The sequence below is a fragment of the Vitis riparia genome, chromosome 19, assembly GCF_004353265.1.
Source record: "Vitis riparia cultivar Riparia Gloire de Montpellier isolate 1030 chromosome 19, EGFV_Vit.rip_1.0, whole genome shotgun sequence".
NCBI lineage: Eukaryota > Viridiplantae > Streptophyta > Magnoliopsida > Vitales > Vitaceae > Vitis > Vitis riparia.
Window position 1 is genome coordinate 2,495,018 of NC_048449.1, and position 71,522 is coordinate 2,566,539.

Here is a 71,522-nt window from a genome sequence, read left to right on the forward strand (position 1 = left end):
GAGCCCAGGCCCAAGCCTATGATGAAGAGTGTGTTTGTAATTGGGCTTGCCCATGAAGACTTTGAGCTTGGATTTGAGTTGCAGCCCAAGCCCAGTTTATGTGGATAAAGGGCCCTATGCCAATCCTTCAAAAATCCCATGCCTCAATTTAATTTTTCAAATATTTGCTTAAATCTTATTTTTATAAATAGAACCATTATGATCCCATACTTGCCTAGTCATTTAAAGTCTAAATCCCTCAAAAATCCCATGCCTCGATTTAATTTTTCAATAGTTTGCTTAAATCTTATTTTTATAAATAGAATCATTATCTCATACATATATAGTTATTTAAAGTCTAACTCTTTTAAAAATCTCATGTCTTAATTTAATTTCTCTATAAGTCGTTTAAATCTCATTTACATCAATTAGAATTATTATCACATATTTATCTAGTTATTTAAAGCCCAATTCTTCAAAAATCCTATGTCTTAATCTAATCTTTCAATAATCCGTTCAAATCTCATTTTCATCAATTAGAATTATTATCATATCTTTATCTAATTATTTAAAGTTTAATCCTTCAAAAATTCCATGTTTTAATTTAATCTTTCAAATCCTAAAAACTCTACAATTCAACTCAATCTTATTTTCATCACTTAGAGTTACAATCCCGTATTTATTTAGTTATTTAAAGTCTAATCCTTCGAACATTCCACATTTTAATTTAATTTTTCAATCCGAAAAATTCTACAATTCATTTAAATTTCATTTTTATCAATTAGAATCATCTTCCCATATTTATTTAAAGTCCAATATTTCAAAAACCTCAATTTAACTTTCAACCTTAAAAATTCTATTATTCGCCTAAATGTTATTTTCGTTAACTAGAATCCTTATTCCCTGTGCTTTTATTCATTTAGGGTTCAACTCTTCAAAAATTCAATGTCCTAACTTGATTTTCAAACCCCTAAGAACTCCACTATTCTTTTTATTCGATTTAAATGATTATTTTCTTTAGTTAGTATTATCATCCTATATTAGTTTATTTATCCAAAATCCAATCCTTTAAAAAGATCCAATGTCATGATTTAATTTTCAATCCTAAAATTCTACTATTTGTCTAAATGTTATTTTCTTTAATTAGAATTAGAATCCCATTTTTATTTACTTATTTAAAGTCTAATCCTTCGAAAATCCCTTGCCTTAACTTAATTTTTCAATAATTCGTTTAAGTCTTATTTTCATCAATTAGAATTACAATCCCGTTTTTGTCTAGTTATTTAAAGTCTAACCCTTCAAAAATCCGATGTCCTAACTTAATTTTCAACCCTAAAAATTCCACTATTCTCTTTATTCATTTAAATGTTATTTTCCTTAAGCAGAATTGTCATCCTATATTTATTTATTTATTCAAAGTCCAATTCTTCAAAAACCTGACTTCCTAATTTAATTTTTAATCTCACGAATCTCACTATCCTCTTTCACCCGTCCGAATATCGTTTTTGATTAACTAGTAACGCTATTCTATATTTATTTATTTATTTCTTTTAAAAATCTCAATCTTTCAAAATTTAATTTTTAATCTCACAAATCTCACTATTCACTTTCATCCGTTCCAATATCGTTTTGATTAATTAGTAGCATTATCCTATACTTACCTATTTATTTCTCTTAAAAATCTCAATCATTAAAGTCTAATTCTTCAAAATTCCGATTTCTAAATTTAGCTATCTGAAATTCCAATTGTCTTATCTCCGAACTTAATTTTCAGTTCCCCATGCTCCAATCCTCGTATTTATCTCGCTACTTATTATTATCATTATCACTATTACTTTATTCATTATTTCTATAAATTCTGCCTTCGAATGACTTTCAAGATTGCCACCTTTTTTTTTATAAATCGACATTCATAATCTCTACTTCTCAAATAGCTTACAATTTTGATTTATTTCAAAATTTAATTCCTAAAGCCCTAATTTTCGTAACTTAGTTTTCCTTAAAAATCCCGAACTTTCAAATAATTCATCAAAATCCCAATTTCTTTCAAATTTAATTTCTAAAATTCTTATTCTTACGTCTAATTCCAAAGAATCCAATTTTCAAATAATCTTCAAAACTCCAATTTTCAAATAACCTCTAAGACTCCAATTTTCAAATGAATTTCGAAAATCCAGTTTTCCTTCGAACAATCTCAATTTCCGTTTGGTGATGCATGTGATGTGTTTCGTGCTCTATATTGTGCACTAACCTCATTTTTATGATAGCGTATTACTCGTTCGTGGCCCAGGTACGCATCTACTCCTATTATGGTCATTCTCTATTGCATGTTTTGATTTCCATATGCACTTAATCGGTTTGAGTATTCTTTGATTTTCTCGTCAATTGCCACGTCAGCTTTATTTTATTAGTAGAGACCCGACTTTAGGGACTTAGAGGGATACTATAGTCTTTTACCGTACCTTCCCGATAAGTAACCTGACCCCAGAGTCCGATCCGGTTTTTCGCAGATCATCTTTTCCAAAATAAGGAGTCGCACTTAGGGTTTTCTTTCTTATTTTGTTTACCCTTTTAAAAATAAAACAAAAATAAGTGACGACTCCAAGTCATTTTCTTAATCAATAAAAATCATTTTTCAAATTAAAATCGAGCTCGTCATCGAGTGGGAAATGCATAAGCCGAAATGCAGGGTCCACAATAAGATTTCCATATCTTTGGCATTATGAAAAAAAATCATATCATTTAACTCAATTATAAATATTTATTAACATTTAAGCTAAATTTTACTGTGTTTTGCGATCATTATCAGTTTTATCTATCTCTAAAGCATAATTATTATTTTTTTTTTAACATTTTTTTTTTAAGGTTGTTATAGGAAAATTTAGAAACATTTTGGGATATTTTTAAGATTTATTAAGGATATATTATATAAAAAACACAAAATACCAAAAATAAAACATTTTAAATATGTTCACTAATAGATTATCCAAACTTAAAAAATATCCTCAATAGTTTGAAATTTGTATTTATGTTTTTCTCCCTCTTGTATTAATACAAAATATATTTTCTAATAATCTATAAATTAATGTGAATTTAATTTTATGCATATTTATTTATGTACAATTTAACTAATTAAAGAATAATAAAGCATAAGAAAATTAAAATTGAAAAAAAATATGATTTATTTTAAAACTCAAAATTTAAAATAGGCCCATTTCAAGTGTCCCTCAAAATCAAGTTAAGCCCATGGGCTAGTCCAAGCCTAAGCCCTAGATGAGACCCATTAGACATCCCCAAATTTACTTATAAGTCAATTTCTAGGCATATTTCAATGGGGTGTTTGGTAGAACTTAATACTTATTATTTAATGATTTAAGTTAAATTTAACTTAAATTTTACTTAAGTTGTTAGCTTAAAACTTTTTAGTTATTACTTAATTTTTGCTTTAAGTATTAAAGTTGTTTGATAAAATTAGCTTAAAACTATTTTTAAATAATCAAATTGATATATTTATCTTTATAAATTAGAACTAGGGTAGAGGAGGTTGAGTAATATTGGAGGTTGTGGAGTAATAAAGGAAATTGTGAAAATAACTAAAGCAAACGAGGGTAAAAAGGAAAAATGAAGATTTTGATTTAAAAATAAGTTAATTGTTTTTATTTATTACTTAAAGTTATTTTTTACTTTAAGTCATACCGTTAAGTTATTTTATCAAACATACTTAATTTACCTAATGACTTAAACTAAGTTATTAAATCACTTTAAATTATAAAGTTGGTTTACGAAACACCCACCAAATCCTTGTCTTTCCAAGTTTGGCCCATGCTATGCTAAAAATTTAAAAATAAAACAATAATTAAAAACTCATTCGATTACACTGCCTTTAATCAAATTATAAGCGAGGTATTTGTCCAATTCTTAATATTCAATCAATTTAAAAATAATATTATTTTTGAGTTTTTTTTTGTAATTTTAAAATAAATAAATTATTTAATTTTTAGATGGGTCAATTGCAAGTTAAATAAGTCATTAAACGGGTTAACAAGACACGGTTATTAAACAAATTATTTTAGATCAAATTTGAGTTATGCTAATCGACCTAAATATGAACCGTTTATAAAAATGAGTTAAAATGCATTTGACGGTGATTTTATAAGGTATTTTTAGTTTTTCTAATACTTAAAAATAAAAAAAATAAAAACCTTAACTGTTAAAACAGAATCATAGCCTGTCAAAAGAGGAATTCTAATCCAGCCTGTCAAAAGGAACAGCTAGATTTGCCAGCCCATGAGTTCTTATGGTTGATTTTGGGTTTGCCTTTAACTGGATCAAGGCCCAAACTGCAGCCCATTGGTGGACCATTTAGGAAAGGGAAGAACTGATATATTCATTTACACCAAAAATCTTAGCTCATCTTTTCTTTTTTTCTTTGAAAATATAAAATTAATAATGCACAAAACATGTTTGATATATGGTTTTCAAAATAAGTTATTTTTTCAAAATATCAAAATATATTTAGTCATATTATACATAAAATACAAACCACAATATACTTTTTTTAGAAAAAAAATAAAATAAAATATGATAAATAGTATATATATATATATATATATATATATATATATATATATATATATATAATAAAAAGATACGGGGAGATGTAATAATGTCCTCCTGTTTAAATGACGACCTTATAAATAAGCCAAATGAGGGTAAAACGGATGTGATGTCCCTTGTCGTGTGTACTGATTGATTTTTAAATGAGATAATCAAAGGGATTTTGAAAATTCAATCCCGCAAGATGACAATAAAAATTTAAAAAAGAAAAATCAAAAAAGTATTTCAAAGAGACGGGGTATAGCATACTAATCATGCAATAGTCATACACCTTGGAAGTTACCCTAATCTTGTTGCATGAAAGGGCCTACATTGGTTTGGACATTGAATATTTCCTAATCCATTTTTATGTAAAAATTGACCCTCCACCAACTTGTAGTCCAATAATATTACCATATAAGTAGATGCCCAAATAGTTTTTTTTTTTAAATTATTTAAGTCAAATATTTATCTTAATCTTCAACTTCAATGGTCTTTAGCTTATACAATATAGGATAAATTATAGAAATCACTCTAATGCTCATATACCAATTCATTCCTTAAACTTTCTTTTTGAAGCCACATGACCCTTAAATCATGCCTAAATATCAAATAAATTACTACATTGAATTTTTTTTTATAAGGATTCTTTCAATAACCACTTTTTAAAAATCATAATTTCATTTGATAACTATTGATATAAATTTCATGAAAATTATTTCCACATTAGATTATGTTTGGTTTTCAAAAATACTAAGGAAAAAAATATTAAAAAAATAATTTACTCATGTTTAGTTTCATTATACAAAATTAGAGAGAAAATAAAATATAATTAAAATTAATTAAATTTTTATATATTTTTAAATTATTTAATCTCTATATGAAAAAAAAAAAAAGCGAAAATAATGTAAAATAGTGCATAAAAAATAATATATATATATATAAGGTATAGAGAAAGCAAACACACAATTTATCAATACTCATTACTTGCATCCACTATCTTTAAGCTCCAACTGAGTGAAGGTTCCATTAAATCAAAACTTCAATAGAACTTCCAAGTTCTTACAATTAAATTTTTAGCTCCACTATACTTTATTCTTTGAGTATAACCTTGACTTGAAGCTCTACAGTGAGCCTTACTTCACTTAATGATAGTTTAATGAACACTCCTACCTAACTTTATGAGTACAAATACAAGAAAAGTTAGGATGAATAAATTAGTGCACTACAAATGATTTGAAAGTGATGGCTTAATGCACAAAAGAAGAAAAATAGTTTTCATGGTGAAAAATAGGTGGTTAAAGAGTTAAATGCAACTATTTTCTATCTTATCAATGAAGTGAAGTTTTTAATTTGTAGATTTCTAGCATCGGACACCAAAAAACACTAACTGTCTTTTTTGGTCAAGTTCTGGTTCAACCAGTTGATTAACCATTGGACATTAAATGTATGACAGGTAACCATTGATGCATAGGTGGACCTTGATTGAGAAGAGATGTTTCTTAATTGGGAAATGGTTCTCATTAATCAGGAAAGTAACATTTTTAGAAGAGAAAATGTTAATGCACCCAATTTGCTTGATTGGGAAAAGGTAACAAGCTTAATCTGAAAAGATAATTGGTTTGACCAGTTCCCAGTTGGTTTAGTTGGTTGGGCTTATTCTTCATCGTTGGTCATTTTTTTCACCCAAAAACCTATATATTTCAATTATTTTTTTCTTTTAACACTTGACAAGGTCTTTAGGTATTTTAATAGGTCAAATTTAAATTATTTGCCTAAGGTTCAAATAAAAATACTCAGATTTTAATAAAATCTTAACTTTAATGCAAAAACCGAATATGAATCAATACATGATTTAACATGAAAATCCTAAGTACATCAATGTATCACAAAAAATTCTTAAGTTTCAACAGTCTTCATGCGTACTTAAACTTGCACTTTTATTTATTTATTTTTATCATTTTATGATTATCTTGATTTTTCATTTGAATTTCTCAATTAAAACCAGAAAACTCATATTAATTTTAAATCATTAGTAACTAACTTTGATTTATTATTATCAAAACATAATCCGAAGAAATCTTGAATTAACAAAATGTTTTTAAAGAGAAATAAGACTATTAACAAAATTTTAAAAAAACATTGGCAATGTTTTATGAAGAAACACTTTTAAAGGCCACTTCAAGGAAACACACAGTAGAATCCATTATCAATGTTCATGACAACAACTTGAAAATCCGAAGGTTGAACATCAAATCTATCAATCATATTTTTATGCTAACTATTAAGGTTGCACATGGGGCAATCAATTGTCCCTATGGTTCCTAGTTGATGGGGAGCTGGGCTTGTCTTGACATGGTTATTGACTAGTAAGAGGCTTCACTTTTAAGGATCAAGACCATGTGCACAAAATTGATTGGTTTATGACAATTTTAATAATTACACGCTAATAATGGAATATTAATGTATTAATCTACATGATTAACATTAACTTTATTATTATTTAATATAAATTGTTTTAACAAATTAGAATCCAGAAAATTCCCCAATTCTTATTGGATTTAAAAAGTTTAAAACCTTGTAAAACTAAGAGGAGCCCACATGATATTTCAATGGTCATACTCATGATACTTTCCTACATTTTCTATTCTAGTCATATCCTTTTTATGTCATCACCCATTTTTATACTCTAATGACATTTTTTTTCGTGTGTGTGTTTTTCAATTATATTTTTTTTACTCTAAATATGTATTTAAGGTTTAATTGCATGCTTGAACTCAAAGGTATTACTATAAAAGATTTAACATGTATTATTCTTATTTTTATTTAATTTATTGTAAAGTATTTCAATAGAAAAAATCTAAGGTATCGAATCAGTGCGCATCGAAGTGTAAATTTGGAATATTGAAAGTGTATGAGAAAATGATATAAATAAATGAGATTAAAGTAAAAAATGATAAGATCAAGATACAAAGTAATGAGACTATATATAAAATAATATTCAATAAGATTTTAATTTGGATGGATTGATTGGGTAGATGAGTGCCTCGAGTCCAACCTGAATTAAGAAACAATAAGTTTAAGTTCAACCCAACCCAACTTTTAATCCGATATACTAAAACCAAGTCTAACCCAACCTCAATTAAATATCATTTTTAGTTTGGGTTGAATTTAAATTATTCAAATTAGACTTAAATTGATCAGGTTGAATCCGAGATGATTAGATTTTATAATTCAAAATTCATCTATAATATTTTTTGAATTTTTTTCAATATATTTATATGAAATTTAAATTGTAAGTAAAACAAAATTTTAAAACAGTAACAAAATAATATAATATGATTTTTTTCCTTAATAATATAAAAATAAAATGAATATTATTATATAGGGTAATATACATTATAAAAATATTAAATTCAATTTAAATTAAGATTAGATTGTTCAAACCTTAACTCAAATCTAACCAAAACTGAGTTTAAGTTGAAAAAAAATCTAATTTAAACTTAATTTGAATATTAAAAATAATTAATTAAACTTGTCTAAACGTCGAATTGGATCAAACCAACACATTCATATTCCATAATACAACCATAATAGATGTGAAAGGATCTAACTAGTGATGCTTGTTAAATGGAACCCAAGATACCAAGGAAGGGGATGACCACTCAAATTCGGATACAAAACAATGGTACCCACTGAGTTAATTGAAATGCTTTTCAATCTTATCCTCAATGGGTACCAACCCATTTCAATATTACCAATAATTTTTTTTGGGTAGATTTAGAAAGCCAAAAAAATGCTTTTAAAAAACATAAAAAAGCTTTCGAAAGCACTTTTAATGCTTTGTGTTGTCTGTTTCTAGTGTAAATGTTGGTCAAACACATCCCTTTGAAGGAACCTTGACCCACTTATTATTTTCCCCATCATTTCACTTTGAAGTTAGGGTTCCCTTTTTTTGATACCTGTACCTTGCCATCTTCATTTTGAATAATCCACTGCAGACGCTGTCACAACCTGTTATAAAATCAGCCAATGGTTTTTCAGCACACAGGCAAAATAATTAACGAGAGGGCATTTTAGGAAACTTTTGCTTATGTGGCAAAGAGTTATTGGGTGAGTTGGTTGAGGAGCATGTGGTGCGTGGGTAGCTGATTGAAACGTCTCTGTTTTTCTACCCCTCACGCGCCAGTCGTGCGCGGTTTTTTATGTGTTTGCGTGGACGCATAGTACATTGCGCATATCTTTCTGCCAACGAGGCGTTTGGGTTTTGAACAGTACATGCCCACTCTCTTTTAGCGCGCGTGGGATTCTGTTTGGTTGGCAAAATTAATATTTTAAATTTCTATTCAATTTGCCATAAGTTATAAATTTACCCTTTGTTTTCTTTGATTTTCCTCCTTATTTCTTTCTTTCCTCAAATTATGCCTAACCCTATTCTTGAAATTTTTTATCTTCCTTTTTTTTTTTTGGTAATTATATATATATTTTACGTAAAAACCAAATAGTATCAACTCAACAAACGATATCGCATTAAAAATTAATAATAAAATCTAAGTTATTGAATGTTGAATAAATATACGAGACGACAATAAAATCAAGATATAAATAATTGAAATAAAATATAAATAAATAAGATCAAAATATATGAAATATAAAATACATAGACGACATATTATTATTGTCTCGTTTTTTTAGTAGATATCCATTATATTGTAGTTGATCTCATGTCATATTAATTTTTATTTTTATTTTGAAAAAATTATAATATAATATTTTATTTTTTTCTCAAAAAAAAAAAAAAACAAAGTGGTACGGAATAAAAAACAGGTGCATTTATAATTTATACCATACATGGGTCCAATATGGTTGAAGGGGGAGAATGTTGGTTCACTCACCATAAGGCGCGTGGGGCCAGAGTGTCACTCATCCATCATCTTTCATTCATGCCAAATAGCCCTCATGAGGGCCTCTCTCGGAGGCCAGTCACGTGTCACCTTGGATTCTTCTTCAGTTTCCCCATGTGACCTCGCTTTCAAACCCCCCTTCATTGTTGGTTTAATTTCGGGACTACCACTCCGGGTGTGTCCATATCAAAAAGCGGAAAACGGCTCTTCCACACGAAGGGTTATTGATGTTCCCAAGGACATCTCCCTCTTTTTGTCCTTGTCCCTATCTCCTTCTCCCTGTCTATGATCTGGCCACGTTGGTGAGGCCCCAATCCTCTGCCACACTCCCCATCCTAACAATGTGCTCCCTATTTATACATAAACCACTTTTTCTAGAGTTAGGTTTTTTTTTTTTTAAATTTAAAATAGTTATCATTAATTCATTTATTTTTAAATCAAAGTTTTAAAAGGGGAACTAAATTTATAATTAAAATAAAATAAATTTTGTATATATTTGAAATTCTTTTCAATATTGATTTACTATCATAATATAGCGGTACTGATATTGAAATCTAAATAATAATTTTTAAATAATAATATTATTAAACTTACATAATTTTTTTATAAATAGGTTTTAAATTATATATATTTCTAAAAGTTTTATTTTTAATTTAAATTTAATTGTATTTATTTGAAAAAAACAATTTTTTTTTCAGTCCATGAAGAGGGTAGACATGGACACCAGCTTAGTTAACATGGGGTGGGGTTTAAGCTTATCTGGTTTGACAATTACAGTTAGCCAATCAGAGGTCGCCACGTTTTAAAAAAAAAGTGGGCCGAAGAGAAAGGGCATTGTCGTCAAACACACAGTTTAATCATGCGTGAAAAGGCTAATGAAGCCAAGGTGAAGGATGCTCGTTACATTCAGCTCCAAAACAAACCCTACATCGTCGTCTTCCATTAAACCCTCTCTGATGATTTCTCTCTCTCTGTCTCCACCTCTCGTTTAAACCCCACTTTCCCATCGTCTGATGCATTTGTACAGTAAGTACAGAAAAAAACAAGAAGCTTTATCTACTTCTCTGCACTGGTTTAGAGCGATTTCTGTGATTTTCACCCAATAAAAGAAGCGATCTTTAATGGTGGGTGGATGGATGTGTGAAATATGAGGGAGAGTGATGGATTCAGAGCGGGCCCACCACAACAACAGTAGTGGCAGTAGTACCGGCGAGCTCTTCATCTGCTTCACTTCACGTTTTTCTTCGTCTTCTTCTACTTCGTCGTCAATGAAGATCTCCTCAAAGTCCATCCTTAGTCCGGGCCGTACGGACAAGCTCAGGGAGCCTCAAATCTCGCTGTCTTCGTCGCTGAGCAGGAGGCTGAGGAGCAACGGGAGCATGAAGGGGGGCCAGTCTTCGCCTATGTTTCCCGCAGCGGGGAAGAAGAGGGGGTGTGCGTTTGAGAATCCGGAGCCGTCTTCGCCGAAGGTGACCTGCATTGGGCAGGTGAGAGTGAAGACGAAGAAGCAGGGGAAGAAGATGAGATCGAGGTCGAAGCGAAGAGGGGAGGTGAGTTTTAGGAAGTTAGAGCACACGGCTGAAGGGGGGGTTGTTCATCAAGGTCATGGCCATCATCTTCAGACGCAGCAGGAGTGTTTGCCGCATAGGAACCAGAGGTGGGTTCATCTGCCATTAACGATCTGTGAAGCTTTGAGGGCTTTTGGGGCGGAGTTCAACTGCTTCCTTCCGTGTCGCTCCTCGTGCACATCTGGGGAGAGAGAGAAGGAAGAGAAGGGAACTGGGGAGAGTGGCTGCGGCGGCGGCGGAGGCGCGAGTACGAGTTCTTGTGGGGCTGTGTTCGCGAGGTGGTTGGTGGCTTTGCAGGAAGGCGAAAAGGGGAGAGAGATTGAGCTGGTGGTGGGAGAGGACGAGAGAGCAATGGAGGGGTTTCAAAGGAGGCATGTGCTGGACGACATTGAGATCAAGTTAGAGGAGGGTGAAGTGAAAGACGAGGCTGTGGGCGGAGAAGAAGCGAGGGTAAGCATCTGTATTCCGCCGAAGAATGCCTTGTTGTTGATGAGATGCAGATCTGATCCTATGAGAATGGCGGCGCTGGCCAATAGGTTTTGGGAGTCACCCCTTCCGAAGGAAGAAGAAGACGACAACGAAGATGAAGATGAAGATGAAGATCAAGAAGATGAATACGAGAGAAACGAGCACCAACAAGTAGATTTGTATGCTGATGCAGTAGAGGAACAGGAAGGAGAGGAGGAAGAGGAAGGTGGGGATGCACAAACGAAAGTTGAACTAGAAACAGCGCCACAACAACTTGATGAAGTGCTTGAAAAGTGTGTATCAGTTGAGAAGATTGAAGAAGAAAACAGTACTGTTTCAGAAGAGAAAGCTACTTTGGTAAACGAGGAGGAAGAAGAGAAACAAGATGACCAAGGGGACACACCGGAAAGAAACCCAGAAATATTTGAGCTTCAGGAAGAGAATCAAGAAAAGAAAGAGGAAGAAGAAGCCGAAGAAGAAGCACAAGGGCAGGAAGAAGAAGCGGAAGAAATGGTGTCAATTGGGTCTTCTCCTTACCCTCTTGTGGATTCTGAAACTCTTGAAAACGAAGAGATTGAACCAACCCAGTTGCTTGAGGGCCACGAAGAACAGGAAGAAGAAGACCACCCAGCATCATCTCTAGACAGAAGACCCAGCATTTCGTCACCTCCACCTCCGGTGCCCGTACATTCAGAACCAGAAAGCAGAGAAGATACAGCAGCAGAAGCTTTAGCAGAAGAAGACGAAGAAGAAGGAGCAACGGTCGAAGAAAAGGAATCAGAGAAGTCAATGGTCTCAGAAGTCGAAGAAGAAGGGACAGCGACCCATGCGCGACCCGACCCGGAACAAGACCAAAAGGCACGGGAGCCCCTCAAAGATGAAGGCGGTCAAAAGTCAAACGAGAGAGAAACACAACCAAATCTAAAAGGAGAAACCACCGCCACAACGGGTGCCGGCGCCGGCGCCGCCGTCTTGCCGGACTGTTTGCTGCTGATGATGTGCGAGCCGAAGCTCTCAATGGAGGTCTCCAAAGAAACGTGGGTCAACAGTGCGGACTTCATCAGATGGCACCCAGAAAAGCTGGTCAAACCAAACAACGGCCCAGATCAACCCAAGACCCGCCTCAGCACCGACTCTAATCCTACTCAGCAGCAGCTCCACCAGCCCCCTCGCTCCTCCTGCTCCTTCCCAGCCGCTGCCGCCGCCGGCGCCTCCATGGCCACCATGATAGAGCAGAAGTTCGTCAACGCCGCGGCTTACGAGCCCTTCGTGCTCACCCGCTGCAAGTCGGAGCCCATGAGGTCGTCGGCTAAGCTCGCCTCCGATGCCTGTTTCTGGAAGAACCCTAAGCTGGAGCCGCATCGCCCCAGAGTCGGCGCGGCTGGAGTGGGGTTTTAAGCCGCATAGGGTTGTGTGTAGTTTTGCAGAAAAGGATTTTACTGCTCTGTCACGTATGTAAATTTTTATTTAATTAATGATTTATATTCTTTGTTATTTTGGTATGATGTACGGATACTGTCCTGCCACGTGGTGAAGCTTATGGTTTTGATCTTCGTAGAATTCTCGTGTGTATTTGTATACGATAATAGACTACAGCTCAAGGAGGTAACCGCAATAGAACATGATCGAGGCCCAACCTAAGAGTCAATCTGAACCGTTACATAGTGTGACAATTGAAACGGCAGTGATTGGCTGGTAGGTCGCATGTTTTTGGCGCCAAAGTTTTTGACGGTCAAGATTTTAGATTTCATTCTTTTATTCTTTGACCCGGGATACAAATCTGATGTTGTCCAAACATAACCCTAAAATTTCCATAAGTGAGATGAAATGGAGATGTAAAGGAAGCCTCAAAAGAGACTTTGGTACTAAAGGCAACAAAAATCTCCCCAAAAGTAAAAAGAAAAAGAAAGGGCTTTTAAAAGCCAAAAAAGTCCTATCAAAAATCAAAATGGGTCACTTTTATTGTCTAGGGTTTGGGACAAGGGCAAGGACAAGGAGAGGGTACCCACACATGTGGGAGTATCCACTTGAAGTAGAGTGGGGCTTAGGGCTTTTTGGCCCACTTTCTCTCATTGCCCTTTTTATTATTTATCCTTGCATTTCTTTCAAGTGAAGCTACATTCATTCCTCTTCACTCATTTCACACAATCTTGCATTTAAATCTTCTATTCATCTCAAGTATTTTTTATTTCATTTTTATTTTATTTTTGAAGGATTCTTATATTTTATTTTTGTAATTAAAAATTTATTTAACTCTATATATTAACGAAGATAGGTGGAATGACACAATACCCGACATCGTTTTCAGACCCTCCCTGAACTCGTTTCTATATACACATAAATTATTTTATATTTTATAAATTTTTTATTTATGATTGAATTTGTCTTTAGCTTCTAGGTGAAGCAAAAATAAAAAATCATCTCCAATGCAACCTAAAATTTGAAAGAGGATCTTATTGTGTAAAATCATAACATAGGAACCAAAAATCCCAAATCCAACTTGGCTTAAATTTACCAATCATTTCATCATTTATGTTAAGGGGGCTGTTTGGTTTTTATTTTTTCTTTACTGCAAACTTTTCCTTTTGTAGTGTAGTGAAACAAAGAGAAGATTCTTAAAATCTGTGTCACCAAACATGTTCCCAAGAAGTAACTCCAAATGAAAAAGAATGGGGAAGGGGCCAAGAACCCCATAAAGGAGTAGACCCCAAAAGTTGAGTTGTGAAGCTGGATTGTTTAGTTCATGGGTGTTCTTTCCTTTTTTGTTTTACTTATGTAAAATAATGAAAAAAAAAAATTTATAATAATAAAAATTAAAGAAATTGTTTCTTGGGAAGGCCACAGTGTGTACACACTTTCATGTGATTTTGACAGCATATCTATGGATATGATAACCAGATGGCATCATTGGCAAAGGTGGGGGCATTGGCCCAAGCTTTCGTGCATGTAGGGTTTTTGGGAAAATTTGGATTTTTTTTTTTTTGAAAATGAGGGTAAGTACAATATTTTAAGAAATCTTGATTAAATAAATATTTATTTTTATATTACATTGGAATATATATATATATATATATATATATATATATATATATATATATATATATATTTAAATATGGTTAAATCTTGTTAAAAAAATATGGGATTATATTTGAAACTTCTATCTTCAACACGTTAAGAGGATTTTTTTTTCTCTATTTTCTGTTCATTATATATATATATTTTCAAAAATTTCAACGAAATAATATTTACATGTGAATGATAGAATTACCTTTTACTATGAAAATATTACATATTGACAAAAAAGTTTAATGTTAAAATAAGTAAATTAGAAAGAGACGAAGGAAAATTTGATTTGATTTAGAGAGTGACATGTAGACATATTATAAAACTACCATAGCCTCTCAATGTGTAAGCACCAACGGTCGATAATTGCTCCAAGATGCACCCTAATAGCTTTTAGCAATGTCTTTTTTATGAGCACGTTGATAGGAAAACGAACTTGACCATTGATATTTCACTGTGTAAGAAAAGAAGAAAATAACATAAATATAAAAAACTTAGGTGATGTTTGTTTTTTAATTTAATTTTAAATAGAACTTTAATACTTAATAGTATTAAGTATTAGATAGATTGTTTTTATAATATTTTATTTTTATTAAACATTAAAAGGTAAAGAAAAATCAGAATGTTATTTTTTTTTTATTTAGAAAAAGCCAAATATTTTGACTTTTTCTATTCAACAAAAAGTTTATAATAAATCATGAAAAAGTAGAAAAACAAACAACCTAAAGTCTAAAAGCAATTTTTTTTTAGCAAAAAGCTAAAAAAACAAACACCCTCTTAGGTTTTAAAGAATTGACTATAATTTTTCTCAATTACTCCAAAAGGTAAGAAAAACTCCTCTTTTCGATTATACATGATAAGAGACCATCATAAATGTAACAAGTAATTCTCATTGAAGCTCATAAATCCCAACCTAACCAAAGTTTTGAACTTTATTTTATCAAAATCCCACCACATTTTTAAGCTTAAAATTGATGATAAGAGATTATTTTTGCACTTTCATTTATTCATACTACACTAGCACTTTTTCATTTTCTTACTTGTCTTGGTCATGTTGAAAGTATCTTTTATACTTCCCTTAAAGGTATCAGTCTAATGACATAACATTTGAGATGTCTTATGGTTATCTAAACCATGAATAAGGCTTAAAGTAACATAAATTTGGCTCATCTTTATCATGACTTTGGCTTTGAAGATTTTGGTGATTTTCAAATGAGAAATAATCATAATTCTAAAAGCTTTAGAGAATATTCATTATTTTCTTTGATCAACTTGTCTTCACTCTTTTACCAAATCATCTCACCATCAACCTAACTTAAAATTAAAATAATTTTTTAATTAACTATTTTTATTATTGTGTTGGTTCTATGTATGGTTCATCTTAAACAAGTGATTTCCATTTGATTAATCCTCCCTTTTGCAGCATTATAGTTTTAGAATCTTTTCCCATGTTGCTAGTAAAAACAAAGAAATAATTTGATTCTTGCCTACAACCCACCTGCATCAAAGCTTCCATTCAAAACATTCTTATCTCCAAACTAAAAGTTCCCCCCAATATAATAATGAGATACAACTAAGCTCAATAGCACACTTGCCCTAAAAAACTTCCATGCAATCCCATTCAAAGAAATATTAGAAGAAAAAGACCTAAAACCAAGTTGTCAATGTGATCAAAAGTGGAGTGCTCATGCATGGAACATGGAATTCAAGCCCAGCCAGCCATTTGAAATTCTCATTTGTGGGTCTTCTCAGACATCACCTACTCCTTTAAAAAACACAATTTGAAACATTCCTTTTGATCCACCCACCCCATTGTTGTGGGGTTATATATAATATATACCTAATGAAAAGCTAAAATCAACCATAGTTTCTGTAAATCTACATACTTTGTTGTGTGAGAGGGAGAGAGAGAATGGGTTGGGAGGAGGAATACTTGGATTTGATCTTGGTTCCAAGTGGGTTATTGATCATGTTTGGCTACTATCTCTACCTTCTCTACAGATGCCTAAAGCATACTGATACAACAGTAATTGGCTATGAGAATCACATCAAGAGAACATGGATTGAGAGGATGTTGCAGGTTTGAATATACAACCAATCTCAGCTGAATTCAAGGTTTAAATTTTAAGGGCTCAAAGTACTTCTGCGCTAGAAAGTGAAAGCGATCAAGAGAAGTGCTTTGAATATGCTATTTAAACTGTGTTCTACCTTTTGTCCTTGATAACTCTAATGGGTAATTGCAGGTTGAACCAAAGGACAGAGGGCAAGCGATGTCCGTGATCGGCAGCAACATGTCCGCGGCAACTTCCATGTCTTCAATATCCCTAACTCTGAGTTCTCTCATTGGAGCATGGGTCGGAAGCTCGTCCCAGAACATCTTCAAGAGTGGTTTTATCTATGGCGACACAAGCTCCTCTACGATTTCCATCAAATACATCAGCCTTCTCGCTTGCTTCCTACTGGCGTTTGCTTGTTTTGTTCAGTCTGCAAGGTACTTTGTTCAGGTGAATTTCTTCATAAGCATGCCAAACTGTGAGATACCTGTGAAATATGTGCAAAAGGCAATGTTAAGAGGTGGGGTTTTCTGGTCAGTTGGCTTAAGGGCTCTATACCTTGCTGTCACCTTGCTGCTGTGGATTTTTGGTCCCATACCAATGTTCGTCTCCTCTGTAATTCTGGTGGTGATTATGCATAATCTTGACACGAATTCAAATCCGCTCCATCAGTTTCAGCCCGCCAACAAACATAACCTGTTGAAGAAGATTGGTGAGGAAATATCTGCAGTTGCAAGAGCGAACACCATGAAAGACCGAGTGAGAATGGATCAAGTAGAGCTTCAGATTCACAACACTGCTGATCACCTGCATGATTAGAGAGGACAGAATCAAACACGTTAGAAATTCACCATGTTCATAAGAAGCAAGTACAATGCAGGGTTTTCCATGTTTTGTCCAATTTCACCAAGTTCCCAACTTCAAATTAGCAGGACATCGATGTGGCTCCCAGTCCACAAAAGTCCTGTTTGCAAGCAAAAAACCCATGAGCAGGTCCAGCATGCTAATCCCAATTGCTGCAAAAATTTTCTTTAGTTTGACAATCTGTAATCGTAGTCTTGTTTAACAGAACTGGGGAGACCAAAATTGTTTCTCCTTGTAAAAAAATTGGCCTCACCGGGGTCCATTGGTTGTACATTTCTTACCAATACAACTTACAAGAATTTCAGAATTCAGATACGTAATCTCACCAATGAGATGAGGTTGACAAAATCTTGCCTATCACACAAAGAACACCATGAATAAATAACACTAGATGTAACATGTACGAATGGGAGAATCAAATGACAAAAAGAAGAGAACAAAAAAGGGTGGCTAGGGAGGGGGGTGCTCTGGAAGAACCAGTCAAGAGTCAAGATGATGAATTTTTTGGCTATCAATATAACAATGTTGAATAATGTTGAATAATCCTTCCACAAGGTTATTGTGGAAAGCCTAGTGATTTAAGATAAATCCCGTCTTGAGAGAGATGAGATGAGAGGGGGAAAGAAGTGGTTTGCGATTGAGTCGAAGACGTTTGAGGTTTCAGTAGAGGAAGCCAGAGGGAAGATATGAGGCACCATAGTGGAAAGGAGTAGAGGTTTATCTTCCTGGATCAAATTTGGGGTGACAAGTTTGAGAAAATTTCTAGAAGGGCTTGAAGAATGTTGCAGGGAGGAAAGGAAAGGAAGGTTAGCAAAAGTGTGGGAGGAAGAGGGTAGAAAGTTTAAAGTGGAAAGACGCGAAAATGGGGCGGGGAGATAATTGATGTGGAGTCCAAGAGGTTTTGTTTAGTGGTTCCCGAACGTAAGGGTATACCAGGAGGATGGGCTTTGTTTGCTGAGAAACTACGAGATTTAGGGGTAGCAACGCAAGAGGAAGTAAAGGTGAAAAAAGCCTCGAGAGGTGAGTCAAAATCGAAAGGGGTGTTAATAGAAAATAAGGAAGTAAGTTGCAATGAAAAGAAGGCGATGAGTGGGAAGAAGTCTTATGCAGAGGTGACCAAGGAGCCGACTGGAAAGCAAGGAGATGCTTTATGGCTTCAAGTTGGAGGGAGAGGATTAAGGAATAGGGAGAAGGGACTGGGCAGGTGCCTTGTAGGTAGTTGGGGGACCGAGTCAGTGGGGGAGCTGGAGTTGCAGACGTTTAGAAGATGGGGGGAGCATGTTTGGAACTTAAGAAAAGGACTGAGAGTGCTGAGTATGGGAGGACCTCTCATGATGCTGGAGTTCAAAGATGAAGAAGATGCAGAGAGAACACTAAAGAGAGGGACGCGAAGATATAAGGACAAAGTGTTGCATTTAGTGAGATGGAGCGTGGAGGCGGGTTGCTTAAAGACAGGTAGCCAAACAAAAGAGGTATGGGTAAGAGTGGTGGGACTCCCGTTTCACTGCTAGAGTGAAGAAATTTTTAAGAGAATAGGAGACTATTGTGGAGGCTTTGTTGAGGTGGATGGAGAAACAAAGAATTGCTCTCAGCTCCAGTGGGCTAGAATTTTGGTGAAAAACAGGGGGATTTTTTTTTTTTTTTTTTTCGAGAACTATACATTTAGCGGTTGATGATTACTGCTATGCATTACAGCTGTGGTGGGAGAAGCTGCCATGGTTATCTAAGGTGGTGCCGATGAAGAAGATGAATGTGGGAGAGAAAGAGAAGACAAGGAAAGATAGAGAAGTGGGTTCACGCGTGGAGAGTAGCAGTAACAAAGGAAAGGAAATGTGGCGTGTTGTAGAGGTTATGGGCACAGATTCGGTCAGAAAAGCTGGAGGGGAAGAAAAACTTGATGGTGATGGGACGGTTGGTATAGCTGAAACTTTTTCAGCTTTGGGGAAGAAGAAAAGTGGAAAAGGGAAATGAGTGGTGGGCTTAAGTGAAGGGGTTATTAGGACTGATTAGTGTAAGTCCACGTTTGAAGTCACTCAAGCCCATATGGACTGGGCTTTAAAAGGGAGGGAGAAGGTAAGTGGGCCACAGGACTGCTGGGAAAAGGGGCAGTCCAGCGAAGGGTCGGGGCGGGCCTACAGTGATGGCAACTTAAGCCCGCCTTGTATTGGGCCGGATGGGATGGACTGCAGGCCCAATATGGGGCTTTCAGAGGAACAACCAAGTGACGCATTGTGGGCTTGCCATTCTTTTAGGCCCACAAAGGAAAGTAGTTTAAAAGAAGTTAGGGCTTCTTTCGGTCAACAGCTATCAGTAAATTGGTTCGAAGAGTAGCTCCTGCCTGGTGAGATGGTTGATGCAGCGGAGAATAGAGAGATTGGAAGGGCTTCCATCACGGACGAGTGGTTTATGAAGGAAAATGCCAGGTATTCCATTCTTAAGCCTTATGTGGTGTGCTTGTAGGGGGGACAGGTTTCTTTTTCATCTAATTTATCGGGGGGAGGGAGTTGTGATGGCGATGGAGGAGAGGTGTGATATTGGTTCAGTGGTGAAGGAAAGTGAAGGGAGATTAAGTTTTACTCTGTTGAGAGTGTATCTAGCGGAAGAAAGGGATGGTTAGATGGGAGCGGGTATTTCTTTTTTGAGGGAAGAGGGGAGGGATGATAGGGTTGAGAAAGAAGATGATGACGAGGAGTCTTGGAGGTATAGTTGCATAACAAGATTTTGTTAGTGCTTGGGAATGCCTATGGAGTGCTTTGAAAGAGAGATCTTGAGACTTCTCAACAGAATTAGGGAAAGAAGGGATGTATCTAAGAGGGTCATCGAAAAAAAGAGGAAAGACCAGAGAATGTCGAAATTTGATCGGGAGTTAAAGAAACTAGAGTGGTCGGTGAATTATGGTGGAATAGAAGGGGATCGGGGCCACCAAGAAGCTGTTAGATGAAACTAAGAATCCTGTCGTGGAATGTAAGGGGGGCAAATGATAGGAAAAAGAGAAAAATAATAAAGGAGGTGATTAAATCACAGAAGGCTGATTTAGTGTGTTAGAGGAAACAAAAATCCAAGAGATGTCAAATGGTTTGGTTAAAAACCTTGGGGTTGGAAGATGCTTGGAGTTGGGGGGGGGGGGGGGGGGGGGGGGGGCTTGGTGTTTTGGGATAACAGGGTATTGCAATTAGAGGAGATGGAGGTGGGCAAATTTACTGTCTCGTGCCTTTTTAAGAACTGTGAGGACGATTTTTGTTGGTGTTTCTTAGGTGTTTATAGGCCCACAGCGAAAGATGAAAGATAAGAACTTTGGAGTGAGTTGGGGACAATTAGAGGGATATGGAATGAACCTTGGTGCGTAGCAGGAGATTTCAACATGATCATATTCCCCTATGAGAGGAACAGAGGGGGCCGTTTGTCCCAGAAGATGAAGAGATTTTCAGAGGTGGTCAATGAGCTAGATTTAAGGGACTTGCTACTTTAAGGGGGGATATTCACGTGGTGCGGAGGTCTCAATAATTGATCAAAGTCAAGAATTAATCGATTCCTTATTTCTGAGGATTGGGAATCTCATTTCTAGGGGGCGGTCCAAACTGTTCTGGCTAGGCCAGTGTCTGATCATGCCTCGGTCCTTTTGGATGGGGGAGGAATGAGGAGATGACCCACGCCTTTCAGATTTGAGAATATGTGGTTGAAAAGTGAGGGCTTTAAAGAGGTGCTAAAACAGTGGTGGGAGGGGATTCAAGTGAGCGGGTCAGCTAGTTTCATCTTGACTGAAAAGTTGAAGGCTTTAAAACATTTGTTAAAAAGCTGGAATAAAGAGGTGTTTGGTCAGATTAAATGCGAGAAGCAGAAAGCGTGGTTTTTATTAGATTATTGGGACAAGGAAGAGATGAGTCGTTCTCTGTCAATGGAAAAAGAAGAGGTTAGGAAGGAGGCAATGGAGTTATATAAGAAATGGGTTTTATTGGAAGAAGTCTCATGAAGGCAAAAGTTTAGGGAAATATGGCTGAAAGAAGAGGACATAAACACAAAGTTTTTTGATAAAATGACAAATGCTCACAGAAGGAGGAATCAACTGAATAATATAAAGGTGAATGAGAGAAGTTTAACTGAGGAAAGTGAAATCAAAGAAGAGATTGACAGAAATTTTCAAGCCCTGTTGACAGATCCAGGTGAATAGAAGCCGAGTATAGATGGGTTAATTTTTGATAGGCTGGAAATGGGGGATGTGGAGAAGCTGGAGAAGCCATTTTTAGAGGAGGAGGTTTTTGAGGCGTTGGTAGCCTATTGTGGAGAAAAAGCACCAGAGTCGGATGACTTCTCAATGGCCTTTTGGCAGTTTGCGTGGGACTTTGTGAAGGAGAAAGTTATGAATTTGTTTAGACAGTTTCATGAGATGGGGAGATTTGTAAGGAGCTTGAATGCAACTTTCCTAGTGTTGATTCCTAAGAAAGGGGAGGCTGAGGAGTTGAAGGACTTTAGGCCAATAAGTTTGGTGGGAGGGCTTTACAAATGGTTGGCTAAGGTGTTGGCTAACAGGTTAAAATGAGTGTTAGCCAAAGTGATATCTTTGTCTCAAAATGCTTTCGTGGAGGGGCGGCAGATTATGGATGCAGTTTTGATTGCAAATGAGGCAATGATTCAATTCTAAAAAGAAATAACGGGGCAATTTTATGCAAATTAGATATCGAGAAAGCCTATGATCATGTGGATTGGTCATTTCTACTAGCGGTGTTGGGGAAAATGGGATTTGGAGAAAGGTGGTATAGTTGGATAAAGTGGTGTTTATCCACTGTTAGTTTTTCGGTCTTGGTGAATGGCAGTCCAACGGGTTTTTTCCAATGCTCAAGGGGCTTATCTTTTCGTAATAGTGATGAAGGCTTTTAACTGTTTGATGAAAAGAGCAGTTGTTGAAGGTTTTTTGATGCCTTGCTTTGTGAGGGGAAGAAGGGGTGAAGGGGTCCAGATTATACATTTATTGTTTGCTGATGACACGTTGGTGTTTTGTGAAGCTAGAGAGGATCAGTTGACACACTTATGCTGGCTGTTAATGTGGTTTGAGGCGTTGTCAGGGTTAAAAGTGAATATGGAAAAAATGGAACTAATCCCAATTGGTAAAGTTGAAAATGTGGGAGAGTTGGCGGATGAATTTGGTTATAAAGTGGGAAATTTACCCTCCACCTATTTAGGAATGTCTTTGGGTGCCCTTTTCAAATCTATCGATGTATGGGATGGAATAGAGGAAAAATTCAGAAAGAGATTGGCTATGTGGAAGCGTCAATTCATCTCAAAAGGAGGAAGGATTACTTTAATCCGGAGCACCCTGTCCAACCTTCCAATCTATTTCATGTCCATTTTCCATTTACCTAGGGCGGTGAGGATGAGGTTGGAAAAGATTCAAAGGGATTTTCTATGGGGAGGTGGATCCCTTGAGCAAAAACCTCACTTAGTAAGGTGGCCGATTCTGTGTGATGACAAAAGTAAAGGAGGTTTGGGGGTTAAGAGCCTTGGTTTGTTCAATAAGGCTCTCTTGGGCAAATGGTCTTGGTGCTTTGCTAACGAAAAAAGGCCATTTGGAATCAGGTGATCAGAAAGAAGTACGGGGAGGAAATTGGAGGATGGAGATCTAGTGAGATAAGGGAGGCTTATGGAGTTGGTTTGTGGAAAGCTATAAATAAGGTGGGTCAGCTTGTAACCCTTTTTTTTGGCTTTGAGGTGGGGGATGGAAAAAATGTGAGGTTTTGGAAAGATAAGTGGTGTGGTACCAACCCTTTAAGTGAGGCTTTCCCTTCTCTTTTTGCATTAGCAACGTCAAAAGAAGTTTGAGTAAATGAAGTTTGGGCAGTCGAGGGGGATAGGAGGAGAAGTTGGACTCCTTCTTTCAATAGGCCGTTTAATGATTGGGAGTTGGAAGAAGTGGGAAGGTTACTTCGTTATTTAGAAGGGAAGATGGTGAGAGTGGATTAGGAGGACAGAGTGAGTTGGGTGAAATCAAAGGACGGGGTTTTTTCGGTAAAGTCCTTGTATAAGGCTATGCAGCCGGCTTCTTCAGCTTTGTTCTCTTCAAAGATTATTTGGAGGTCTTGTGCTCAACCCAAGATAGCTTCTTTGCGTGGGAGGCTTCGTGGGGTAGAGTTTTGACTTTGGATCGGTTGCAAAAGAGGGGTTGGGTTTTGACAAATAGGTGTTTTCTTTGTCAAAAGTGTGGGGAGTCGATTGACCACCTTCTCCTTCATTGTGAAAGATCAAGGGAGGTGTGGACTTTGCTCATCTCTTTCTTTGGAGTTTCTTGGGTTTTTCCGCGTTCGATGAAGGAAACTCTTATAGGTTGGAGAGGTTCTTTTGTGGGCAAGAAGAGGAAGGTGGCGTGGCTTTTGGGGCCGTTATGCTTGTTTTGGGTTATCTGGAAGACTATGAATACAATGGCTTTTGAGAACGGTGTGCTTTCCATCCAAAAGCTGAAAATTTCTTTGTGTATTTACTTTGGTCGGAAACCAAATTGTGGATAAAAGATGGGCCTTCGACCTTAATAGATTTTATTGAATGGGTGTGTATACGATAAGGGAGGGGTTTTTTTTTTCTTTCCTAGTGGTTTGGGTTCTTTTGTAAGGGGGTGAATTGTTCTTCTCTGTATCTATTTGAGTCGCTTCTTTAGCGCCTCTTTTGCAATACACATATTTTCTTACTGATCAAAAACAAAACAAAAAATGTTGAATAATCCTTCCAGCCAAACTTTACCCACAGCTAACAACCAAATTTTTGCCAATGGCTCCTGCCATCGTTGAGGTTCTATCATCCTGCTTGAATGAAGAAAAGAACAAACAAAATAATGTTTCATCTGGATAGATAAAAGGCTAGGTGGGCAGCATTCTAGGTAAAAGTGTGGGCAAAAGTTCTGAACTTTCCAGAAAAATGGCGGCCTTTTTAGTAGTTTAAACTTTTACTATATCATCCCTTCTTGATAAGCTTCAGAAAAAATAATAGACAAAGAACTGGTAGTAAAAAAATCTACATCTGCTGCTATAAACCATTCCGTATTATACAATAACAGGCTAGTAATAAAGGATGAATTGCACAGTGATCAAGGAAAAACACCATGGCCATGAGTTGCATGTGTAGAATCAATGAGAGATGTGGCTGAAACCTATTCCTCCAGTTTGATTTTGGTTCTCTTACGTTATTGCTCATCCTGTGCTCTTTGGTCCCCCTCACTGCTATTCAATTGGGTGCCATCAGGGGGACTGTCAGTCAATGTATTGGGTGTGCTTAACTGCTCTTCACCTTTAATTTGAGTTTCTTCACTTGTAGAACCTTCCATGAAGGAGTTGAGGGCTAGCTGACCAGAATAAAGGAATAAACCGACAGAGTTGATGCCAAAAACAAATGTTGCAAGGTAGCACAACCCGTTGATAATAGTCCTGCAGATGGTAGATCAGATTGAACCATGAATCTTTTATGCAAATTGACATCAATGTGTGAAGGAAAGAAGTAACCAAGGGGCTACCTTATGGTTATTGTTATTTGGCGCACCTGAAAAGCAAGAAAAAAAAAAGGGAAAAATGAGTACTAGACAAATAAAACACATCAACCACCTTCGATATGTGAAAATACATCAACCATCTTCAAGCAACCTTCAGACAAGCAAGGACACCAAGTTTTATGTTAAAACACCATGTTTTATGATAAAAATGGTGCATCACAGTTTTCGGAAGTGAAAATTTAAATTTTCCTAAATTTTAAAAGCTTATGTTTCTCTCATATATTTGGATATGAAAAGGGGGCAACAGAAAATAAAATTTGGAACTAACATTCCAAAACCGAATGCCCCTGGATCTCTACAAATAAACCTCTGGTGGTGAAGTCGGAGATGAACTTATTATCTATAGCAGTAAACCCCCCATGGAAAGCAAGAGTGAAGCAACTAAAAACTTCAATTCCCACAAGAATCTTTTTTTTTCTTTTTTGATCAGTAAGTAATATGTATATTCAAAAGAGGCGCTAAAGAAGCGACTCAAATAGCTACAGCATAGAACAACTCACCCCCTTACAAAAGAACCCAAGCCACTATGAAAGCACAAAAAACCCTCTCCCTTAACGCATACACACCCATTCTATAAAATCTATTAAGGTTGAAGGACCGTCTTTTATCCACAATTTGGTTTCCGACCATAGTAAACACACAAAAGAAATTTTCAGCTTTTGGATGGACAGCACCCCATCCTCAAAAGCAATAGAATTCCTAGCCTTCCAAATAACCCAAAACAAGCATAACGGTCCCAAATAACCCACAAGAATCTTAAAATGGTTGCAATGAACACCGTAAACATCATTGGAGGTGAACCTCATCCAAACTCTTCTCTGCTCCTTAGGATACACACACATATGTTCATGAAGAATGAGAGCTAAGCACAGTGCCAAGTGATAAACGGTGTTCAGTATCCCAAGACTGTTCACTAGAATTTGAACATTACTTAAAGCACTCTGCAATTCATAAATCATGAGAGCACGGGAGTAAGCATGTGCATGACTAATGTTAGGCAAATAAGAGCAGATTGTTTGGCTTATTTTGGACACAAATTCCAGGGTCAGAAGAAATGGTTTGATCAATTTCCTAGAGATCTTGGTATTTCAATTGTGTAGGTATGTGAAACTGAAATCTGAGGGGCCTGTCTCTTAACCTTTCATCATACCGAAGAATTGAATAAGATCCCAAGCAGTAGCCCCAAATAATACTGCATGGTCCATCAATCATCAAATTGGTACCCCAACAACAGAGTAGAGCTTGAAACAAAGGGAAGTCCAAACATATTTTAAACAACATTGTTACACTGCCAAGATATTATCCCCACAAATTTCACTTCATTAAGAGATAGCATTTTGACTTTATTGTCCCTGTTGTGGGACAAGAAAGAAACAAAAACTGCAAGTGTCATGGTTTTCATGAATACAAAATGAGGAGAATTATAGTTTGATCCTTACAATTTGTTAAGTTGCCTGATTTAACAGAAAATGGATAAACAGCATAAACACAAATAAAAAGTTGGGTGCCTAGGGACAAACCGAGAAATTGTCTGACACTGTCTGCCGATTAAGAGATGCCTCGATGGTAATAGTAAATTTATATAAGATAAGGGCGATCACCCCTGCTGTTATTCCACCCAATAATGCCTGAACAGGTGAAGGTGGTGCAGCTTTGACAGAACCTGACCCCATTGCCTTCAAACTATCCAATGCCTCCTCCTTCAATGTCTTCTTCACTCCTGAGGACCTAAATCTCTAAACCACCAAAATAACTTCCTCAAAATCAAATTTGACACAGAAGTACAAAAGATGCAAGACTGAATGTCACGGAAACATAATCTCACACATATATTGTGTATCCCATCAAAGCCTCACTTTCTCAGAGTCAATTTTGAAGTAAAATTACACATAATAGGGAAGAACGAGTGTATATATGTTATACAAGAACTAAATCTCCTCAAAGTCAAATTGAACCAAATAACATAACGGAGATGTATCATAAAGAGAGAATAAATACAATAGTAAAACCTCTAAACCCTCCAAAACCCAATTCCACAAACAGCACATGAAAAATTCATAAGGTTAATGGTGTCTACAAGAGTAATTGGGATTCTACTAGACATAAATCTCCAGAATGACCATTTAATCATCAAATGAATAAAAATAGTATGATGGAGATTGCAGGGAGTAGTATTGGAGCGTAGAACAGGCCTAAACCTCTAAATCCACTTCCTCAAAAACAAAATTAATCATAACAGCACACTAAAAGCACAAGACTGAGAGAGTCCATCAGAGCTCTCGGATTGTAGCAGACCATAATTTCTAAACCCACAAAGAACCACTTCCTCAAAAAATAAAACCTGAATCATACAAACACATAAACTAACGAAAGTACAATTGAGAATCAATAGGAGAATGATAAGGCTTATCTCAGACTTAGTCCTTTGACTTCACAAAAATTCACTTCCTCAAAATCAGAATTCAACCATGATAGCATACAGTTGGACAATTGAGACTGCATTACCAGACTTAAATCTCTGAACACCAAATCCACTTCTTGAAATCAAAACACAATCATAAAAAGGATATCAATCGACAATTCAGTGTGTATGGAATATGGATAGGGGTTAAACCAGGCCCAAACCCCTAAAATCACCAAAGCCCACTTCTTTAAAACAAAAAATATAAACATAATAACACACGAACACCAGAGCAAACGGTTTGTAAGATTGAGAGTGCGTAGAAGTGGAATGGGGGTTATACCAGACTTAAACCACTACTCACTAAAAACCTCACTTCCTTCAAATGATCCTTGAGCTGTAAAAATGCATAACAATGTACAGTGGAGAGTATATGGAAGAGGGATGAAGCTTATATCACATATACACCTTTAAACTCAACTCTTCAAAAGCCAAGTTGAACCATAACAGCACAGAAAAATTAAGGATTGAGAATGTATATCAGAGTATTGGGGAATGTACCATAATGGAGTTTCTTAACTCACCATCACCCACTTCCTCATTATCAGAATTGAACCATGGAGACACACAAACGCGCAAAAAGTGTCTATAAAAGGGTTCAAAACCCCTAAACCCACCAAAACCCAGTTCCTCAGAATCAAATCATAACGGGCACATGGAGATGCAAGACAGGGAGTGTATAGCAGAGTAATGGGAATTGCAGAGGAGCAAAATTTCTAAACTCACCAACATTCACTTCCTCAAAACCAGAAATGAATCACACAAATGCATCCAAACATACAATTGAGCATCTCTAGCAAATCCCCTGAACCTCTAAACCCACCAAGCCCACTCCCACAAAATCAAAATTCCCGACAGAACCCCAAAATAAATCCACAACGGAGAACCCATCAAGCAGGAAGAATGGCCATACCAGTTCTTTAGCTCGCTTTACACGACGTCGTATGGAGCGAAAGAGGAACACAGAGATGGCCCCAGTGAGGAGAACGCTGGTAGCCACTTGCAGAGGTGTAGGGTCATCAGTGGTGGCGAAAATGGAGGACGAGGACGGCGGGAGTTCAATGGGTCCCTCCTCTGGGGCAGTGGTGGTGGTGTCTGGAACCTGGGCCAGCAATGGTTCCGCCCTGGTCCGAAGGTGGGCTGAGACAAGGTGGAGAGAGGTGGGTCTGGAGAGAGAGTAGAATGGAGGAGACAGACATGGGTTGTGTGAAGGAGAGAGAGGCAAGGAGAAGGAGGAGAAAAGGCGTTGAGAGGACTGCAACATTGGGTTCTTGTTGGGGTTTCAGGGAGATACAATTATCTAGAGTGTGGCTCAAGTCCTAGGTTACTCCACCATCTGCTGCTTCTTCTCCTTCTTCTTCTTCGTTGGAGTGGATATGGCAGCATGAGATGGATCTCTGTGGTCCTACCAAGTTTCTGATGTGAGCCATTGGATGTGTGGAAATTGGGTCATAGTTCACAGATTTTTATGGGAGAATTCTGCGGGTTTCCCCAAAAATCTTCCGAAATTGACTTTGGAATAGTCTGAATTGCAGAATTACTCTAGGTTCAAACTTCAAAGTCTAGTTTCTTCGGTAAACAACTTTTTAATTTGAAGGGTTTATGCTAAGAACACTTGGTTTGGTGACTAGGAATAGAAATAAGGGAATAAACATATTAATAGACTTTTAGTTATATTTTAAATTTTTTATTTTTCTAATTTAATTTAATTTTTATATTTTATAATTAAATAATTTAAATTTTAAGTAAAAACCGACATTTTTATAATTTAAATTTATTTTTTATTTTCCTCTTTTTGAGAGTAACAAAACTTTCATTAAAATAACATTTTTATTTTTTCCAAAATGCACTCTTAATAAAAATAACTTTTTGGGTTCTTTTTTCATTCATATATTTTTAAATAATATATGTTTATATAATTCCTCCCATATTTTTTATTTAATTTTTGCTTATATTTTAGAATTTTCATACCACATATATGATTATTATATGAAATAAAAAATCATGTTGAAATCGTTGTTTTAAAAAATAATTTTAATATTTTTATTTTGAAAAATAATTTAAAGTCATATCATTGAAATAAAATTTTCAAATTAAGATTTTACTTTGTACTTGGATTTAATCTATTTATTTTTATTATTTTCAAAAAATATTTTAAAATATAAATCACTAAAAAATTTAAAAGCCTAAAAATAGTAAGTAGGGTGTATTGTAAATGATATAAAATAGTCATATAATATAAATTTATTTTATATATTTTTTAGATCTTTTAAGATATTTTTGGCACTACGAGAAAATCATATTCTTTACCTCAATTTTACATCTTCTAAACATAATCATCCCTTTGAAAAATTCTTTAGATAGTTTCAAAGTCACCAATCATAATATGATTATATTTTGTTCCATACGTGTTAAGTCAAATCAGGTTAGAATATATTACGTGTGATTAAAAAAATTATTTTTCAATATCCAAGACGATTGAACTTGTTAATAAGATTTTTCAAATGAAAGTTATCAATTATGAGCCAATAAAACGGTGCCACGTGACAATTTGTTGGTTTTTTATGATAAGAAATTTTGTGACAAGAACATTCCATTAGTGTAATGTTGTCATCTACCTAAAACAAGTTTACCCATATTTAGATAATGACATGTCTTAATTTTAGTAGATAAATCCAAAATCTTGAGCCATATTATGTACTCGATAAGGTTAAACTTATCAACCGGTTATATCTGAACTTCTTTGATAGTGATTTTAAAAAGCGTTTTAATATTTTTAAAATTAAAAAGATTTTAACATACAAGTATTATAGTGTATTTGATAGTAATTTTAGAAAATATTTTTAGTATTTTTAACACTTTAATAATACAAATTTTAAAGTGTTAAAAATGTTAGAAATATTTCTTAAAATTATTGTTAAACGGGACTATCAAATACATTTTTAGAGCGTATTTGATAGTAATTTTAAGAAATGTTTTTAATATTTCTAACACTTATAACATTTTTATCTCTCAAGTATTAAAGATGCTAAATATGTTTCCTAAAATCACTATCAAATACACTCTTAAAATCACTGTCAAATACATTTTTAAAATGCGTTTGATAATAATTTTGGGAAATATTTTTAATCTTTTTAACACCTATAAAATTTTTATTTTTCACTTCCTAAAATCACTTTCAAACACATTCTTAGTTTTGCCATTAAATATATAGAAAGAAAGTTATCTTTGGGTTGCAAGTTAAAACTGAATTTAAAATCACACTTCTTTAAAAATGTAGTATTGTTATCATAAAAGTTAGATTAAATATAAAAGAACTCTTTACATAAATAAAAATATAACTTTTTGATAAAGTTTTTGTAAATAGTTCTGAAAAGTAGTTTTTGAAAACAGTTTTATCATGTTTTGTAGAATAAAAGTTTGTTTGGTAACGTGACCCTTTTTAATATTTTTAAAAATAATTTATATATCTAGTGCTTATTTTTAATCATCTTTATTAAGTGCAAATAATCGAAAATAATTTAAAAATATTATCTGAAGACACTTTTTTTTTTAAAAAAAATAGAAAATAGAAAATAAAAAACAATTTTATGGTTAGTAGACATAATTTCTTGCTTTTTTGTTATAAAGAACGAAAAACTGTTCTGCCAAACAAACCCTCAATTTTTGAAAGAAAACAAGTCCGGGCTGAAGCATGATACATATCCTAAAAGCATTGAGAAGGGGATAAGAACTAAGCAGGATAAGACAAAGTTGGCAGCAGCCCTCTCTCATTTCCCACCTTAGCAGATGAAGATGACTCTTCCTTCCTTCCATCCCCTCATAATGTGAGCACTTTTGCCTCAACTTGAGAGAAGTGCTTCCACTGCCATTGATGCATAGGGACATTTTACACTCTTACATAGAACCCCACAAAAATATCTGGAACCCCACAAAGATATTCTCATTCAAAAAAAAAAAAGGACCATATACATAGGTTCAAAATTTGATTAGTCCCAGAAGAGAGAAAGAATAGGTTGATTAATAGACAAGGGCCTAAGGCTAAAACTTGATCAATAGACAGATTATAGTCACAGACTTGGGTGTGATTAATCCTTGAATGGTAATTTGGGTACCATTCATAACCTTATTATACTGCTAAAGCTTGATTAATAGACAGATTATAGTAACGGACTTGGGTATTTCCCAAGCACTTAGAGAATTTCATGGTTGGTCAGCACTCTTGGTGCACATTGGAGGCCACAGCTCTTGCCCAAAACTTGATTTGTGCCTTCATGTCTTGTGCTGAACTTTTGCCAACCCAATTTGGGATTGGAGGTGCTGAGCACTGCACAATCCATGCCTCAGAAAGGTAGGGCCTCCTCACACTGTCTTCCTCCATTGGGCCTCCTCTGTCCTTGGCTTGTAGACCAGGCAGTATGTTCACCACACTTGGGCTTAAATCTTCTTTCTCAAATGTGAACCCCAAGTCCTTGAATCCTTGTACTTCTTCATACTCAAGATCGCTTAGACTCTTCCTTATCACATTGGTTTGATTGAGGTATCGACGCCTCATCTCCTTGGCTACGTTCATGGACATAGTCCCCTCTTCTTGTTTTCTGAGCAGTCGATGCCTTGGTGTGCCATAGTTTTGGGCCAAACCCTGCAATCCGATTATAAGCAACGAATCAAACCGAAAAGTTTCATTGACATATACTCTTTTTTTCTATGTGATTTTCAAGTGTTTGTGAAAATTGAATCTAAAGCATTTATAAATATACATACCTTATAAGTGTGCCGTCGAGGCAAGATATCAGGAGGGCTAAGGGATGTTGTCCTAGTCAACTTGCTGCTTCTAGGATCCCTTTCTTTGTATTGAATCAGTCCTTCCCTCCCCACACAAGGTGGCATTGATGGGGCTCTAAGCAAACCTCGCTGCGACGATTTTTGAGTCAATTTGCCTGTTTCCAATCCGATTTCCCCTTCTTGGACTGCTCCTTCCTTCCTCCCTACACAAGGTGCCAGTGATGGTGCCCTAAGCAAATTAGGCTGCACCAAATCAACATCCTTCACTTGTATTTCTTCTTCCCTTCTCTCTACACTAGGCGGGAGTGACGGAGACCCGAGCAAATGATTCTGAGTCGACTTGCTCGGTCCTGAACCGGGTCCTTCCTCTTGGGTTGCCTCTCTCCTCCCTAAACAAGGCAGTGAAGGTGAAGTATGACCAACACAATCATCTTCTTCGGGGAGTTTCTCTGGAGGGCTGCGATCATTGGCATATGAGTTCCTTACCATCATCTCTTGACAAAAGTTGGAAGACGTGCAAGGATCTGAGTAACATCTAGACATCATTTTTCTCCTCTCAAGCAAGTTCTCAAAGAACCAGCACACTTCCAAAAGATCCACAGCCTCCACCTTCTCATCCCTGATAGAAAAAGAGCCAAAAGGGTCATCTCCCATCACCGCCATAGCCACAAAGCTACCGAGATCTTGTGTTCTGGCCTTTTCATCTGTTATATTATCAATATCTGAACATGGCCTAACTGGGGCATCCATACGTGAGATAAGGCACCATGTGCTGTGAGCTAAAAACACAATAAAATTTAGGTGGAGATGGGGCTTTGTGAAGGTGTTTGATGAAAATCCTCTGAGAAAAAAATGGGCTAAAACGTGGGAAAGGTGGGGGAGTGGTGCTGCATTTAATTCTAACAACTAAGAAATATGAGGATTCTTAATATCCTAGTATGGGTTGAGGCAGATTAGGGATTACAGGGCCATGCCAGCGCACTGCCCATGTGATATCCTCTTTGCTTATGAAGCAACAAAAAAAAGGGTCTTATGTGTTGTTTGTCATCCCCACCATGTGACAGCTAAGGTTAGATGTATTACCATACTTGTAGGCTGACAATAGGCCTCAAACTTGCGCTTAATTGCAGAGTCATGTCCTTTAGGGATTGGGATTTAAGCCAAATAGCATTTAACTTTGCCAAAAACAGTAGAAGCACAAATGGAAGTAATTGCTACTAAATTACAATTGAATTTTATGTTTGGGAGAAGGGTAATTCTATCTTTTTAAAAATTTTAATTAAGTAAAAAAATCTCTTTCTTTATTGGTCTAAGGTCTACTTGGTATAAAATGCAATTTCAATCAACTTCAAAAAGTAATTAATAGATATTTGAATTTATTCATATCGGGCGATCTTGTTGATCCCCGTACTTTTTCAAACATCATAAACCGTTATTTTTTAATCATGATTCATGAGGTTAGTCAAATTTCATAGATTTTTCAGAGTTAGACAAATTTTATAGATTTTTCATTAGGGTATTAGATATTGACTGTTTTAAGTCCACTAATTTTCATAATTTTAAAGTAAGTTTATCTATAAGTATTATATGAATCGTTTTCATATTTGAAAAGACGTAGGATGTGTCTTATATGACACTTGTGACGAATCTATTGACCCTGATATGATTTAGATGATGGGATTGATCAAGAATAAATTACAGAGAAATGAGTGAGATTGAAACAATGGGGACAAGTCATTCATGTCATATTCTAATTTCCATTTGTCACCAAGCAGCATTTTTGGCATTCTCGCTAGTGGGGCCTTAATGAGGATATGGATGAATCATTGAAGGAAAGACTGAGCCAACTGGTTTCTACTTACATCACTTTTTATTCTATACTTATCTTGTTTTCTAGTTACATCACTTTTTATTCTATACTTATCTTGTTTATAAAATAAATGAAAATTTTACCTTTTTTTAAATTAAAAATATTTATTATTAATTTTTTATAAAATAAAATAAAATATTTAATAAAAAACTCTCTTTTAGTTGGAAACTATAATGAATCAAGTTCTATTTTAATTGATTTTATTTAATTAGTTTATAAGACTTATTTTTTTATTAAAGGATTATAGAAAAAGGAGGGTATGCTTATATTTTTAAAAAATAATTTTGATAAAAAATAAAAATGATGGTAAAATCAATTAAATAATACACCACTTTTTATTTATTATGAATATTCAAGATTTTTTTCTTTCTTGATGCAATTTTTTATTCTAAAGTTTATTTTTATTGATTTTTGCACACATATCTATGAATACTAAATTTTCTAATTGGATCCATCTACCATAAAATCTAAAATATTGTCATACTTTCTCTTATTCATTTTCTTTTTTTGGCCCATAAGCATTTATTCAGCTTTTTGTTAAGGGGATATTGGTAAAAAAATAATAATTTTATTTACCTCCCCTCTAAATAAGATTTTAGTTCATCATCATGGTCCAATTTTGATGCACCCAATTGATAAATAATTCTAAAGGTCCAATTTAAGAATGCTATTTGTTCCTCTATTAAATCCAAGAAAAAAATTGTTATAAAAAAAAACTCATGAAATGTACTTGGTATGGATTTGAAAGCAACAATGTAAAAGGGGTATTTTTTTTGAAAAATCTCATTCTATTGTCCTTCAAGATTTTTTTAGGTAAGACATCACATAATAATTGAAAATGGAAGTGGCATTTAATCTATCTAAATTTGATGAGTATTTTTATTTATGGCTGTGATAATTTCCTTAATTTGAGGGAGAAAAAAAAAAAAGGAAATTTTGGGTTATAAAAAAACCCAAATGATAAGGAGATTTTATGTTATTTGACTTTACTTTTTAAATCTTTTTATTATTCAAAACATTGGTAATAGGTATTGAAAAATATCTTCTAGCGTCTTATAAAATATAAATATAGGGTTGCAATTTGAGCGGATTAATGATTAATCCGAAATTTAATTTAAATTAAAAGACAATAAACGTCAAACTCAATCCGACCATTTAGCTTGAGGTACTGAATCCAAACGTAACTATATATTATTTCTCTAAATTCAGGTTAGATTCCAATTGGTTGAGTTGACTGATTACATTATTAAAAATCCATTTATGATATTTAAAAATTTTTTTTCATGTATTTATTTATATAAAAATTTAAGTAGTAAATAAGACAAAAAGTTCTAGTAACAAGGAAATAAAAATAAATTCATATATTTTCTAAAAAATGAAAAAGTATATATATATATATAAAGAATGTGATCAATAAATGAAAACCTGATTGTGTCCTAAGATGCTAATAATGTCCTTGAATATAAAAAAGTAATTAGATGCCAATAATATGATCAAGTTGCAAAATTTTGGTATTGCATAATATAGTTTTATAGATTTTTTATTAATTTCTTCAACTAACCAAATAAAACTAAAAATTAAAAATTTTCGGAATAGTTTTTTCCTTAGGTATAATAGAATTTGTTTTTAATAAAAATTTAATTTGAGGTGTAATTCAGTTAAGGGACTGGGTCAAAACCCCACCAAAAATTCTGTGAATTCAAAACTATCTTCCTCCTAGGGTACCCCACACTCTATGGGCTTCCTCTCTTCCCCCATGCCATCCATGTCTTCTCATCTTCCTCTTCCCTTGCACAATAAAATTAGTACCTTCCAATAAACCCTATCCCCAAACCAGACCAGAGAAAAAAAATAAATAAATAAAGGAAAAAGAAAAATGGCCATGGCCATGCCCAAAACCCCAAAATTTCATGTAGCCATGTTCCCATGGTTTGCCTTCGGCCATATGACTGCATTCCTCCATCTCTCCAACAAGCTTGCTGAGAGAGGCCATAAAATCACATTCATGCTGCCCAAAAAGGCTCAATCCCAGCTACAAACCTTGAATTTTCATCCTACTCTCATCTCTTTCCATCCCCTCTCCATCCCCCATGTTGATGGCCTTCCTCCCGGGGCTGAAACCGCCTCTGATATCCCCATCTTCTTGACCCACCTTCTGGCCACTGCCATGGACCGCGCCACCGACCAACTTGAAGCAGCTCTCCGGGCATCGAATCCTGAATTTTTGTTCTATGATTGTAGCCATTTGGCTCCGGTTTTGGCATCGAGATTAGGCATCAAGGCCATATGCTACAATGTGGTTTGCGCAGCTTCCATTGCCATTGCCCTTGTCCCAGCTCGTGGAGTTAGCAAGGACAGGCCAGTTACAGAGGCTGAACTGGCTGTGCCGCCATCTGGGTACCCTTCTTCGACGGCGGTGTTCCGCCTCCACGAAGGTCGGGCTTTGCAGTTCATATCTGCACCGTTTGGGGACGGCATAAGCTTCTACGAACGCATCACCACTGCCATGAAAGAATCCGATGCAATTTCTATAAGAACCTGTAGAGAAATTGAAGGAAACTTGTGTGACTACATTGGAACCCAGTATGGAAAACCAGTCTTCCTAACCGGCCCGGTACTGCCTGAGCCTTCACCGACCCCATTGGAGGACAGGTGGGCTCAGTGGCTAGGTGGGTTCAAGCCCGGCTCGATAATATTCTGCGCATTTGGAAGCCAATACATCCTTGAAAAGGACCAGTTCCAGGAACTGGTTCTAGGGTTAGAGCTAACAGGCCTGCCATTCCTAGTAGCTCTAAAGCCACCAACCGGAGCTACAACCATTGAAGAGGCCTTACCAGAAGGGTTCAAAGAAAGGGTTGGAGGGAGAGGAGCGGTTCATGGAGGTTGGGTGCAACAGCCATCAATCCTGAGCCACCCATCAGTGGCGTGTTTTGTGAGCCACTGCGGGTTTGGATCAATGTGGGAGTCCCTCATGAATGACTGCCAAATAGTGCTGGTGCCCCATCTTGGTGACCAAATATTGAACACTAGGGTTTTGGCTGGAGAGCTTCAGGTTGCAGTGGAAGTTGAGAGGGAAGAGAATGGGTGGTTTTCAAAGGAGAGCTTGTGCAAAGCCATTAAATCAGTGATGGATGAAGAGAGTGAGGTGGGTGGTTTGGTGAGGAAGAATCATGCTAAGTGGAAGGAGACCTTCGCGAGCCCAGGCTTTATGAGCAATTATGTTGATAAATTTGTTGGCCAATTGCAAGGACTTTTGGACCATAATTGAAAATTAATAGTGAAATAGTTTAGAATCAGAATTAATATTGGACATGTTTCAGTATTTAGCACACATACAGTGGCAATTTTCATTTAAGAAAGATGTACTTTGTAATTTTATTTGGGCCAATTAGGGTCATTAATAGTTTAATACCAAAGGAAAATCCCTCCCTTTACTTCTCTTAAATCTTTTGTTTACTAAGGGTATGTTTGGATGTACTTTCTATTTTTTTTTGTTTTTATCCATATATTTGTTTTTATGCTTATGAATTTGTTTATTTTTCTTTTTATTGTACTATATATGAAGTCGTGGTGGATTTCAACAAAGTATAATAAATTAGGGGTGAATTTGAGAATTCTTTTTAAACTTACATTAAGTTTGGAGTGAGTCCGAGTATTACCTTATTTCATTCCACTCTCTCCCATGGTATATAAATTAAATAAAAACAATATAATTTTTTGTTTCATTTTCCCTTGTTTGATGCATATAAAATAAAAATTTACAGCTTATAATGGACAAGTATTATCTTATCATTAGTATTACCTTATCACATTCCACTCTATTCATGTCACAATATATAATTAAATAAAAATAATATATATAATTTTTTTCCATTTTCCCCATTTTTAATTCATACAAAATAAATTCTTACATCTTATAAAAGAAATTGTAGAGTTTATAGCAATAAGTTTTTTTTTTTTTTTTTAAATCTCTGGCTAAAATCTCTCTTTTTATAAGAATAAATTTATTTCAATAGTTAAATAAGATGGAATCTAACAAGCAATAAACTCTCTCCCTTGTTAAAATCTCTTACTAATATGAATATCATCAATATTTTTATATTTTCAGGTTGTGAATAATGGTAATAATAATCATTATAATAATATTATTATGATTGTTATCATATAATTTTTTATTTTTTCATATCTTGTCGTTATAAATAGTAATAATTAATATTTTGATGGTGGAGTAGGGTTGAAACCTCCTATTGATTTGATCTTTATATTTGGGTGTGACGAATGACAATAAAGTTTTTGGATGAGACACAAGTAATATCAAGTGTACCTCCCATTCCATTTTGGATACAGAAATAATAGTGATTAGTAAGAACTGATCTTTTGAACGTTGAATTGTGGGTTACATCAAGTGTCCTATTTCCCACATTTTTCTAGAAGATTGCTTAAAATGAGGCTAGTGGGGTATGGGTATGCCCCTATACATGCTTCAAGTGATCAAGTGGGCTCCCCCTTGATCTGTTTAAAATGAGGAAAAACACCAGGTTGAAGCAGCCCTACGTGCCTTGAAGCCCGACTTTTTGTTCTATGATATATGGCCTATTGGGCTCCCCCTTTGGCATCCAAACTAGGCATCAAGTCAATAATCTACAGTCCAGTATGTGCAGCAGCCCTTGCCTACAACCTTCAACAAATCAGAAAAGACAGGCAAATTGCAGCTGGGCCTCCCCCTGGTTACCCCTCCTCAGCGGTGGTGCTCCGGCCCCATGAAGCTCGCTTGCTTCACTTCTTGTCATTTCCAGTTGGGGAAGGCCTCACCTTCCACGAGCGCTTCACCGCCGCCATGAAACGCTGTGATGTAGTCTCTATATGGAAAGACAGTTGGGAAAACAAGTGCTCCTAACGGGCCCCGTTTTGCCTGAACCTTCACCGATGGCGTTGGAGGACCGGTGGGCGCAGTGGCTAGGCGGGTTCAAGCCTGGTTCAGTAATATTCTGTGCATTTGGGAGCCAAAATTTCCCCTAAAAGGACAGTTCCAAGAACTACTCTTGGGTTTTGAGCAAACAGGCCTGCCCTTCCTAGCAGCTCTAAAACCACCATTAGGAGCTGCAACCATTGAAGAGGCCTTGCCGGAGGGGTTCCAAGAGAGGGTTGGAGGGAGAGGAGTGGTTCATGAAGGGTGGGTGCCTCAGCCCTCAATCCTGAGCCACCCATCAGTGGGGTGTTTTGTGAGCCACTGTGGCCTTGGATCAATGTGGGAGTCCTTGATGAGTGACCCCCAGTTAGTGCTGGTACCAGAGCTTTCTGACCAAACCTTCAACGCTGGGCTATTGGCAGAAGAGCTTAAGGTTGCAGTGGAGATTGAGAGGGAAGAAAATGGGTGGGTTTCAAAGGAGAGTTTGTGCAAATCCATTAAGTCAGTACTAGATGAAGAGAGTGAGGTGGGTTGTTTGGTGAAGGAGAATCATGCAAAGTGGAAAGAGACCCTGATGAGCCAAGGCTTTATGAGCAATTACATTGATAATTTTGTTCGCCAACTTTTAGATCTGAAGTGATTTCTAGAGATGGAAATTGCAGCCATTTCAATCTCTAAAGAAAACTAGACTAAGCAGTACAGGGAAAGAATCCTTATAATTGTGCCCTACACTTTGTAATATTTGAATGCTATGACTTTGTGAATTTTTTTTGCTAGGGTTGATTCATTATTCTAATCAATTTATATTCATATTAAATAAAATAAAACTACATATTGTCAAATTTATTAGTGTAAAAAGGTGTGAATCAATTAATGTTTAGAGAAAAAAATTAGTTGAATTGACATATTTAATTTATACTTAAATAAAAACTTGAATCGACCTTGTAGTGAAGAAGAAAAATCAAATTAAATCAATTTTATTTAAGATCGATTTAGTTTAATTTAAACAATCAGAGTGGATGGAGGTTAATTTCAAAGTTAAGTTTATTTTATTTTAAAAATTAATCAAAATCAATTTGGTTTTAAAATATTGATTTGATTTAACTTTTATTGATTAGAGAGATCAAAAGTTTCTAATCTCCAAGATTTTTCAAACCTAATCCACCTTTCTATAGTTGTTGAAAATCAAATCTATTTGATTGATTTTGGATGGATTAGATTAATTTTATTGATTTAATTTTTTTTTTTTTACTTACTCCTTTTTCAAATATTTGAGCTGATTACTTTTTATATTTTGTTATATGTACCAAATATATATCAAATAAGTGGTCTTGGGAGAATTGATTAGATAGTTTATATTATATTACCTATCTAGTAATCAATAAAAAGATACTCTCCGAAGTCTTTTGCAATAACTTTAGGTTTTGGCAAAAATCTTTTCCTCACCAACTCATTTTCCACATCATTAAATCACTTTCATCGACTAGCACAAATCATTTCTTTATACAATGAAAAATAGTCTATTAAAAATTCATCACCAATCTTATAATATATCCTTCTTAGTTGGGGAAGAAGAGTTCTTTGGGACTTGAATACTCATACAAATGGTTATATATATTGTTACAAAATAACGAGACAATAAGAAATAAAATATGATTAGAACACAGATTTACGTGCAAGAGGCTACTGCATAAACATAATTATCATTACTCTAAATCTTATACATCATATATATATATATATATATATATATATATATATATATATATATATTTCTTATATATGTTTCATAGGGTGCCTTTCATTTATTTCTTATATATGTTATTTTAATTTTATACATTTTTTTTTTCATTTTATAGCGTAAATTATTTATAAAGATATTTTTTAAATTTTATTTTATTCAATTTAAAAAATTAACTAATACAAAAAATCTACCATGCCACATTTTCTATCAAAAAAATATTATTCTAAAAATTAGATTTTTAATATAATTAAGAATTTGATGCATTTTCCAACCATAGTTATTATATCTCTAATCTATAATCCAATAAGTCTCATTTATGAATGATTTTTTTCTTTTTAAAAAAAACAGAGGATGGAAGCAAAAAAAAAAAAAAAAGTAATACTAAATTGAACATTTTCAAAACATGAAACTACTCTCCTTGTTAGTTGGGGAGTGAGAAAATTAAAGGAGAAATATTTTCTTCATTGCTACATTTCTACTTCAGAAACATACTTTTCTGCAACAATATTTCTTTTAAATCAAGAAAGATCTCCGGCGATTGATCATTCTTTATCCAAAAGTTGTTGCAGTTGCTGGACAAAATTATCGATGTAATTGCTCATAAAGGCCTGGCCTGTCAAGGTCTTCTTCCACTTAGCATGATTCTTCCTCACTAAACCACCCACCTCACTCTCTTCATCCATCACTGATCTGATGGCTCTGCACAAGCTCTCCTTTGAAAACCACCCATTTTCTTCCTTATCAATCTCCACTGCAACTTTTAGCACTTCCGCCAATAGCCTAGTGTTCAATATTTGGTCAGGGAGTTCCGGTACCAGCACTATTTGGGGGTCACTGGTCAAGGACTCCCACATTGATCCAAAGCCACAGTGGCTCACAAAACACCCCACTGATGGGTGGCTCAATATTGACGGCTGCGGCACCCACCCTCCATGAACCACTCCTCTCCCTCCAACCCTCTCTTGGAACCCCTCCGGTAAGGCCTCTTCAATGGTTGCAGCTCCTGTCGGTGGTTTTAGAGCCACTAGGAATGGCAGGCCTGTTAGCTCTAACCCCAGGAGCAGTTCTTGGAACTGGTCTTTTTCCTGGAAATTTTGGCTTCCAAATGCACAGAATATTACTGAACCAGGCTTGAACCCACCCAGCCACTGAGCCCACCGGTCCTCTAATGGCGTGGGTAAAGGTTTGGGCAATACGGGGCCTGTTAGGAGCACTGGTTTTCCATACTGGCTTGCAAGGTAGTCACAGAAGGGTCCTTCGATTTCTTGACATGTTCTTATAGAGATGGCATCGCAGCCTTTCATGCCGGTTGTGAGGCGTTGGTACAAGTTGACGCCTTCCCCGAATGGTGCAAACAGGAATTGCACCATCCAAGCTTCATGGGGGCGGAGCACCACCGTTGGGGAGGGGTAACCAGGCGGTGGCACATCTATAGTTAGAGTACTGTCTTTGCTAACTTGTCGACCTGGGGGAGGGTGGTGGGCAACGGCCGATGCACAAACTGCGCTGTAGTATATGGACTTGATGCCTAGCTTGGAAGCCAAAGCCGGAGCCCAATAGGGAAAATCAAAGAAAAAAAGGTCTGGCTTCAAGGCACGTAGGGCTGCTTCAACTTGGTCAGTGGTGCGGTCCATGGCGGTGGCGAGAAGGTGATGAGAGAAAAAGGGCACGTCGGAAGCAGTTTCAGCTCCGGGAGGGAGGCCATCAACATGGGGGATGGTGAGGGGATGGAAAGTGATGAGAGTAGGATGAAGATTCAGGTGCTGTAGCTGGGATTGAGTCTTTTCGGGCAAAATGAAGGTGATCTTGTGCCCCCTCTCAGCAAGCTCGTTGGAGAGATGGAGGTAAGGAGTCAGATGACCAAAAGCAAACCATGGGTACATGGCTATATGAAATTTTGTGTTCCTGGCCATGGCCATTTTCCTTCTTCTTGGTTGTTTATGTTTGAAGATTTGGGTTGCAACTTATAGAGAGGTGCTCATTTCCCCTTCCTGATCAGGAGGGTGGAGATAAGTAGATGACAAATCCAATAATGGGGAGCATGTGAAGCACATGAATCACATGGGGTTTTTTATGCGAGTTCTAAAAGCGCTGCTTCATTCAGGGTGTGCAATGTTCATATATACGTATTATATATATATATATATATATATATATGCCGTCATGGGGTTGAAAGAATTGTGTTGTTGTTTGGTTCACGGGAAAGAAGGATCTCTTCTCTTAGCAGGTAATTGAGAATATCTTCTTGTTATTTTTAGCTTTTGATGTGCATAACAGATGCTTAATTTTGTGCCCTACAGTGCTACAGAAATAGAAGAATGGTAGTTCTCATTTGTGAATTCATCTAGTGGTAGGCTGGTAGCTGCACTTCCATTATTGAAAATACTGAATGATGTTGCGATTCCACGTCATGTGAGAGAAAATGTTTTTATTTTGGGTAGGTATAGAAAAGAGACCCCCGATTAGGTGGTGCGAGATGCTTTAGGCCTAATTTTTTTTTTTTATTATCATAGTGCGAGATGTTTTTATTTGTATGATTGCACTTTCATTAGTTGTTTGTGTTGAGAAGTTAGAGGGGGTTGGTGGTTTTAGAGTACTAAGATTATAAGATTCTTCCACGATAATAATAACAATTTTAAAAGATAAACAATAATAATTAGTAAAATATCATGGACAAAATTTATTCAATTTTAATAAAATAAGGATACAAATAATCAAGCCTTCACTAGTTTCTCCTCAAAAACTTATATAAATATATTTTCATACTTGATGTGAAAATCCATTACTCCATAAAACAATGAATAGAAAGAAATTAGGAAGAAATCATATCATATAAATTTTTTAAAAGATTGATGAAAGAACTTGTAATTTCACCATTGAGCCTTAAAACAATGCTTAATAAAAATTCTTAATTTTCTTTCCTTTTCTCAAGTAACCCCTTCTCCATTATATTTGGGCTTAAGGAATACCCAAATATAAAATAGTCTAAAACATGGACTCTGGACTACGCAAACTTAGCCAACAGTCTCCCCCTAACAAACAACCTTAATTTTCTTTCCTTTCCTAAATCACCCCTCCTCCCTTCATACCAAAGTCCTGATGCCATTTATATATTTGGGCTTAAAGGAATAGCCAAATATGAGCCGGACAAACTTAGGCCATTAGTTTGTAATCTCATTTGATGAATAAATCTTATCATATTATTCAATAATGCAGATTTGAAGTTATTATACAAGAATACAAGTATATAATATAAGAATATAGAGAAATAATTATAGGTTGTTATATAAGGATAAAATATACGTGAAGATTTTAAAATTTGTCCAAATTTTATTTTTACAGTGATTTTAAGCCAAATTTTATCTTTAAATTTCAAACTCGATTACACTTGATTTTTTTTATCCGTTCGTATCCTTTAAATCTTAATTTTTGTTATTATTGTTTTATTTGTATTTTGTATTTTATATTATATTATATTATATTTTAAGTTTAATCATTTTATTTTACTTTTCTTTTTTTATCTTTTCCATTTCTTTCCTTTCCTCATTTTTTATTTTTATTTTTTCTCAGTTTCCTGTACCTACCCCAATCTCCTACCCCATACCTCCCACGTCAAAGACCCATGCTTCCCCTTTCTCATTGGTTTCCTCTCTTTTCTTTTTTATTTTTTTCCTTCTTCTGCTACTTTTTTTTTTTTTTTTTGCTTCCAATTTGTCCCCCATTTGCTCCTCTGCTTCCTCCCTCCACGACTCCTACACTTCCAACTGCACCACCTCACCCACACCTCCACCCAACTTCCAGCAGACTCACCACTCCCACCCACACGACCCCATTTTTTTCTCTCTTCCTCCCTTTCTCTCCTTCCTTCCTCCAAACAAACTCTCCACGATCACACCCACTGAAAAAGCCCATTGCCACATGTCCCCCTCTTCCATTTCTTTCCCTCACTATTCTAATCAATTTATATTTATATTAAATAGAATAAAACTACATATTATCAAATTTATTAGTGTAAAAAGGTGTGAATCAATTAATTTTTAGAGAAAAAATTATCCGAAGTGACATGTTTAATTCATACTTAAATAAAAAACCCGAATCGACCTTCTAATGTTGAAGAAAAATAAAATCAAACCAATTTTATTTAAGATTGATTTAGTTTAATTTAAATGATCACAGTGGATGCAAGTTAATTTATGCACGTTTATTTTATTTTAAAAATTAATCAAAATCAACTTTGTTTTAAAATATTGGTTTGATTTAGCTTTTATTGATTAGAGAGATCAAAAAGCTAATCTGCTCCAAGATTTTTGAAACCTAAATCACCTATTTATAGTCGTTGAAAATCAAATCTATTTAATCAAATCTATTTAATCAAATCTTTTTGATTGATTTTGGATGGATTAGATTAAATTTATTTTATTTTTTAATTTTTACTTGCACCTTTTCAAAATATTTGAGCTGGTTACTTTATATTTGTTATATATATATATATATATATATATATATATATATATATATATATATATTTATTTATTTATCAAATATATATCAAATAGATGGTTTATGCTGATCAATAAAAAGACACTCCATTGCAATAATTATATGTCTTGACAAAAACATTTTGGGAAATCATGTAATCATACACCAATTATAAAAAGTATGAGATTTTAGAATTTTATTTTTTCTTTTTAATTTTAATGTAAAATGGGAAAAAGTATTATCTCACTCCAATAGTGCTTTCAAATTTGTTTCATAATTACCCTTAAAAGTAAAAGATAAAATACACATTACTTTAATATCATCTACTGACAAGTATATATGTAATTTATTTTTATTATTTATCACACATCAATATATTTATTATTTCTCACACATCAATATATCTTTCTTACCATTCACTACATTTCCACTTTTTTTTTTCTTTTTTTTCCTCTCTAGCCACTATAATCCATTGTCACTTATTATAGTTATATTATTATTTTTCTCTTTTCCCTTTATATGTTTTTAATAGGCTCATGTATTTTCTCATAAAACTTCTTTAATTTTAATTTTTTTGACTCTCTAATTTCTCCATATTTATTGATTTTAATTATTTCTTGACATATTAAACTTAAAATGATAATATATAATAAATAGTTAATATGAAAAATTAAATAAATATATATATATATATATATATATATATATATATATATATATATATATATATATATATATATATAATGGAAAAAAATAAAAATATTCCCACAAATAATATACTTGATAATTTTAAATATTAATTATAATAATACAAATTATAAATTCATGTTTAAATTTAAAAATTCTATTTTATTATTTAGAAGTTTATGATATAAGATTTTTTTTTTATATTAATACTAAACAAAAGATTTATTTATTTTGTAAACTCTATCACATGTAAAAGTAAAATATCTTTGTAATACTATTTTATTATTTGCATTATTTTTCTTTTAATTTTCATTTTAAATTTATCCTATCAATATTACAATAAGTGATGGTGCTTTTATTATTTTTTCTTATAATTTTAATTTGATTGTGGATCTAACTTTTCTTTGGTTAAAATCTTTAATTTTTAATTAAAATAAAATATAAAAGAAAATATATTTTTCATAAAAAAAATTGTATTTAACCTTTTATATTAATTTCTTAAAACCCATTCCCTATGTACATTCGGAAGCTCCTCAACCTGGTCACAAGTTCTCGACCCTTTGCACGGTGGGGAAAGGACATAGTCGGCCCTTTGCCCATTGGAGCAACACAAAAGAAGTTTTTCCTTGTTGCAACTAGTTACTTTAGCAAGTGGGTAGAGACAAAAGTCTATGCTAGCTTCAAAGACAAAGATGTCTTCAAGTTTGTCTAAAAAAATATCATATGTCGATTTAGAATTCTACAAGCAATTGTTATGGATAATGGGCCACAGTTTGACAGAGTCGTTTTTAGAACATTTTGTTCAGAGTTAAACATCAAGAATTTATATTCAACACCCTGCTATCCACAAAGCAACGGACAAATGGAGGCGACAAATAAAACCCAATTGAATGTACTGAAGAAAATGTTAGAATGAGTAAAAGAGAAATGGGTGAACGAGTTGCCCAGAGTATTATGGACCTATCGAACAACATCCAAATAGCCAACGAGAACCACTCCATTTGCCCTTGCTTATGGGATGGAAGTCATCATTCCAACTGAAATTGGCATGCCTACTACTAAAACAGTCGTGCAAAATAAAATGGACAATCATGAAGGACTCATAAGATAATCGGATTGGGTAGACGAAAAGCGAGGAAATGCAGTTTATTTGGATAGCTTTTTATCGTTAAAGAGCAATCATTCAATACAACAAAAGGGCATGACCACAATTTTTTCGGGCAGGATCTTTGGTTCTTAGAAGAGTATTCGAAAACACAATTGAAATAAGAGTTGGAAAGGTACAAGCTAATTGGGAAGGACCTTACGTTATAATTAAGGTAGGAGACTCGAGGACATACCATTTCTAAACGTTAGACGACGTGCCCTTGCTTCACCCATGGAATGTAACCAACTTGAAGCAATATTATTAATAAAAGTTGCTTATGAAAATAACGTAGCAAAAACAAATAGCTAAAGCAAATACACTTAGAAAAAAAATGTAGTGACATTGAAGAAAAAAACTCAAAAGAGTAGTCATTATATTTACACATTTAAAAGTCAAGGCCACAACTGGCCAAAGAAAAAAAAAAAATAAATAAAAATCATGCCCGCTCGCCAGGAGAACCACTTCCAACAAAAAGTTTGTCTCATTGGGTAGGACCCAAAAACTCATCTTCATCATCAGAATGGAAGCTGAGAATATAAAGGGCAATGTCATGCTTCTTCATACAACATCGATAGCCATAGAATAATATGTCATCCACCTACTTCTGGTAGTCTGCCTCCAAGTCTTCTTTTCGAGTGGCAAACCCTGCCCGAAGATTTTGCAGCTCCTATCTTAGCTAGATAGCTTCTTCTTTAGCCTTCTTATTTTTAGCCGCTATAACCGTCTTCTATTCAACTAGTCGGTAAGCCTCAGCTTAAGACGCTTCTTCCTCATCCTTGACCTTTTTTAGCAGACCGACACCTTCCTCAGCTAGCTTCTGGGTAGCAGTAGCCTCGTTTTTTTCCATCTCCAAGCTAGCAAGGAGATCCTCATTTTTGTCTATGTTATTTGCAATGTATGCCCTCATGGTTTGATTGCTTTTAGTTACTGGAAAAGGTGTGCTCGCTGCCGCATGAAGATACGAACTCTGGCTACCATTTGAGGGCAACATAGATCATTATGAGATGAGAGACTATAGGAAAGATGAGAAAAGTCACAAGCGAAAAAGAATGAGACAACCTACCATTTCTGTTGTCTCAAAAGTTGTGTAGTTCTACATATAAATAATGCAGACAATAGCAGTGTTTGGAGTATAGTACGGAAACCGTGCCATGAAAGATTGGCTAAGGTCTTTGTCCACCTAGACTGGGATTCGTTGAGTAGCCGAAAAGAGCACCCCCATGTTCCATGCTAGAGACTCTCTTTCGGTGAAGAAAGGGATACAACTCAAAAGCTCAGATATTTTATCCCAACTAAGGACATAAGCTGGCTTTGGACGGGGACTAAAGGAGTTCGGACACTCAAATGATTCCTCACTGATGTTCTTTAGGACAGTGAACGGTTTCCTCGTCTTGTGATAGGAAATGTCGTTAGCTGATGAAAGTTTCTTATTTGGCCCCGAAGTGATGGGTTACAATAGTAGTCGGCGGTGCTAACTTAGATGGAGGATTGAAGACAGGTTCTAGGTAGGCTTTCTTCGAAGGAGAGGGATTAATAGCAATGGATTCAAACGGGCGCTTACGCTGCCTCTCGCGCAATCTAACCCTCTAGTTGGAGGTCATCTCCTCCTCCTGTTTCTCATTCTCACAAATAATAAGGGACATTAGTCGGCTAACCCTTGCTTCTGGTTCATCGCTGGAAAACAAAGAAGACGGAGATGATGAAGAAGATGAAACCGATGATGAAGAAAGGGAGGCAGAAGGCGGAGTTCGTGCTCCCTGAATAGGACAAACTGCAATTATTTTCTTTTTTTTTTTAGTAGAAGAATGTACTTCATAGCGGAGCTAGAAAACGGATGACCAGTAGCTGGAGTTTGCCTCAATGTCTCCTCCTAGCGTTTTTTTTCCCGTTCTTCTAGACGAGTTTGGTGTGTCTTAGAATTTTCTAAACGAACAACCTTGTAGGAAGGCAAATCCTTTAACATAAAGTGTTCATCGAGTACTAGAGACGAATGAGCTAACCGGGGAAACACGGGGATGATAAATAGCTTGGGATTTTCAATCAGCGCTAACAGGTTCTTATCTAATAGGAGAACGTTGTAAACTTGTTTAGCAATGTTTATTTTGAACAATTTGTTGAGTTGGGCGAATGCAGCCTTTTCCACCCACTCTATAAGGTGTCCTCACCTTTTCTTACCTGCATTAGACGAACATAAAGATTGTGAGTAGATTCGCAACAAGGAGGAAATAACAAAAGTAAAAGAAATACAACCTACTCAGAATCTCCAGCGAATGTTGTGGAGAAAAAACTCCGTCTAGACCCTTAGATGAACCACGCCAAGGACCGGACACTAAAACATGCTCCTTGACCCAGCCTTTGCACGAATCCGGAAGACTAGTCACCAACTAGAAGGAAGGTATATGGACGGACAAGCTGAACCTTTCCTTTTGATTTATCTTAACAGTATAAATGAACAAGAATTCCAGTAGGGAAAGATCTAGCTAGAAGAGTATGTCCAACACACTGCATCCCTTAAGTATCCAAACGATGTTTGGATGAAGATAGGCCAGAGGGATTTGAGTGAAGTAAAAATATTGTTTAAAGAGGGAAAGAATGGAGAGATAGAGCTCGACAACAACTGCTCCTTAGAAAAATATATCATGTTGTTCGGAAGATCAATGGAGGATAGAACCTCGCCGTCTGTTAGTTGAATTGGGATGATGTCCGAAATACGAAAACGAGCTCAAAATTCCTACTTAGTCAGGACACCAATTGGATGCTCCGATCTGAAGCGCTTGACTTTAGTATTTTTTTGGTCCACCTTGTTGAGGTATTCTGCTGGTAAAAGTAACTCTTTATCCTTTCATTAGACTAAGTGGATCTAAGTTGTGTAGAAACCTGCACGAATCAACACAATTATCAGAACCAATCACCCGACCCATCCGTCGTTCAATGTCGCCTCAGCAATATAAAAAAGGGATAAAACCTAGATGGACTATAATCCAAGCCTAGATGGATTTGGCTATAGAAACTTGCATAACAAGCTTTTTGGCTGATGACAGGGGAAAAGTAATGTCCATCGCCTTACCACGACGACAACAAAAAAACGTGAATCAACGACATAAACACAATGATGACACAAAAGCAAGTAGGGAGATAGAAAAGCCTTAGATCTGAACATCAATACACCAATTTCCTCTCCCAAACAAGCAATAGGAACGGCCAAAGAAACAAAAAATCTAGAATCTGAACATTGATATGTCTATTTTCTCTCCAAACAAACAAGAACAACGCAATCCAAGAAGCAATAACAAACACAACGGAAAAATGAACGGGAGATAGAAAACTTAGTGAAGTCAAGGCTGAAACGCTTCTTAGTGAAGAAAAGATACTTTGATGGCAAACTGGTCGTTAGTGATGGTGAAAGAAAAAATGAGCAATCGATGGAAAACGGAGTGACGACAAAAGAGCAACGTGGACAAGAGAACTCTAAGCATGAGAAAACCAAAAGGTGTCCCAAAAATGTAAAGCCTTACTATTTATAAGGATAAAAAACCTAGGCATCCCAAGGGACACGCCGTCTGACAATGCTTTCCAAAGCCAAATAAATAGACAGGTTACCTAATAGCCAACCTCGATTGATGTGACCCATCATTAAAGCCCCAAATGAATGAGTCCATTGGAGCCCAAAAACTTGAAAAAATAGATAATTCGTCATGCCTCAACCTGTAAGCTACCCTACTAAACAGAGATAGAAGGATTATGGGGCATTATGGGGAGCTTTCCTCCACGTGACATTCCCAAACTTAAGACCCTTTGGCTGTCCAAGTCAAGCAGATAACCTGTCTGGGATCAATCCGTCTAGACCAAGATAAACTCCGTCTAGTGCAAGAAGTGAGAGATTTTCTTCTTCCGCAATGATAGATGAAACAAACAAACCAAGCCAGCTAGGGATTTCAGACATGCAAACCAACCCAGCCAAAGTTCTTAGACATTGAACAGATGATTAATCATACCTGATGTCTGAGCGACAGACTAGATGACATTTACACACAAAAATCAATGTCAATTAGTTGTTATACGCAATTAGTGACGTTGACAAACATAAATGCACAACCAACTATATAGCTCGAGATTCTTGCATGACAACCAATAAATGGCATCAAAGAACAACCCTTGCTTGGTATGATTGCCAGCGCGCGTTGAAATGATGGTGTTGACTGTCTCAATAAGGCTTATTAGCCTTCTTGATGACAAGCATCACCATAAGGAGGGCATTGTTGGTGCTGTGCCAACTGGATACAGGTCCGTCTAACTTCACTAGAGTTAGATGGACTTTTTCCTTTGCACAAAAAGGTGTCCGGACAGGTGGTCCAGGCATGCCCCTCCAAAGCTTAAGTCATAAATCAACAAGGATGAATCCAACATTTTTTTTAATGGCTATGTACGTGCATACCTTTTTCATGTTTTTTAAGGGGTTTTTATAGAGCAAATGACACCATTATGCATTCATGCCATTTTTGTAGTGATGATTGTCATCAAGGCGGATAATGAGCCTTATTAAGACAATCAATGCCATCATTTCAGTACGGATTGGGTAATCATACCAAGCAAGGGTTGCTGATTGGTGTTATTTGTTAGTTGTCGTGAAGAATCTTAGACCATATAGTTGAATGTGCAGTTACATTTGTTAATGTTGCTAATTGTGTTTAACGACTAATTGACATTAATTTTTGGGTGTAAATGTCATCTAGTTTGTCGCTTAGGCATCAAGTATGATTAATCATTTGTTCAATGTTTGAGAACTTCAGTTGGGTTGGTTTGCTTATCTGAAAGTCCTAATCGGCTTGGTATGTCTGTTTCATTTGACATCGTGGAAGAAAGAAATTTCTAACTTCTTGCACTAGATGGAGTTTATCTTGGTCCAAATGGATTGATCCTAGATGGGTTATCTACTTGCCTTGGATAGCCAAAGGGTCTTGAGTTTGGGAAGGCCACATGGAGGAAAGCTTCCCACATTTTGGGCAATATGAGGCCTGTTAAGAGTACTGGTTTTCCATATTGGCTTACAATGTAGTCATAGAAGGGCCTTTCGATTTCTAAACATGTTCTTATAAAGACGGCATCGTAGTCTTTCAGGCCAATGGTGAGGCGTTGGTACAAGTTGATGCCTTCCCTAAATGGTGCAAACAGGAATTACACCATCCAAGCCTCATGGGAGCGGAACACCACCATTGAGGAGGGGTAATCAAGCGATGACTCATCTGTAGTCAAGAGTGCTGTCTTTGCTAACTTGTTGACCTGAGGGAAGGTGGTGGGCAATGACCGATGCATAAATTGTGTTGTAGTATATGGACTTGATGCCTAGCTTGAAAGCAAAAGTCGGAGCCCAATAGGGAAAATCAAAGAACAAAAAGTCTGGCTTCAAGGCACGTAGGGCTGCTTCAACTTGGTCAGTGGTGCGGTCCATGGCGGTGGCGAGAAGGTGATGAGAGAAAAAGGCATGTCGGAAGCAGTTTCAGCTCCGGGATGAAAACCATCAACATGGGGGATGGTGAGGGGATGGAAAGTGATGAGAGTAGGATGAAGATTCAGGTGCTGTAGCTGGGATTGAGTCTTTTCGGGCAAAATGAAGGTGATCTTGTGGTCCCTCTCAGCAAGCTCGTTGGAGAGATGGAGGTAAAGAGTCAGATGACGAAAAGCAAACCATGGGTACATGGCTATATGAAATTTTGTGTTCCTGGCCATGGCCATTTTCCTTCTTGGTTGTTTATGTTTAAAGATTTTGGTTGCCACTTATAAAGAGGTACTCATTTCCCTTCCTGATCAGGAGGGTAGAGATAAGTAGATGACATCCAATAACGGGGAGCACATGAAACACATGAATCACATGGGGTGTTTTATGGGAGTTCTAAAAGCGTTGCTTCATTCAGGGTGTGCAATGTTCATATATGTGCGTATTATATATATGCAGTCATGGGGTTGAAAGAATTGTGTTGTTGTTTGGTTCACGGGAAATAATGATATCCTCTTAGTAGGTAATTAAGATAATTAATTGAGAATATCTTTTTGTTATTTTTAGCTTTTAATGTGCATAATAGATGCTTAATTTTGTGCCATAAGTGCTACAAAAATAAAAGAATGGTAGTTCTCATTTGTGAATTCATCTAGTAGTAGACTGGTAGCTGCGCTTCCATTATTGAAAACACTGAATGATGTTGTGATTCCATGTCATGTGAGAAAAAGGGACGTTTTGTGTTTCCCTATGGTGCTTGAAGTGTATTAATTTTTTTTTTATTATCATAGTGCTTTATTTGTATGATTGTACTTTCATTAGTTGTTTGTGTTGAGAAGTTAATGGGGGAGTTTTAGAGTACTAAGTTAAAATATTCTTCCACGATGATAAAAACCTCTTACTAATAATAACAATTTTAAAAAATGAACAATAATAATTCAAGAACATTCAACCAAAAAGGGACATCAAATATAACGTGGAAAAACCTTCCAAATTGAGGTAAAATATCACCGACAAAATTTCTTCCATTTCAATAAAATAGGGATACAAATAATCAAGTCTTCACTAGTTTCTCTACTTGGAAAAGTTATATAAATAAATTTCCTGCTTGAGGTGAGAATCTATTGCCCCCAAAAACAATGAACAGAAAGATATTAGGAAGAAATCATATCATAGAGACTTTCCCAAAAGATTGATGAAAGAACTTGTGACTTCACCCTTGAGCTCTAAAACAGTGCTTCGAAAACAACCCTAATTTTCTTTCATTTTCTCAATCATCCCTTCTTCCTTCATATAAAAGCCCTAATGCTATTTATATTTGGGTTTAAGGAATACCCAAATACAAAATAGTCTAAAACATGGGCTCATGGCCAGACAAACTTAGTCCAACAATCTCCCCCCATAAAACAACCTTAATTTTCTTTCATTTCCTAAATCACCCCTCATTCCCTTATACCAAAGTCCTAATGCTATTTACATTTGGGCTTAAGGAATACCCAAATATAAAATAGTCTAATACATAGACTCATGGGCTGGACAAATTTAGGCCATCAAATTGTACTCTCATTTGATGGCATAAATCTTATCATATTATTCAATAATCCCGACCTGAAGTTATCATACAAGGATACAAGTATATGATATGAGAGTATAGACAAACAAATTATAGGTTATTATATAAGGATACAAACATATGATATTAGAGTATAAATAAATGAATTATGAGATGTAAGTCGGGTATAAAGTCGCGAAACCAAATTATATACATAATATGTTATAATAGGTATTGACGGGATAAGAACCCTTAATGTAAAAAGTCATTATAATAATGAAATTTTGAGTCAAAGGGTAAGAGAGATATTTGAAAATTTGAATAAGATTTTGGAAAAACAAACTCTTTGATTATATTTTGTGGAAAATTAGAAGATCATTGATACATTTGAAAATGTTTTTGAAAAATATTTTAAAGATACAATTATTTGAAAATGGTTCTTAAGAAGAGTTATCAATTGTTTTCAAGAACGAAACTTTATTTAAGAACTCAAATATGATAAGTAGTTTCTTATGCTTATCCTCTAGAAATGTGTTGTACATTTATGTATAATATAAAAGTTTTCAAAATATTTTATATATTTTCAATTAATTAGAACACCCTACAAAAAACAATGGAAAATATCTCAAATTTGTTCTTAAAAATAACTTATTTATCGAATGATCAATTGGGTTAATTTAATCGTTAGGCTTATTTTATTTTTAAAAGTAATCAAAATCAACCTAGATTTAAAATTTAAATTATATTTAATATTTCTAACTCAAAATATAATAAATACATTTAAAAAATAATTTGAACATAATGAATGACTTTAATAAAATATATAAAAATGTATATGACCATAAATATAAAAAAACTTATTAATCATTGAAAAATTATAAATTACAAAAGATAGAATTCTTTAAATATTGATTTGATTTAACTTTTATCCATTAGAGATAAGTAAACCAAAAACCAAAAATCAAAATTTAAAATTCTCAAACCTAATCCTGTTGAAGCTTAAGTCAATTTGATTGATTTTGGTTGGATTGGATTAATTTTATTGATTTTATTTTATTTTTTTTATTATTATTATTATTTACTTGCACCCTTGCTCAAGTCAATGGGCTGGTTGCTTTATATTTGCATGATTTACGAAATATATATCAAATTAGTTGGATCAGATATTTTAAATTACATTACCTGTCAAGTGAACAAGAGATAAGATAATCTCTGTAAGAACATGTCAAGAAATCGCAGTACCCTTTAGCCTGAACCTTCACCGATGGAGTTGGAGGAACGGTGGGCGCAGTGGCTAGGCGGGTTCAAGCCTGGTTCAGTAATATCCTGTGCACTTGGAAGCCATAATTTCCCCGAAAAGGACCAGTTCCAAGAACTACTCCTGGGGTTTGAGCTAACGGGCCTGTCCTTCCTAGCAGCCCTAAAACCACCATTAGGAGCTGCAACCATTGAAGAGGCCTTGCCGGAGGGGTTCCAAGGGAGGGTTGGAGGGAGAGGAGTGATTCAAGGAGGGTGGGTGCCGCAGCCCTCAATCCTGAGCCACTGGGAGTCCTTGATGAGTGACCCCCAGATAGTGCTGGTACCAGAGCTTTCTGACCTAATGTTCAGAGCTAGGCTATTGGCTGAAGAGCTTAAGGTTGCAGTGGTGGTTGAGAATATTGTGCCCTACATTTTACAATATTTGAATGCTATGACTTTATGAAATTTATTCACTATTTCTATTCAATTTCTATTTATATTAAATAAAATAAAATTGTTTTCAAATTTCTTAGTATAAAAAAGATGTGATTCAATCAATTTTTAGAGAAAAAAAATAATGGAACTGATATATAAAGTTTATTTCTTGAATTAAAATTGAATTGACATATTTCAATGATGATGAAAAACCAAATCAGATCAGGTTTGTTTACAATCAATTTAAGTTAATTTAGTTCAAATGACTGATGACATTATTTTTAAAAATAATTAAAATCAACTTGAGTTTAAAATCTAAAATTCTAACTCAAAATATAAGAAATGCATTTAAAAAATAATTTAATCATAGTATAACAATAATAAATTACTTCAATAAAGAATATGAAAATGTATATGATCATAAATATTAAAAAAAATTTATCAAACACTGAACAATTATAAATCATAAAAGATAGGAGTCTTAAAATATTTGATTTAGCTTTTATCATTTGGAGACTAGTAGACCAGAAAGCAAATTTATAATATTTTTAAAACCTAATCTACCTTTCTATATTCTTTGAAAAATCAAATCTATTTAATTGATTTTGGATGGATGTGATTTATTTATTTTTTATTTTTTCTTGCACCTATCGTTGAGCTGGCTACTTTATATTTTGTTGTATATATATATTTATTGTCACATGATTTATAAAATATATATCAAATAGGTATTGGGAGAAGTGACATGATATTTTATATCATATTACCTATCTTGTAATCAATAAAAAGATACTCTCTATTGTCTTTTGTAATCACTTCAGGTTTCATTAGATTATTTAAAGTTAATACCACTTGAAAGAAATCTTTTCCTCACCTACTTGCATTTTCCATATTCCTAAATCACTTTCATCAATTTGCCCAAATCATTTCTTCATTCACCCAAAATTAATCCGTTGAAACCATCAATCTTATAATATATATATATATATATATATATATATATATATATATATATATATATATATATATTTATCATAGTAATCACTTTCTTTTCCTTTATGTAGATACAATGGTTTTGTCGTGTCCTATAAGATTGTAGGAGTAAATTGAAGTCTTATAGTGTTAAACAAACTCTTTTATTTAATATGATATAACACAATTTTAAATTAACAAGTTTGACATATCTTTTTTTTAATTTTAATAATTGATTATTTAGAAAGAAAGAGTTATTGTTAATGTTTAAATATTTTTTGATATAAAATAAGGGAGAGATGATGAGATGCTCGTATCTTTGTTCAATCACAAATTTCTTTCTTACTAATGTCTACACGTTGATGTATCACAAACCTTAAAATAATTTTTGTTTTTTGTTGCATAAGGTGTCTTTTATTTATTCCTTATAAATGAGGGATATACGAAGGATTTTCATTTTACACCTTTGTTTTACCTTTTATAACTAAAAAATATTTATAAAGATATTTAAAATTTTTTATTTTATAATTTAATTTCAAAAAATAACAAGATAGAAAATCTATCATGCCATATTTTCTATCAAAAATATTATTCTAAAATTATATTTTGAATAAAATAACGAATTTGATGCATTTTTCAACCATATTTAATTACCGTATCTCAAATCTATTATCCAAATAAGATTTAAAAAAAGGAAAAGAAAAAGAGAATGGAAGCAAAAAAGGTAATACTAAATTGAATATTTTCAAACATGAAACTACTCTTCTTATTAGTTGGGGAATGAGAAAATTGAAGGAGAAATATTTTCTGAACAATACTAGAGAGTCTCCATTGCTACATTTCTACTTCAGAAACATACTTTTCTGCAACAATATTTCTTTCTAATCAAGAAAGATCTCCAGCAATTGATCATTTTTTATCCAAAAGTTGTTGCAGTTGCTGGACAAAATTATCAATGTAATTGCTCATAAAGCCTTGGCTGGTCAAGGTCTCCTTCCACTTAGCATGATTCTTCCTCACTAAACCACCCACCTCACTCTCTTCATCCATCACTGATCTGACGGCTCTGCACAAGCTCTTCTTTGAAAACCACCCATTTTCTTCCTTCTCAATCTCCACTGCAACTTTTAGCACTTCCGCCAATTGCCTAGTGTTCAATATTTGGTCAGGGAGTTCCGGTACCAGCACTATTTGGGGGTCACTGGTCAGGGACTCCCACATTGATCCAAAGCCACAGTGGCTCACAAAACACCCCACTGATGGGTGGCTCAGTATTGAGGGCTGCGGCACCCACCCTCCATGAACCACTCCTCTCCCTCCAACCCTCTCTTGGAACCCCTCCGGTAAGGCCTCTTCAATGGTGGCAGCTCCTGTCGGTGGTTTTAGAGCTACTAGGAATGGCAGGCCTGTTAGCTCTAACCCCAGGAGTAGTTCTTGGAACTGGTCCTTTTCCGGGAAATTTTGGCTTCCAAATGCACAGAATATTACTGAACCAGGCTTAAACCCACTCAGCCACTGCGCCCACCGGTCCTCTGATGGCGTGGGTAAAGGTTTGGGCAATACGGGGCCTGTTAGGAGCACTGGTTTTCCATACTGGCTTGCAAGGTAGTCACAGAAGGCCCCTTCGATTTCATGACATGTTCTTATAGAGATGGCATCACAGCATTTCATGCCGGTGGTGAGGCGTTGATACAAGTTGACTCCTTCCCCAAATGGTGCATACAGGAATTTCACCATCCAAGCTTCATGGGGGCGGAGCACCACAGTTGAGGAGGGGTAACCAGGGGGTGGCCCAGCTGTAATTGGCCTGTCTTTGCCAACTTGTCCACCCGGGACAGGGTGGCGGGCAAGGGCTGCTGCACAAACTGCACTGTAGTATATGGACTTGATGCCTAGTTTGGAAGCCAAAGCGGGAGCCCAGTAAGGAAAATCAAAGAGCAAAAAGTCTGGCTTCAAGGCACGTAGGGCTGCCTCAACTTGGTCAGCGGTGCGGTCCATGGCGGTGACGAGAAGGTGATGCATGAAGAAGGGCACATCGGAAGCAGTTTCAGCACCGGGAGGGAGGCCATCAACATGTGGGATGGTGAGGGGATGAAAAGTGATGAGAGTAGGATGAAGATTCAGATGCTGCAGCTGGGATTGAGCCTTTTTGGGCAAAATGAAGGTGATCTTGTGGCCCCTCTCAGCAAGCTCGTTGGAGAGATGGAGGTAAGGAGTCAGATGACCAAAAGCAAACCATGGGTACATGGCTATATGCAATTTTGTGCTCCAGGCCATGGCCATTTTCCTTCTTCTTGGTTGGTTTATGGCTGAAGATTTCGGTTGCAACTTATATATATGCCATCATGGGGTTGAAAGAATTGTGTTGTTTGGTTCATGGGAAAGAATGATCTCTTCTCTTAGCATGAAAGATAATTAGTTCTCATTTGTTAAGTCATCTACTGGTACTGGTAGACACCGTAGCTGCACTTCCATTATTGAAAATAGTGAATGATGTCATTCCATGTCATGTGAGAGAAAGGGCCAAAAATCAAGTGGTTGGGGTTTGAACAAACAGCGAAGAAAATGTTTTTATTTTGGGTAGGCATTGAAAAGAACACCCAAATATATATTTTTTTAAGTCCTATATATATATATATATATATATATATATATATTTTTAATTATCATAGTGCTATTTATTTGTATGATTGTACTTCCATCAACTTGTTTCTACTCTCATTTGATGGCATAAATCTTGAATAATCCGGATTTGAAGTTATAATACAAGGATACGGGTGTATGATGCAAGCATAGGATACGAGGGTATAAACAAATAAATTAATATAGGTTGGATGCAAGTCAATTTAAGCATTTGGTTTATTCTATTCTTAAAAGTAATCAAAATCAACTTGGATTTAAAATTTAAAATATATTAATATTTTTAACTCAAAATATAATAAATACATTTAAAAAATAATTTGAACATACGTAATAATAACGATTGACTTTAATAAAATATATAAAAATGTATATGACCATAAATATATATATATAAACTTATTAATTATTGAACAATTATAAATTACAAAAGATAGAAGTCTTTAAATATTGATCTCATTTAGCTTTTCTCCATTAGAGATAAGGAAACCAAAAACCAAATCAATAAAATCAAAATTTAAAATTCTTAAACCTAATCCACACTTTGTATAGTTGTTGAAACTCAAGTTAATTTGATTGATTTTGGTTGGATTAGATTATTATTATTTTTTCTTTTACTTGCACCCTTGCTCAAGTCAATGGGCTGGTTGCTTTATATTTGCATGATTTATGAAATATATATCAAATAGGTGGTCGTATGAGAAGTGATAAGATATCAAGTGATTAGTACAAAGATACTCTCCATTACTTTTAAGGTTTTGTTTGGTTGTTGGAAAATTTGAAGGGTTTTGTTTGGTTGTTGGAAAATTTGAAGGAAAATATGAGAGAAAAAAAATAGAGAGAAAGAAAAGAAGAAAAGAAAAAGTGAAACAAACTAAAAAATAAATTTAAAGTATTAACTACTTCAAATTCATTTAACTTATTTTATTTCTTTAAAATAAGAATTAAATAATTTAAAAATAAATAAATTTATAACTAATTTTAATTTATATTTTATTTTCTTTGATATTTTTCATGATACAATCAAATATGGAAAAAAAATCAGTTTCTTTAATATTATTTTCTTACATTTGTACTTCATAAGAATCAAACATAACATAAAGTTAATATCATTTCATAGAAATCTTTTCCTCTCCTCATTTTCCATATCTCTAAATCACTTTCATCAACTTGCCCAAATCATTTCTTCATGCAATGAAAATTAGTTTGTTCAAAAGTATCTTCATCTCCATTTGTATAGTATAAAAAAAATTATCAAACATAAGAATTATAAATCACAAAAAAATGGGAGTGTTAAAATATTAATTTGATTTAGTTTTTATCAATTAGAGACCAGTAAATCAACAAGTGATAAAATCAAAATTTAAAATTCTCAAAGTCAAACCAAATTTGTTCTGTTGTTGAAAACCAAATCAATTTGATTGATTTTGGCTGGATTAAATTTATTTTATTGATTTATATCTTTTTCTACACCTACTCATTTTCCATATCCTTAAATGACTTTCATCAACTTGCTCAGATCAATTCTTCATGCAGTGAAAATTAATCTAATCTCATAATCAATATTATAATATACATGCATGAAAAGAGTTATACAATTTATTTCAAAATAGTGTTTTATCTAACTTTGGATTCAAAATGAAAATCTTCTTCTTAGTTTAGGGAAAGGTAATGACCGGCTTTGAATCTAAGGGGTTCTCATGATTTTAAAAGATATATATGCACATGGTTAAGAGAAACTTATATATATATATATATATATATATATATATATATATATATAATACTAAAATCTTTTTCTTCTATTGGATATGATATATCATAATTACTTCATGCAACGTTCTTATTGTCCTATAAGATTATGGGGATAACCAGACATATAATTCATATAATTATAGAGATTTTGAAAGTTTGAGGTAATTTTCTCAATGACGAGAAAGGAGTTGGATTGAATCTTCCTAAAAAATACCTAATTTCTATAAATCCATATATTCTACAAGATAATGGAACATTTTTCCATAGAATACTTGAAAATTTTGCAGTTAATTTTATAGTTTTCATATACCGTTTCAAGCCAAGATAAGAACTCACATTTATAAAAGAGAGGTATAAAACAATTATGCTTAATGCGGTTCTAAATTCCTTGAACAAAAAGACAATAATTAAAAATATGATTTCAATATTTTGTCTACAAAGATGACATATGTTTATAATAAAATATGACAATATTTTCAATATGTTAATATGTAATATGAGACTATGTGTTCTTCATTCACAATTAGGATGATAATGGTATTTTTAAATACCCACGCGCCCCCATCACCCCAATTTATAACCTCTAATAGGACAAATTTTGAAGAAGTATATTTGAGAATTTTTTAACCCACATTGGGTTTGGAATGATTTTGAATCTTACCTCATCCCATTCTACTCTATCCCATAATATATAATTAAATAAAAATAAGATAATTAATTTTATTTTCATTTTCCCCATTTTTAATACATATAAAACAAAAATTGACATCTTAGGGATAGTTGTCTTTGATACAACACTCACTTATTCTTCTTAATGAATCATCTCAAAACCATATTGAAACTTATTTGATTAAATTACTAATCCTTACCTTTCTAATTAATTAAAAAGACTTTTTAAGAGCCTTTTTGAAAGGTTTATAAGAACTTTCAGATTAAGAGTTTATCATTATTTTTTAGAATTTACTATCAAAACTATTTGGATTTGGCTAATATAGAAGTGTAATTTTCTTATAGCTATCGAAAATATATCATCAATCAAGTGATGTCATATAAACATTTATAGATTTCATTTTTTGTAATTCTATTTATTTGTACCTTTATATCTTGGTTACATTCATTTATACATTTTTTCAATGGTTTACATCATATTATATATATTTAATAGCCCAAATCTTTTATTCCATAGGTACCACTATGGTACCTTAGCATTTTTCTAAATATTTTTCTTTTGTTTTTGTATGCAAACACTTTGGTCATGTGTATGAACCCTATTATTAGAAAATTACAAATTTTAGGGTCTTATAATTTTTTTGAGAGGAAAAAAATTCATACGGGGGCTTTAGCATTCCATGTTGGATATTAGACTGTCCGATTAGGTTTCCTTTGTTTTGCATTGGAAGTTCACTAAATCACCCATGATTACTTTTAAGCATCTTCTATTCACCTTTTCAACTTTTATGTAACTAAAATTCACTTTCAAACCATTACTTTGGCCCAAATTCAAGCTTATAATCATATAATCATATATAAAATATACCTACTCGAGTCTTCAACTTAATCTTCGAGATTTATAACTCTTATTAGAAATTATTGATTTATTTGACAATTATTTTTTAGAACAATTTTCTATTCTTCAAAATAAAAAATAAGGAAAACGTGTTTAACAACTAAGAATTATTTACTATTTTTTGTTCTTAAGAATAGAAAACAAAATAAAGCATTTTTAGAAAACATCTTTTAATTATTTTTACTTATTTTTCGAAGATTATTTTACAAAATAAGTATATAAACATGTAGAATGATTAAAAATAAAACACTAGACATAAAAATTATTTCTAAACATATTTAAAAATATTAAAAATATGTTAAAAATATTTTATATTTTCAAATAGATTTTTATTTTATAGAATAGTTTTTAAAAATTGTTTTAAAAAACAGTTACCAAACAGACCCTAAATATTTTTGAATAAGTGATTTTTAAAACAAAACTAGCACTATATCAGCATACAAATTAACAACTTAAAACTCAAAGTGATACGGACAAAACACATGGCTTTAGGGGTGTTGTAGGGGAGAATGCCCTTTGATTCAAGAAAATGAATAGCAAAGGAAAGGGATAACAAGAGTAGGATGCAAGAAGTCCTTATACGAAAGAGATTTTTCATATAAATAAATGTGAAGATATATCTAGAAATGTTATTACTAGAATGGGAATGTAAACTTCACTCCTCTAATTCTCACGTATTTTAATATATGAAACATGAATTTCATATTATGTTACCATTTTCGTCCTCTTAATGATAGCTAATTTCTTTTATCTCCTTTTAATTGATGTATGATTTTCTACTCCGAATCTTGTGGTAGACAATTTTATAAAAAAAATTAGAATTATTTGACAATATTATAAAAAAATAGTTTTGGAGAATGGTTGATCATAAAAATAGCTTTTAATTATTTTTTAAGAACAAAAAACCTACTCTTAACTTACCAATATATTTTTATTAAGCTCCTGTCGGTGGTTTTAGAGCTACTAGGAATGGCAAGCCTGTTAGCTCTAACCCCAGGAGTAGTTCTTGGAATTGGTCCTGTTCCTGGAAATTTTGGCTTCCAAATGCACAGAATATTACTGAACCAGGCTTGAATCCACCCAAGCCACAGAGCCCACCGGTCCTCTAATGGCGTGGGTAAAGGTTTGGGTAATACAGGGCCTGTTAGGAACACTGGTTTTCCATACTGACTTCCAATGTAGTCACAGAAGGGCCCTTCAATTTCATGACATGTTCTTATAGAGATGGTATCACAACACTTCATGCCAGTGGTGAGGCGTTGATACTGTTGATGCCTTGCGTCCCAATGATCCACGTAGCCGCCAAGTGGACGCACGCTTTCAACCAAGATTGAGTTCTGGTTCAGTCTTCCCTACAAAAGATGTCCGGACAGGATGTTCGGACACACCCTCCGTTGGTTTTGTTAGTCATGGCTCAAGAGATTAAGCTATCAGGCTTTTTCAGGGATAGTCAGCTTACCTTCCTCCTTGTGTGAAGGCTCTTTTATATAGTGTCAGAAGCTCTGCCTCCCTCTTTAATGGTGGGAAGACTTTTTGGCTCGTCATGATGCCTCTAGGTGGTGGCAGGGCCATCATCACCCTACGGACGACTGTTAGAGATCGTGGGAGGCGACTTGCCATCGCTCCTGTCATTTCTCTCTGCAGGTAGCGGAACGTGGGCTGTGGCAGGCTATCGGAATGACGTAGCAAGGCTTGCTCACTTTAGTCAATGATCCGGACAACATATCCGGATAGGATATGCTATCGTCCGGGTGTGATGTTCGCGAGTGTCGTGTGCTTCTCCGTGAGGGAGTCCAGATAGGAGAGCGCGCCACGTGTCCTCTTGGAGAGTCCAGATGGAGTTGCTCCGGATAGCGATGCACGCCACGTGTCATCAGGGGGAGGGGTCCCTACAGATACCGTAAAGAAAAGAAGAATTCTGAAATGTAGAAAAACCTCTCTTGATTATCAAGAGAGGTTATACAATATTTATAATATATACTTGAATTAGTTACAATCTGATTTTAATCAGATAATAATTTGAATTTAAAAACAAAAAACAAACTTACCAAACTGATAAAGATAAAACCTACCAAGTTATGATAAATATAAGTTTGTTAAGTTTTATCTTTATTAGTTTGAGCTTGTCTTCTAGCATCTGGAAACGTTGAGTCCCAAGACCCCTCAAGCGAAGATATCTGCAATTTGATAATTAGTAAAGATGTGTCTAACAGTGAGGTTACCTTGGAGGACTTTTTCACGAACAAAGTGAAAATTCATTTCTACATGCTTCATTCTAGAGTGAATGACCGGATTTGCAGCAAGAAATGTAGCTCCCAAATTATCACACCATAAGATAGGAGAAAAGTGTTGAATAATACCAATATCTTTAAGCAAGGATTGGATCCATGACAGTCTACAACTGCTAGTGCGATAGCTCTGTACTCTGACTCTATACTAGAATGAGCTATGACTTTTTGCTTGGTTGTCTGCCAAGAAATAAGATTAGGACCAAGATAAATAGCATAACCACTCATGGATTTTCTATCATCGGGATTGCTTGTCCAATCTGCATCAATATAGGTCAAAAGAGGTAAAGAAGATGCACTAGTGAGTCGAAGACCATGATAAATTGTACCATTAAGGTACCGTAATATCCGTTTCACCCCTTTCCAGTGTAGGGTAGTTGGGTTGTGCATGAATTGGGAAGCTTTGTTGACTACAAATGTGATATCCGACCTGGTTAATGTTAAGTATTGGAGTGTACCAACAATGCTATGATAAGTGTGAGGATCGCTCATAGGGTCACCATCATGAATGGAGAGTTGTTTACCAGCAACAATTGGGCTTGGTAGTGGTTTAGCACCATCCATTTTGGTTCGAACCAACAAGTCATGGATATACTTCGATTGAGTGAGATAAAGAACATTACCATGGCGAGAGGCTTCCACTCCCAAAAAATAATGAAGATCACCCAAATCTTTTAAGGCAAAATTCTTGTTGAGATATGAAATTAAGGACTAGATGAAAGATATGCTATCACCTGTGAGATGGATGTGATCGACATAAACTAGTAAAATCAGAGTATGCTGATTGTTTCGAAAAAGAAACATGGAGGGATCAACAATGAAAGGTTGAAAACCCCATGAGGAGAGTGTCTCACAAACGTTGGAACCAAGCCCGAGGAGCCTGTTTGAGACCATATAATGCCTTCTGTAATTTGCAAAAATAATTAGGAAATTGAGAAAGCACAAAACCAGGTGGTTGAGCCATATATACGTCTTCCATAAGAAGTCCATTCAAGAAGGCATTATGGACATCTAATTGGCGGATGGGCCAATTATGGAGATTGCAAAGGATAGAACAGTGCAGATAGTGGTTGCTTTGACCATTAGGTTGAACGTTTCAATGTAATCAACATCTGGAAATTGATGACAACCTTTTGCAACTAACGGGGCTTTGAATATGTCCACAGTCCCATCAAGGTTCTGTTTGATACGATAAACCCATTTGCAGCCAACAACATTGGCATGAGAAAATGTGTAGAGTTTGCCAACTATCAAGTGACAAGTGGCAAGGCTGCTGACTAAGCTCAACTAGCAAACAATAAAGCTTGCTAACTTGGGTAGAAAATAACGGCTGGGAGTATTGTTAGTTAGTTAGAGGTTTTGACTGATATAAAAGATGTAGTCTAGGGAAAACAGAATGGGAGCATTTAGTTGTATAGAACAGAGAGCAAGAAATGAAGATAGCATTGCAAATCCATAACCATAGGTCTATCTCGGTTATCTTGTATAGAAAGAAACAGATGTGATGAGGGTTCTTGGGAAAAGCTGTAATTTCTTTGCTTTTTTATTCTTGTGTAATCTCTGGTTGGTACAGTTGAATAAAGGCTTCAGGAAATCAGTGTGGATGTAGATCAAGTTGATCGAACCATGATAATTCTCTTGTGTTCTTAATCTTGGTTGATTGCGTACCTGATGTTTGATTTTATTCCTAAGAGAAGTTCTTGCAAACTGGTTGTTTTTCCTTTTAGTTTATGCTCTAACAGTCCCTAGTTCAAGGTTGGTTCTTCTTTAACAATTGGTATCAGAGCCTTTGGGTTATAATGGGGACTGCAAAGTTCGATGTAGAAAAGTTTACGGGCAAAAATGATTTCAGGTTATGGAAACTAAATATGAGAGTATTGCTGGTTCAACAGGGGCTCCAAGATGCCCTACTTGGAGAGAAAAACCTGCCCAGTACCATGCAAGAAAAGCAGAAAATAAAGTTGTTGGAGAAAGCTCACATTGCTATCATTCTTTCTTTAGGTGATACTGTGCTGAGAAATGTGGCCAAAGCAAAGTTTGCAACTGAGTTGTGGCTCAAGCTTGAGAGCCTATACATGACCAAGTCATTAGCAAACTGATTACATAAGAAGATCAAGTTATATACATTCAAGATGACCCCAGGTATGTCAATTGAAGAGCATCTTGATTACTTCAAGAAGATAATCTTGGATTTGGAAAATATTGATAACTGAATATCAAATGAAGATAAAGCAATTCAGTTACTGACTTCTTTAGATGCATCATATACTAACATGAAAGAAACCATAATGTATGGGAGAGACAACCTGGCCTTTGCCGAGGTACAGTCCATTTTGCATGCTAGAGAATTACAGAAACAAGAATAATCCAAGGAGGAGTCGGGTGAGGGTTTAAACATTAGGGGCATATCTGAAAAACAAGAAAAGAAGGACAAGAATTAAAAGTCTAGATCAAAATCTAAGACCAAAAAGTTTAAGTGTTTTATCTGTCACAAGGAAGGACACTTCAAGAAGGATTGCCCGAATATGAGACAAAACACAATAAAAAAAACCGTGAATGAGGGTGATGCTGCTGTGATTTTGGATGGATATGACAGTGCTGAGGTGCTGAATGTGGCAGAGGTGGACTCGGGCAAGGAGCGGATACTTGATTTAGGGTGCTCTTTTCACATATGTCCTATCAAAGCTTGGTTTGAAGACTTTAAATAAGTTAATGGAGGTCATGTCCTGCTAGGCAATAATAAACATTGCAAGATTCTTGGTACTAGTACTGTCAGAATCAAGCACTATGATGGCATTGAAAGAGTTCTTGAAGATGTCAGGTATATACCCAAGTTAAAAAGGAACCTTATCTCACTTGGAATGTTGGACAAGTCAGGATATACATTCAAGTCAGAACCTAACTCTTTGAGAGTGGCTAGAGGTTCACTTACTATCATGAAATGGACAATAAAAAATGGGTTGTATACTTTTATAGGCCAGACTATGACAGACAAAGTTTTTACTGTGCTAAAGGAGGATGTGGGGACAACCAAGCTATGGCATCAGAGGCTTGGTCACATAAGCCACAGGGGACTACAAGAGCTAGAGAAATAAGGAGTGTTGGGAAACTACAAGTTGACAGATTTTCCTTTTTGTGAACATTGTGTGTTTGGCAAGGCTACAAGGGTGAAGTTTGCCAAAGCAGTACATGAAACATAAAACCAGCTGGACTACATACACTCTAATTTGTGGGGACCATCACGGGTATTGTCGATAGGTGGAGCAAGGTACTTCTTAACTCTTATTGATGATTACTCTAGGAAAGTGTGGATTTATTTTCTTAAAATTAAAAGTGAGACCTTCCTAAAGTTCAAAGAGTGGAAAATTCTGGTTGAAACTCAAGTAAGCAGAAAAGTGAAGAAGTTGAGAACATATAATGGGCTTGAATTCCTATCAAATGATTTTAATTCATTTTTTCAAAAAGAAGGCATAGCTACACTTAGAACTGTCAGATATACACTTCAACAAAATGGCCTAGTTGAGCGCATGAATAGGATCATTTCGGAAAGGGTGAGATGCATGCTGTCAAGTTCAAGGTTGTCAAAGGATTTCTGGGGTGAGGCTGCAAAAACAGTTGTCCATTTGATCAACAGGAGCCCATCATCAACATTACAATTCAAAACCCCTCAAGAAAAGTGGACCGGGAAAGTTGCAAATTATCAACATCTCAAAGTTTTTGGGTGCACAACTTATGTACACACCAAAACAGATAAGTTAGAACCATGGGCTGTAAAGTGTATTTTCTTGGGATATCCAAAATGAATTAAAGGTTACAAGTTGTGGATATAAACACAAGACAAAGAGAAGTGTATAATTAGCAGAGATGTAACTTTTAATGAGCAAGATATGCCAAAACAAGCTCCAGCCAAAGATGTGGAAGGGCCAGATCAGTTACAGTTTGAAGTGGAGCATGAGACTTTGCAACCTAAAAAGTTTGCAAATACTTCATTAAAGACAGTTCAAGAAGAAATATTACATGAAAGACAATATGAACCAACTCAAGGGTTGGAATCCTATAGTCTGGCAAGAGACAGGTAGAAAAAACAAGTCAAACATCCCAAGAGATATGGCCAAGCTGAGATGACAACATTTGCATTGAGTGTAGCTGGAGAAATAGTGGATATGGAACCAAAAACATACCAAGAAGCCATCAATAGTAATGAGGTTGATCAGTGGGTAAAAGCTATACAAGAGGAGATAGATTCCTTAAAAAAAATGAGACTTGGGAATTGGTCACTAAACCCAAGGACCGAAAGATAGTAGGCTCCAAGTGGATTTTCAAAAGAAAGCAAGGGACACTAGGGAATGAGGCTTCAAGATACAAGGCAAGGCTGGTGGCTAAGGGGTTTTCACAAAAGGAGGGTGTTGACTACAATGAGATATTCTCTCCTGTAGTCAAACACAGTTCAATCTGATTGTTGTTGGCTTTTGTAGCTCATGAAGACTTGGAGTTTGATCAACTGGATGTGAAGCCAACATTCTTGCATGGAGAACTTGATGAGTTGATTTATATGCAACCACCTGAAGGCTTTGGGGAATGAATCAAGGATGGTCAGGTATGTTTACTTAAGAAATCTCTTTATGGCCTAAAGCAATCACCTAGGTAATGGTATAAGAGATTTGATAAGTACATGCTAGATATTGGTTTCAATCAGAGCAGCTATGATGGGTGTGTATATTTTAAGCTAACTGAAGACAACATGGTATATTTTTTACTATATGTGGACGACATGCTAGTGGCATGTAAGGAGAAAAGACACTTGGAGTAAGTCAAAGAGATGCTTAAGGCTGAATTTGAAATGAAAGATCTTGGTTCAGCTAAGAGGATTTTGGGAATGGAGATAGAAAGAGACAGAAGCAAGAGGGTACTTAGGCTTTATCAAAAGTCATACATCTCAAAGGTACTAAGCAGATTTGAGATGAATAATGTAAAGACAATGAGTACTCTAGGACAACATTTTAGACTTTCCATAACACAAGCACCTGATACTCATGAAGAGAAAAGGTTTATGGAAATGATACCTTATGCTAGCATGGTGGGTAGTGTGATGTACACTATGGTGTGTTCTTGGCCTGATCTTGCATATGCGGTTAACATGATAAGTAGATACATGAGCTACCCTAGAAATCCACATTGGCAAGCAATAAAGTGGTTTTTTCAATATTTAGATGGTACTAGAAGCTTGGGGCTGGTTTATGGAGGTAATAGTCAGTTGGGAACTCAGTTACAAGGGTTTGTACATGCTGATTATGCTAGGAACATTGACACCAGAAAGTCTCTTATTGGATATGTATTCACAGTGTTTGGAGGAGTAGTGAGCTGGAAGGCCAACCTTCAGTCAGTGGTAGCTCTCTTAACCACTGAAGCTGAATACATGGCAATGATAGAGGCTGTGAATGAGGCAATTTGGCTGAAGGGTATTACAGAAGAATTGGCTATGTACAAAGGTAAAGTTGTTGTATATTGTGATAACCAAAGTGCAATCCATTTAGCCAAGAATCAATCTTTCCATGAAAGGTCCAAACATATTAATGTAAGACTGCACTTTGTGAGAGATATCATTGCTGCAGGAGAGATTGAAGTTGGAAAAGTTCCTACTAAAAACAATCCATCCGACATGTTGACTAAGTCTCTAAATGTGACTAAGTTCAAACATTGTTTGAATTTGATCAACATGGGAGACTGCTGAAGACTTCCCATTAGGGAAGGTACTGAGACCGGAAGGTAGTTCAGACACTTGTCAACTTAATAGGTTGTCAAGGTGGAGTTTTGTAGAGTTTGCCAACTATCAAGTGACAAGTGGCAAAGCTGCTGACTAAGCTCAACTAGCAAACAATAAAGCTTGTTGACCTAGGTAGAAAATAACGGCTGGGAGTATTGTTAGTTAGTTAGAGGTTTTTGACTGATATAAAAGGTGCAATCTTGAGAAAACAAAATGGGGGCATTCAGTTGTATAGAACAAAGAACAAGAAATAAAGAGAGCTTTGCAAATCCATAACCATAGGTTTGTCTCGGTTATCTTGTATAGAAAGAAACAGAAGTGATGAAGGTTCTTAGGAAAAGCTATAATTTCTTTGTTTTTGATTCTTGTGTAATCTCTGGTTGGTACAGTTGAATAAAGGCTTCAGGAAATCAGTGTAGATGTAGATCAAGTTTATTGAACCACGATAATTCTCTTGTGTTCTTGATCTTGGTTGATTGCTTACCAGCTGTTTGATTTTATTCCTAAGAAAAGTTCTTGCAAACTGGTTGTTTTTCCTTTTAGTTTCTACTCTAACAGTCCCTAGTTCAAGTCTGGTTCTTCTTCAACAAAGTGGTGGAACAAGAGACCAAGTTTGATTATGCATGAGAGTAGCAAATTCAACACGCATAGCCTGGCGCCATTCCAGGAACTTGGAAGCTTTGATAAATGTACGAGCTTCAGAAGGAATA

The 71,522-nt window shown here is 35.1% G+C and overlaps 8 protein-coding genes, 1 long non-coding RNA gene and 2 pseudogenes across 9 annotated transcripts; 5 read left to right on the forward strand and 6 right to left on the reverse strand.

Moving 5' to 3' along the window:
* Window positions 1–10,380: 10,380 nt before the first annotated feature.
* Window positions 10,381–13,075, forward strand: LOC117909169. The gene has a single exon (XM_034823081.1). It carries the CDS (start codon window positions 10,640–10,642, stop codon window positions 12,911–12,913), a length of 2,274 nt encoding a protein of 757 aa, XP_034678972.1. The 5' UTR covers window positions 10,381–10,639; the 3' UTR covers window positions 12,914–13,075.
* A 3,389-nt stretch (window positions 13,076–16,464) lies between these two features.
* LOC117909364 lies at window positions 16,465–17,466 on the forward strand. The gene is made up of 2 exons (XM_034823384.1): window positions 16,465–16,658; window positions 16,822–17,466. Exons 1-2 carry the CDS (start codon window positions 16,491–16,493, stop codon window positions 17,449–17,451), a joined length of 798 nt encoding a protein of 265 aa, XP_034679275.1. The 5' UTR covers window positions 16,465–16,490; the 3' UTR covers window positions 17,452–17,466.
* Window positions 16,609–17,273, reverse strand: LOC117909365. Its single transcript, XR_004650345.1, has 2 exons — window positions 17,191–17,273; window positions 16,609–17,062 (listed from the first exon to the last, which is right to left on the reverse strand). It is a non-coding gene; the product is annotated as an uncharacterized LOC117909365 (long non-coding RNA).
* Window positions 17,467–24,385: 6,919 nt separating the features above from the next.
* LOC117908448 lies at window positions 24,386–28,952 on the reverse strand. The gene is made up of 4 exons (XM_034822038.1): window positions 28,399–28,952; window positions 26,545–26,760; window positions 24,989–25,014; window positions 24,386–24,902 (listed from the first exon to the last, which is right to left on the reverse strand). Exons 1-4 carry the CDS (start codon window positions 28,747–28,749, stop codon window positions 24,662–24,664), a joined length of 834 nt encoding a protein of 277 aa, XP_034677929.1. The 5' UTR covers window positions 28,750–28,952; the 3' UTR covers window positions 24,386–24,661.
* Window positions 28,953–31,130: 2,178 nt separating this feature from the next.
* LOC117908079 lies at window positions 31,131–33,251 on the reverse strand. The gene is made up of 2 exons (XM_034821740.1): window positions 32,250–33,251; window positions 31,131–32,127 (listed from the first exon to the last, which is right to left on the reverse strand). Exons 1-2 carry the CDS (start codon window positions 33,018–33,020, stop codon window positions 31,699–31,701), a joined length of 1,200 nt encoding a protein of 399 aa, XP_034677631.1. The 5' UTR covers window positions 33,021–33,251; the 3' UTR covers window positions 31,131–31,698.
* Window positions 33,252–35,999: 2,748 nt separating this feature from the next.
* LOC117909449 (UDP-glycosyltransferase 79B6-like) lies at window positions 36,000–37,528 on the forward strand. The gene has a single exon (XM_034823493.1). It carries the CDS (start codon window positions 36,017–36,019, stop codon window positions 37,406–37,408), a length of 1,392 nt encoding a protein of 463 aa, XP_034679384.1. The 5' UTR covers window positions 36,000–36,016; the 3' UTR covers window positions 37,409–37,528.
* Window positions 37,529–38,418: 890 nt separating this feature from the next.
* On the forward strand, window positions 38,419–39,747 carry LOC117909061 (annotated as a pseudogene).
* Window positions 39,748–41,182: 1,435 nt separating this feature from the next.
* On the reverse strand, window positions 41,183–42,805 carry LOC117908669 (UDP-glycosyltransferase 79B9-like). Its single transcript, XM_034822338.1, has one exon. The coding sequence runs from the start codon at window positions 42,710–42,712 to the stop codon at window positions 41,336–41,338; it is 1,377 nt and encodes a 458-aa protein (XP_034678229.1). The 5' UTR covers window positions 42,713–42,805; the 3' UTR covers window positions 41,183–41,335.
* Window positions 42,806–55,416: 12,611 nt separating this feature from the next.
* LOC117909062 (UDP-glycosyltransferase 79B3-like) lies at window positions 55,417–55,854 on the forward strand. Its single transcript, XM_034822964.1, has one exon. It carries the CDS (start codon window positions 55,417–55,419, stop codon window positions 55,852–55,854), a length of 438 nt encoding a protein of 145 aa, XP_034678855.1.
* A 1,686-nt stretch (window positions 55,855–57,540) lies between these two features.
* LOC117908674 (UDP-glycosyltransferase 79B9-like) lies at window positions 57,541–59,110 on the reverse strand. Its single transcript, XM_034822343.1, has one exon. It carries the CDS (start codon window positions 59,079–59,081, stop codon window positions 57,708–57,710), a length of 1,374 nt encoding a protein of 457 aa, XP_034678234.1. The 5' UTR covers window positions 59,082–59,110; the 3' UTR covers window positions 57,541–57,707.
* A 4,584-nt stretch (window positions 59,111–63,694) lies between these two features.
* The window catches only part of LOC117909523, a 13,543-nt pseudogene continuing 5,715 nt past the window's right edge, over window positions 63,695–71,522 (reverse strand).

Bases quoted from the DNA above. Each gene is read 5' to 3' on its own strand.
- LOC117909169 (XM_034823081.1), top strand. From the start codon at position 10,640: ATGGATTCAGAGCGGGCCCACCACAACAACAGTAGTGGCAGTAGTACC.
- LOC117909364 (XM_034823384.1), top strand. From the start codon at position 16,491: ATGGGTTGGGAGGAGGAATACTTGGATTTGATCTTGGTTCCAAGTGGG. The intron at 16,659-16,821 runs GTTTGAATATAC...GGGTAATTGCAG, and splicing joins GGATTGAGAGGATGTTGCAG to GTTGAACCAAAGGACAGAGG.
- LOC117908448 (XM_034822038.1), bottom strand. From the start codon at position 28,749: ATGTTGCAGTCCTCTCAACGCCTTTTCTCCTCCTTCTCCTTGCCTCTC. The intron at 26,761-28,398 runs GTATGGCCATTC...TTGGTGGTTTAG, and splicing joins TAAAGCGAGCTAAAGAACTG to AGATTTAGGTCCTCAGGAGT. The intron at 24,903-24,988 runs GTAGCCCCTTGG...TACCATCTGCAG, and splicing joins CAAATAACAATAACCATAAG to GACTATTATCAACGGGTTGT.
- LOC117908079 (XM_034821740.1), bottom strand. From the start codon at position 33,020: ATGGATGCCCCAGTTAGGCCATGTTCAGATATTGATAATATAACAGAT. The intron at 32,128-32,249 runs GTATGTATATTT...ATCGGATTGCAG, and splicing joins CTCGACGGCACACTTATAAG to GGTTTGGCCCAAAACTATGG.
- LOC117909449 (XM_034823493.1), top strand. From the start codon at position 36,017: ATGGCCATGGCCATGCCCAAAACCCCAAAATTTCATGTAGCCATGTTC.
- LOC117908669 (XM_034822338.1), bottom strand. From the start codon at position 42,712: ATGGCCATGGCCAGGAACACAAAATTTCATATAGCCATGTACCCATGG.
- LOC117909062 (XM_034822964.1), top strand. From the start codon at position 55,417: ATGGAGTTGGAGGAACGGTGGGCGCAGTGGCTAGGCGGGTTCAAGCCT.
- LOC117908674 (XM_034822343.1), bottom strand. From the start codon at position 59,081: ATGGCCATGGCCTGGAGCACAAAATTGCATATAGCCATGTACCCATGG.